Source organism: Phyllopteryx taeniolatus, chromosome 10 (assembly GCF_024500385.1).
Source record: "Phyllopteryx taeniolatus isolate TA_2022b chromosome 10, UOR_Ptae_1.2, whole genome shotgun sequence".
Lineage (NCBI taxonomy): Eukaryota > Metazoa > Chordata > Actinopteri > Syngnathiformes > Syngnathidae > Phyllopteryx > Phyllopteryx taeniolatus.
Genome location: NC_084511.1, coordinates 29224715 through 29295102, shown reverse-complemented (window position 1 = coordinate 29295102; position 70388 = coordinate 29224715). Strand labels below are relative to the sequence as shown.

The 70388-nt window shown below is 48.5% G+C and overlaps 5 protein-coding genes across 9 annotated transcripts; 1 reads left to right on the top strand and 4 right to left on the bottom strand.

Annotated features, from left to right (window-relative positions):
* Positions 1 to 576: 576 nt before the first annotated feature.
* On the bottom strand, positions 577 to 3448 carry LOC133485087 (protocadherin alpha-C2-like). The gene has a single exon (XM_061788436.1). The coding sequence runs from the start codon at positions 3071 to 3073 to the stop codon at positions 620 to 622; it is 2454 nt and encodes an 817-aa protein (XP_061644420.1). The 5' UTR covers positions 3074 to 3448; the 3' UTR covers positions 577 to 619.
* A 22-nt stretch (positions 3449 to 3470) lies between these two features.
* On the bottom strand, positions 3471 to 6515 carry LOC133485086 (protocadherin alpha-C2-like). The gene has a single exon (XM_061788435.1). The coding sequence runs from the start codon at positions 5976 to 5978 to the stop codon at positions 3486 to 3488; it is 2493 nt and encodes an 830-aa protein (XP_061644419.1). The 5' UTR covers positions 5979 to 6515; the 3' UTR covers positions 3471 to 3485.
* A 2571-nt stretch (positions 6516 to 9086) lies between these two features.
* On the bottom strand, positions 9087 to 15065 carry LOC133484967 (protocadherin alpha-C2-like). The gene has a single exon (XM_061788221.1). The coding sequence runs from the start codon at positions 11681 to 11683 to the stop codon at positions 9236 to 9238; it is 2448 nt and encodes an 815-aa protein (XP_061644205.1). The 5' UTR covers positions 11684 to 15065; the 3' UTR covers positions 9087 to 9235.
* Positions 15066 to 15271: 206 nt separating this feature from the next.
* On the bottom strand, positions 15272 to 23648 carry si:ch73-233f7.1 (uncharacterized protein LOC100537710 homolog). Of its 2 annotated transcripts, none has more exons than XM_061788220.1 (4): positions 20860 to 23633; positions 16574 to 16632; positions 16350 to 16477; positions 15272 to 16094 (listed from the first exon to the last, which is right to left on the bottom strand). In XM_061788220.1, the coding sequence occupies exons 1-4, from the start codon at positions 23374 to 23376 to the stop codon at positions 15784 to 15786; spliced, it is 3015 nt and encodes a 1004-aa protein (XP_061644204.1). In that variant the 5' UTR covers positions 23377 to 23633; the 3' UTR covers positions 15272 to 15783. The 2 variants fall into 2 exon arrangements, 1 of the variants encoding a protein (XP_061644204.1); XR_009790557.1 differs by having other exon boundaries at positions 15955 to 16094; positions 16270 to 16477; positions 20860 to 23648.
* A 38076-nt stretch (positions 23649 to 61724) lies between these two features.
* fgf18a (fibroblast growth factor 18a) lies at positions 61725 to 69728 on the top strand. Of its 4 annotated transcripts, none has more exons than XM_061787905.1 (7): positions 61736 to 61870; positions 62185 to 62855; positions 65158 to 65403; positions 66209 to 66248; positions 66358 to 66535; positions 67886 to 67992; positions 68081 to 69728. In XM_061787905.1, the coding sequence occupies exons 2-7, from the start codon at positions 62824 to 62826 to the stop codon at positions 68351 to 68353; spliced, it is 876 nt and encodes a 291-aa protein (XP_061643889.1). In that variant the 5' UTR covers positions 61736 to 61870; positions 62185 to 62823; the 3' UTR covers positions 68354 to 69728. The 4 variants fall into 4 exon arrangements, with proteins under 4 accessions (XP_061643888.1, XP_061643891.1, XP_061643889.1 ...); XM_061787906.1 differs by having other exon boundaries at positions 61744 to 61866; XM_061787904.1 differs by having other exon boundaries at positions 61725 to 62855.
* The last annotated feature ends 660 nt before the right edge of the window (positions 69729 to 70388 follow it).

Here is a 70388-nt window from a genome sequence, read left to right as displayed (position 1 = left end):
ATGAAATGAAGGCTGGAATTCTGAACTTTTGTCTCATGATCATCTTTTCATCTGAAACCCAAATGTCTTCAGAATACAACAAAAACAAAGGAATGGACTTTGCCGTTCCAATGCTTTTGAACGGGACTGTATTATGTGGGTGTGAACACTTGTGCAACTACATTATCTCAGGTGTTTATTTTTACTTCCCCACTCAAATATAATTCATTTTTTGACTGAGTTGTAAAGGTTAAATATCATACTAATGGTGTAAAATGTTTGGTAATTACTGTTTCCGTCCATCTGAGTCTCATATTTTCAAAATGACAAAAACCTGACATTTGAACCGGGGTGTGTAGACCTTTTATCCACTGTAGAAATATGAGTAAGTGGCTAAAACTCAAGAGAGGTGCCCTTGAACAAGGCACGAATGGACCTCACGGTCTCCTCAGAACAGAGAAGGTAACACATCACTTTGGGGTGTCACTCAAACTGTATGTTTGCTGCGTTCACATATTTGACGAGTTTCATGTGGAGGTCAATGATCAAATATACGTAGCATTGAAAGGAGAAGGAATTTTAAGTGCCAGTTTATGAAACTACCATGGTGAGACTCTAGACAAGTAAACCATTTAACATTTCAACTAAATCTTCCACTGACAAAATGTATGCAGTTGAGGCATACCTGCAAGGTGGAGGGGGCGGAGTCGCTGGTGGCGGACCCGGCCGCGCTCCTGGGAATACTGGACACGAAGTATCTGGAGCCCTTGGGCACGGGCTGCCTGACCACCAGCTTTCCTTTCCTGGTCTCGGCGAGAAACAGACTGTACCAGTAGGCGTCGTTGGACACCAGAGTGGAATCCGCCACGGTGGAGTTCCGCTCGCTGATCACGCTGTTCCTGCAGGGAGGAGCCATATTGCCGGGCTTGACCTTCTGACACTTGAGCACGACGGTGACCGAGATGGTGATGAGCAGCAGGAAGGACACCGAGCCCAGACCGATGAGCAAATACAGGTTGAGGTCGGAGAAGATGTCGTATTCCGGAGGCGCCTCGCCGCCGTCCGAGTAGGCCTTGGCGGCCGTTTCCACCGTGGACAGCTTGATGGTGACCGTGGCAGAGAGAGCGGGATCCCCGTTGTCCTTGGCGACCACCACCAGTCTCTGGTGGCGCCAGTCTTTGTAACTGAACATCCTGGTGGTGCGGATCTCGCCGTTGTACTGGTCCAGACTGAACAAGGAGGCGTCGCTCACCTGCAGGAACTGGTAGGTGATGCGAGAGTTGTGCACGGAATCCCCATCCAAGGCGATCACCTTGGCCACCAGAGAGCCTTTATCCGTGGATCTGGGGATCTTCTCCTCCACCGCCGAGCCGTGCGCCCGCCACGGAGAAACGATGACCGGAGCGTTGTCGTTCTGATCGGCCACCGCCACGCGGACGCTCGCGTTGCTGCTGAGCGGAGGAGAACCCGAGTCTCTGGCCTCGATGTGGAAAAGAAAGTCCTTCTCCATCTCGTAGTCGAAGGTCTTGAGCGCGTAAAGGTTGCCGTTCTCCGGGTTGATGGAGAACAGCATGGACATGGAAGTGTTGGCGATCTCCTTCTCCACAATGAAGTAAACCAGGTACTGGTTCTCGTGGAGGTCGGGGTCGAAGGCGCTGAGGGAAGTGAGCAAGGCGCCGGGAGCGTTATTCTCCGGCACGCGGATGCTATAGAAGGACTGAGGGAAGCGCGGCACGTTGTCGTTCACGTCCAGCAGCTGTAAGGTCACGGTTTCGTTGTCGCTTAACGGGGGCGAGCCTCTGTCCGTCACCGTGAAGGTGATGTCGTATTCCGCAACCTTCTCGCGGTCCAAGGGCTCCGAAACCACTAACTGGTAATAGTTGTCGGAGGACTCCCTCAGTCGGAAAGGCGTATCTGGTGGAATGTGAAGATCCACCAGTCCGTTGTCGCCCGAGTCCTTATCGCTCACGCTGACCACTGCTATCACCGTGTCCACAGCGATATTCTCACTGACCGGACTTTGGAAAGACTTGATCGATATTTCGGGGTGGTTGTCGTTCATGTCCTCGACTTGAATTTTGATTGTACACTGGCCTGATAAACGATTGACTCCTTTGTCTGCTGCTATGACTTCCATATCATAAATCCGAAAGTCTTCGTAATTCAACATTCCCTTCACAGTAATCTCACCCGTCGAAGGATTTAAATGAAAAGTCTCTTGTGTTTTCTCAGCTGTGTATAAACTGTATGAATATGTTAAATCCGAATTGGAGCCCTCATCCAAGTCGGTAGCATTTAGATCAATAACAAGGCTTCCAATAGGAGAATTTTCCATTATTTTGACACTGTAGATAGACTTGTCAAACAAAGGGGCGTTATCGTTGTTGTCTAATACCTGAACTATAATTTTGGCAGTCCCAGAACGCGGAGGTTTACCGCCATCTACTGCCGTTAATACCAAATTATGCACAGCCTGCTGCTCTCGGTCTAACGTGTCTTTTAATATTAATTCAGCAAATTTGGACCCATCTCTCCCTGTTAGAACTTCGATGTCAAATGTATCACTTTCCCGCAGACGATATGTTTTTACTGTATTACTGCCAACGTCGGGATCGACGGCATTGCTGAGAGAGAATCTCTCTCCTTTCGGAGTAGATTCAGATACATCCAAGTGAATGGCGTCTCTCCTAAATTGAGGGGCGTTGTCGTTCATGTCCATTATTTCCACCTCGATGTTAAAAATTCGCACAGGATTTTCCAAAATCACCTCCAGTTTAAGATAACATGAGGCTGATGATTTAGAAGGACAAAGGATTTCCCTGTCAATTTTCTCCACAATGTACAGCTCACCAGTCTCCGTTTTCACGTCCAGATATCTCTTATTTGCAATAATATCCAGCCGCATCTTCCTCTTGTTTAGTGTTTTAACGTCCAAGCTCAGATCGTTTGCGATGTTGGCAACTATTGTTCCTTCCTTCATTTCTTCAGGGATGGAATAATGGGTGACTGAAGCCGGTGCGCGAGGAACAAAGGCAAGGAGCACAAAGAGCAGCACGTACCTCTTCAGAGAACTCATCAGTAAAACGGACCCCATTGTTGCGTGCCGTTCCAGATGACTTCAGCTCAGACACATTATTTGGAATCCCATAATGTCATTTCGCTCACACGGTCTCAAACTCCAATAGCCTTAAATTTCACCCTCTTAGCTGCTAGAAGGTAATTGTCTCGTTCCTCTTCCGATGGGTCCGATCTCAGAGTGAACAACTGCGCGGTGTTTTTTTTTTTTTTTTTTTTTTTCCCCCCCGTCCGCCCTGACAGAGACGCATCAGTGTCATGGCGTCACGGGCTGTTGTTCTCTTAGTCAAACAGCGCCTCCCTTTGTTTTCCCAACACTTAACAAGTGAAATAAGTGAAATGGTGAAAGTGAAATTGATGCTAACATACCGTATTTTAAATTAAAATTATTATAATCTGCTGATACCTGTTATATATCTTTTTTTTTTAGATCATTTGTGATAAAATTGCAAACTAAAATACATTTGCACTTTAAAAAATGACAGCCAGTTTTTGAGAAAATTGACACATACCTGCAAGGTGGAGGGGGCGGAGTCGCTGGTGGCGGACCCGGCCGCGCTCCTGGGAATACTGGACACGAAGTATCTGGAGCCCTTGGGCACGGGCTGCCTGACCACCAGCTTTCCTTTCCTGGTCTCGGCGAGAAACAGACTGTACCAGTAGGCGTCGTTGGACACCAGAGTGGAATCCGCCACGGTGGAGTTCCGCTCGCTGATCACGCTGTTCCTGCAGGGAGGAGCCATATTGCCGGGCTTGACCTTCTGACACTTGAGCACGACGGTGACCGAGATGGTGATGAGCAGCAGGAAGGACACCGAGCCCAGACCGATGAGCAAATACAGGTTGAGGTCGGAGAAGATGTCGTATTCCGGAGGCGCCTCGCCGCCGTCCGAGTAGGCCTTGGCGGCCGTTTCCACCGTGGACAGCTTGATGGTGACCGTGGCGGAGAGAGCGGGCTCCCCGTTGTCCTTGGCGACCACCACCAGTCTCTGGTGGCGCCAGTCTTTGTAACTGAACATCCTGGTGGTGCGGATCTCGCCGTTGTACTGGTCCAGACTGAACAAGGAGGCGTCGCTCACCTGCAGGAACTGGTAGGTGATGCGAGAGTTGTGCACGGAATCCCCATCCAAGGCGATCACCTTGGCCACCAGAGAGCCTTTATCCGTGGATCTGGGGATCTTCTCCTCCACCGCCGAGCCGTGCGCCCGCCACGGGGAGACGATGACCGGAGCGTTGTCGTTCTGATCGGCCACCGCCACGCGGACGCTCGCGTTGCTGCTGAGCGGAGGAGAACCCGAGTCTCTGGCCTCGATGTGGAAAAGAAAGTCCTTCTCCATCTCGTAGTCGAAGGTCTTGAGCGCGTAAAGGTTGCCGTTCTCCGGGTTGATGGAGAACAGCATGGACATGGAGGTGTTGGCGATCTCCTTCTCCACAATGAAGTAAACCAGGTACTGGTTCTCGTGGAGGTCGGGGTCGAAGGCGCTGAGGGAAGTGAGCAAGGCGCCGGGAGCGTTATTCTCCGGCACGCGGATGCTATAGAAGGACTGAGGGAAGCGCGGCACGTTGTCGTTCACGTCCAGCAGCTGTAAGGTCACGGTTTCGTTGTCGCTTAACGGGGGCGAGCCTCTGTCCGTCACCGTGAAGGTGATGTCGTATTCCGCAACCTTCTCGCGGTCCAAGGGCTCCGAAACCACTAACTGGTAATAGTTGTCGGAGGACTCCCTCAGTCGGAAAGGCGTATCTGGTGGAATGTGAAGATCCACCAGTCCGTTGTCGCCCGAGTCCTTATCGCTCACGCTGACCACTGCTATCACCGTGTCCACAGCGATATTCTCACCGACCGGACTTTGGAAAGACTTGATCGATATTTCGGGGTGGTTGTCGTTCATGTCCTGGACTTGAATTTTGATTGTACACTGGCCTGATAAACGATTGACTCCTTTGTCTGCTGCTATGACTTCCATATCATAAATCCGAACGTCTTCGTAATTCAACATTCCCTTCACAGTAATCTCACCCGTCGAAGGATTCAAATGAAAAGTCTCTTGTGTTTTCTCAGCTGTGTATAAACTGTATGAATATGTTAAATCCGAATTGGAGCCCTCATCCAAGTCGGTAGCATTTAGATCAATAACCAGGCTTCCAATCGGAGAATTTTCCATTATTTTGACACTGTAGACAGACTTGTCAAACACAGGGGCGTTATCGTTAGTGTCTAATACCCGAACTATAATTTTGGCAGTTCCAGAACGCGGAGGCGCACCGCCATCTACTGCCGTCAGTATTAAATTGTGCACAGCCTGCTGCTCCCGGTCTAATGTCTTCTTTAGGATTAATTCGGCAAACCTTGACCCATCTCTTCCACCCTGAACCTCGATATTAAAATGTTCACTTTCACTCAGATGATATGTTTTCACTGTATTACTTCCAACGTCCGGATCAACTGCATTGCTGAGAGAGAATCTCTCTCCTTTTGATGTCGATTCGGAAATGTCCAAATGAATGGCGTCTCTCCGAAATTGAGGGGCGTTGTCGTTCATGTCTAATATTTCCACTTCAATATTAAATATTCGCACAGGATTTTCTAAAATCACCTCAAGTCTCAAATAGCAAGATGCAGACGATTTAGTGGGACAATATTCCCTGTCAATCTTCTCCACGATGAAGAGCTCCCCGGTGTCTTTGTTGACCTCCAGATATTTTTTGTTTGCAATAATGTCCAGACGCATCTTCCTCTGCTTCAGCGTTTTCACATCCAATCCCAGATCGGCAGCGAGGTTGGCAACAACCGATCCCGCTTTCATTTCCTCCGGTATGGAATAATGGGTCACGGAGGTGGATATTTGATGAACGGAAGAGAGGAGGAAAAGAAGAACGAGCAGCACGCACCTTTGCCGTGGCTGCATGAAGACAATGGACCTCATTGTTCTCCTGCGCGCTCACTGCACCTCAGTCGACGTCCGAATGCGCCTTTTGGCCACTCCAATTTCGGCGTCGAAAGGAGTCCAAAACACGGCTTTGCAAATATAGTCCAGATAATAGTCGACAGGAAAAAAACGAGCGCATTGACGGAGGTGCTTTTCACCACTGTCAAGTCGTCCAGCTTATTGAAGAACCGTCCAATGGCGATCGAGGGTCTGTGATGACGATGTGAATGTGAAAAAGAAAAAAACAGCGCCGCCGTGAGGTTGTTCTGATCCATCACGACCACGATCAACTATTTTCATGCATATCTTCTGGATTGATCAAATGCGAATGTCCTATTTGGTTTTTTTCCATTTAAACTTATTTTTTTATTGTTTATACTTATCTTTAACTTTCTCGTGTTTTTGTTCGATTCGTATTGACGTGCAGCACTTTGTTACAGCTGCTTTATCTTTAAAGTACTCAAAAATAGAACAGAGTTGAGTGAAGTCCAAAAATATTTTTTGACCACTAGGGGGAGCTGTGGCACGACACATTCCGACCACCGTCGTCGTGTGGTCAGCAACGTGAACTTTGACCAGAACGCACTAATTGACACACTGAGATATGAGAAAGGGGCTGCAACTTAGTGAGGCGCCCTTGAGCAAGGCACTAAAGTCCCCCACATTCTCCTCAGGCCAGAAGATGTGCCACTCTTGTATTGTGTGCTGACTGTGTTCACATATGTGACAGTTCCATGTGAAAGCCAATGAAAAAAATATGCATGTACACAACTTCCCCAAAAAAATCGAGTCATCCTGATCAAATGTATAGTAAAAATTCCACTGGCCTAATTTTCGCAATTCATTGTCATACTTTTACACAGATCTGACCAATTAAAGATGAGGTCACGTGACTGACATGTCTCACACATTGATCCGCTCTCTGTCTGAATGATTACAATCACAACACGTCCACTTTTATGCTTCGTTTTTCAAGCGGAGTTACACGAAAACACGATCAAGACGGCACAACTTTATGCACGTTAGCGTTGCGAGCAAAGGCGGTTGTGAGCGGGCGTCCCCATCCTCGATTCCCCCGATGCCCACCGTGCACGCAACTCATTGGCAGCGCATGTTTGGAGTTAGTGGTCTCACGTGTTGATGTGTTGCTGTGCATCGTGCAACGAATAAAGTGAAAACACTTGAATTGAAAACATTGACAAATTGAACATGAGATATATTACAAGTGGGACGTTCTTCAAATGGACACAAAATTAAACAGCAATTTTCTGTTGAAAAATACTTTTTACGCGCAATACAAAAAAAAAAAGGGTGTCCTATCATCAAAACGTTCTTTTGGTGACATTAGAGAATAAAATAATAAATGACAAAAATGAGGGCTGAACCTTTGAATTTGTGAAGTCGCGCTCCAGTTCATTTTATACGTCGCTGTCGTGAAACTGAAAGACTTCCGCAAAAGGCAACAGAAAGTCCTCGATTATTGCGCTCCCGTGCAACCTCCTCCATGCTTGATCCTTGCTCCTCGATGTTCCTTAATATGTCGGGGTGAGAACAATTTCGGGGTCGCGGTCGACGCGTCGAAGAGCGAAGGGAGAAGGAAGGTTGCAATTCCGAGACATGAGAGCCGCCCAGAAGCAAAGTATTCATGATGTGCAGCATGACACAAGCAACAACGGCGTGGGACTCGACCCTGACCTCACATTCAGTCGATGTTTACCTAACAAATTACGAAAAAGAATGACGGTGGCTATAAAAAGTCTACACACCCCTGTTCCAATGTCCCTTTTTTGTGTCTTTCAAAATGTTTTCCATCACTATTGTGACCTGGATTCTAAAAACAGATGAACTTTATTTGAAATTAAGGAGAGACACTTTCAACGGTGGCATGAGTGTGTTGACTCCCATTTAATGAGTTGGAACCTGATTGGTTACTTAATAACGCAGTAACTTCCCCAGTTATACGAGGGTGTGCACACTTGTGCAACCACATTATCGCAGTTATTTTCATTTCCCCACTAAAAAATATAAGCAAAATTTCAACCGTGTTGTATCGGTAAAAAAAAACTTTTGTGGGAGAAGACGTTTTGAAATTACACTATATTGACAAAAGTATTCGCTCACCTTCCTCAACTGATTGATTTGATTTTAAGTGAATGTTTAGGAATGAGTTTATGGGAATTTTTGCCCCTTCTTCTAGGAGCATATTTGGGAGGTCGCACACTGATGTTTGACGAGAAGGCCTGGCTCACTGTCCACTCGAAATCAAGCCAAAGGTGTTCTATGAGGTTGAGGTCAGGGTTCTGTACAGGCCAGTCAAGTTTATCCATCCCAAAATATCTCATCCGTGTCTTGATGGACCTTGCTTTGGGCACTGGTGCACAGACGTGTTGGAACAGGAAGGGATAATCCCCAAACTATTTGACTATCCAAAGCCTCTCAGTATGCGGAAGCATTCACAGTTCCTTTCACTGGAACTCAGGAGTTAATATTTTGGACATTTCCAACTTTGTGGCACCACTTTGGAGACGGCCCCTTGCTGTTCCAACACAACTGTGCATCAGTGGACAAATCGAGGTTCATAAAGACCCGGATGAGAGAGTTTGATGAAGATGAACTTGACTGGCCTGGACAATCCTGACCTCAACCCGATAGAACACTTTTGGATGAATTACAGTGAAGACTGAGAGCCAAGCCTTCTTGTCCAACATCAGTGTGGAAACTCACAAATGCGCGCCTGGAAAAATTGTCATAAATACCCAAAACCACACTCCAAAACCTTGTGGAAAGCTTTTCAGGAAGAGTTTAAGATGCTATAACTGCAGAGGGTGGACTGATGTCAAATGAAAACCTATGGATTAAGAATGGGATGTCACTTAAATTCATATATGGCAGGTGAGCGAATACTTTTGGCAATAAAGTGTATCTGTCTTGGTCTCATATTGAATAAATCACAAAAACCTGACATGAGAACAGGGGTGTATAGACTTTTTATATCCACTGTAAAGACATGAGTGAATGGCTAAAACTCAGTGAGGTGCCCTTGAGCAAGGCGCGAATGGACCTCAGAACAGAGAAGGTAACGCATCACTTTGGGGTGTCACTCAAACTGTATGTTTGCTGCGTTCACATATTTGACGAGTTTCGTGTGGAGGTCAATGATCAAATGTACGTCGCATTGAAAGGAGAAGGAATTTTAAGTGCCACGTTATGAAACTACCATGGTGAAGCTCTAGACAAGTCAACCATTTAACATTTCAACTAAATCTTCCACTGACAAAATGTATGCAGTTGAGGCATACCTGCAAGGTGGAGGGGGCGGAGTCGCTGGTGGCGGACCCGGCCGCGCTCCTGGGAATACTGGACACGAAGTATCTGGAGCCCTTGGGCACGGGCTGCCTGACCACCAGCTTTCCTTTCCTGGTCTCGGCTAGAAACAGACTGTACCAGTAGGCGTCGTTGGACACCAGAGTGGAATCCGCCACGGTGGAGTTCCTCTCGCTGATCACGCTGTTCCTGCAGGGAGGAGCCATATTGCCGGGCTTGACCTTCTGACACTTGAGCACGACGGTGACCGAGATGGTGATGAGCAGCAGGAAGGACACCGAGCCCAGACCGATGAGCAAATACAGGTTGAGGTCGGAGAAGATGTCGTATTCCGGAGGCGCCTCGCCGCCGTCCGAGTAGGCCTTGGCGGCCGTTTCCACCGTGGACAGCTTGATGGTGACCGTGGCGGAGAGAGCGGGCTCCCCGTTGTCCTTGGCGACCACCACCAGTCTCTGGTGGCGCCAGTCTTTGTAACTGAACATCCTGGTGGTGCGGATCTCGCCGTTGTACTGGTCCAGACTGAACAAGGAGGCGTCGCTCACCTGCAGGAACTGGTAGGTGATGCGAGAGTTGTGCACGGAATCCCCATCCAAGGCGATCACCTTGGCCACCAGAGATCCTTTATCCGTGGATCTGGGGATCTTCTCCTCCACCGCCGAGCCGTGCGCCCGCCACGGAGAGACGATGACCGGAGCGTTGTCGTTCTGATCGGCCACCGCCACGCGGACGCTCGCGTTGCTGCTGAGCGGAGGAGAACCCGAGTCTCTGGCCTCGATGTGGAAAAGAAAGTCCTTCTCCATCTCGTAGTCGAAGGTCTTGAGCGCGTAAAGGTTGCCGTTCTCCGGGTTGATGGAGAACAGCATGGACATGGAGGTGTTGGCGATCTCCTTCTCCACAATGAAGTAAACCAGGTACTGGTTCTCGTGGAGGTCGGGGTCGAAGGCGCTGAGGGAAGTGAGCAAGGCGCCGGGAGCGTTATTCTCCGGCACGCGGATGCTATAGAAGGACTGAGGGAAGCGCGGCACGTTGTCGTTCACGTCCAGCAGATGCACAGTTATCGTTTCGTTATCAGATAACGGTGGTCTTCCCGAATCTCTCACGATGAGTGTGATGTCATAATCCGGCACTGATTCACGATCCAAAGGTTTGGACACAATGAGCTGGTAATGCATTGGTCTGTCTGATGACTTGTTTAAAACAAAAGGGATGGAGTCATGAATGAATAAATCGACTTTCCCATTGTCACCTGTGTCTCTGTCGCCGATGGCGACCAGGGCGATGACAGTTCCGACAGGCACGTCCTCCTTCACTGTGTTTTTAACAGACTGAAGCGTGATTTCTGGGTAGTTGTCGTTCATGTCCGTGACGCGGACGACCACCTTGCACTGGCCCAGGAGCGGATGCGAGCCTCGGTCCCTCGCTTCGATGTGCATCTCGTAAAATGTCATGTCTTCGTAGTCGACGGTGCCCTTCACCGTTATCTCGCCCGTGCTGGGGTTCATGGCAAACACGTCTTGGGTTTTTTCTGACGTGTAAAGCGTGAAGGAGTACACAAGCTCTGAATTTGGCCCCTCGTCGAGATCTGTCGCGTTGAGCTTTATCACCGTGGTCCCGACCGGCGAATTCTCCGTCATGTTTACTGTATAAATCCGCTCGTCGAATCGAGGCGGGTTGTCATTGGTATCCTGCACTCTCACGATAATATTAGCAGTACCGGAACGTACTGGACTACCGCCGTCCTCTGCCGTGAGTATTAAATTATGGACCGGGGTCTCCTCCCGGTCCAAAGATCTGGTCAACACTAAATCTACATATTGACTTCCGTCTGTGCCCGTCTGGATTTCAATGGTAAAATGCTGAGTGGGGCTGAGTTTGTAGGTTTTGATCGTATTCATGCCCGCATCTGGATCCACCGCATTGGGGAGGGAGAATCTCTCGCCGGGCGTCGCCGACTCAGACACGTCCAGTTGTACTCTATCTCGTCTGAAATGCGGCGCGTTATCATTTATATCGGTTATTTCCAGCTCAATGTTGAAGATGCGCAATGGACTTTCTATTATTACGTCAAGCTTGAGGAGACAGGAGACTAGTTTGGAGGGGCAAAGATATTCCCTGTCCATTGTCTCCATGATGAGCAGCTCCCCCGTCTTCTTATTGACATCCAGATATTTTTTGTTGTGGAAAATATCGAGTTTTACCTGTCGTTGGGCCAAGCCTCCAGGCTCCAGTCCCAGATCGGCGGCGAGGTTGGCCACCACGGAGCCCCTCTCCATCTCCTCGGGGATGGAGTAGCGTGTCACGGACAAAGCAGCCGGCCATGCCGCACACAACACAAAGATCCGCGTCCAAAAATCCATCCTTTGTGCCGCATCACACATGACTGGCGTCCTTTTGAGGGGGGAAAAAAAATGTCCTTTATGTTTCTAAATATGAGAAAATATTATCAAGAGCAGCACAACTGTTCCAAATAGGAACATCGGACGCAAAAGAAAGACATGTGTCCACCCTTTACGACGGGTGTGTGGAGATGTATATGTGCCTCAGATGTATTCTGCTTATACAGTACAGGGTAACAGCGACACCATGTGGCTGAAAAGGCCCACTGTAGCGGTACGAGGGCCCAGCGCAACAGTTGACATTTCCAATCATTTTCACAGCGATAATTCCTTTTACTGCTTTTACTGCAAAACTTCATACTTGAGTTAAAAGAACTCAAATGTTTATTATTGAAAAACAGGATCCCATCAGTTTGTGACAGTCTTCTTTTTTTTTTGCCCTCACCCAAAAAATAGTTCCCATCAATCCACTTTCATTCTTTTGGAGGGAACACCAAGGAGCAAAAATAGGTGACTGCAAACGTTCTTTCTGCTTTTTTTATGTGTGTGTAAGTTTTAGGCTCCTAACCTGTATCTCCTATTCTTAAACATCCACTATAATCACGTTATGATGATAAACTACAATTTTTAAACGCCAACTTTTGTGTACTAAGTTAATGTGTGTGTGTGTTTTTTTTTTGAGTGTGTGTATGAAAAGCTAGCTCCAGCTAAAATGGGCTGATTCAGAGCAATGGCGGATTTCAATGGAAACAAATCCTATCAACCCATTACGTTAGGGTTATGTTTACCTAACAGGCTATTAATACAAATGCTAATTCCTTTTTAGGTGCTTGAGCAGTCCCAGTACGTAAGCTTCATGTTGTGTCATTTAGAATTTAGAGTTCATAAAATGTACATATGAAGTACAACACTGACAGGTGACCCAACCCAAAAAAATAATAATTCAGATGAACATAGTTGGAAATGGTAAGTAACATGCATCATCTATAAACCGCAATTCCAATGAAGTTGGCACATTGTGTAGAATGTAAATAAAACCAGAATAGAATGGTTGGAAAACTGAATACACTACAAAGACAATGCGGATAAACTTTGTCTTTCATCATCTGACCGTAATATCATCAAACGACTCTGAGAATCTGGAGAAATCTCTGCACGGAAGCGACAAGGCTGAAAAACAACATCGAATGCCTGTGACCTTTGACCCCTCAGGTGGCACCGCATTAAAAAAAAAAAAAAAAAAAAAAACATTATTGTGTAAAGGAAATTGCCTGCACGTGTGCTCAGGAACACTTCACAAAACCATTGTCAGTAAACACAGTTGGTTGCTCCATCTACAAATGCAAGTTAAAACTCTAACATGCAAAGCGAACGCTAACAGAGACACCCGACTGTTGAGCAACTGAAGTTGCACATCAAGCAAGAATCATATTTCTGAACATAATAGCAGACTTGACGACTACTGTGCGACTTTTCCTGCTGTGGTTTTTTTTCAGCCACTTCATTGGAGTCAATCTAGAAAGAGAAACAAAGTCCAAAGTGCCCAGTAAATATGGAAATTCTCATGACATTTGGATGCCTGTCATTGAAATAAAAAGGTCTCTGAGCTCACAAAGCAGCTCTGGCTCGTTCCCTGCCACAGAAGTGACCTTTCACCTTCCTGCAGCTGGGGGTTGGACCAGCACGGTCGCGCCTTTGGCCACCCCCCCCCCCTGCTCATATTGCACCCCACCTGTGGGAGGGTACTGACACCCGATTAACATGGATTTTATTGTGATTGGTTATTTCTGAAGAGGGTGTGCACATTTATGCAACCACATTATTTAAGTAGTTTATTTTTAATTCCCCCTCTAAAAAGATTAAAAACCAATTGTCAATTGAGTTGTGCAGGTTTGAGGTCACATTATTGGTGAGAAAAGTTTGGGTGCATGCAGGTGTGCACATTTAGTCTTGTATATTGTATGTATATTGTTTTACTTTTGTTTTAGACAGACATTTTTTTAGGTATCCTTTTATTTTTATTATTATTATTATTATTATTATTATTATTTCACCATAGTGAGGTGACTGTTGGTTATTTTGAATAAATGCTGGATTCCACTATATATTTATGTGTTTAGTTGTGGACAGCGCGGCGCAGGCGTTAGGGTCGCCATCCCCCAACTCAAGCGTTGCGATTTTGTTGCAGTGTATAACAGTTTGCCTGATGTGTGTTACTTTAGCCGAATAAAATCGGATTTGCAGGGACCCGACCTTAACTTGAATACTTTGAGCAAGTAAAATGTGTTGCTTTTGTCACAATTGCGCCAATCGACAAATACCACAGTAAACGTGTACGACTTCCCCGATTTCCCTCGCTCTCAAATCACCTTTTATTGTCATGAACGTGAGTGCAACTGATCACTTCTCCCCTTGGCTCTTCTGCAAGTGCTGTTGTTCGGGATTCTTACTCAACGGCGCCCTCTGCTGTTCACTTGGCTGTAACCTTTCTCATGCAACGTTACGTGCTGTGCACTTTTAGCAACGTGACAAATGCCCGGTTTGAGCCTGTATTCCTCAACCCGCTATGTTCACATATTAAATTGTCTTAGTAGTTAAATTGAACTAATGTTAAATAGTTGTTCTTGCATGACACACGACACGTAATGCAGTCAAATAAATGCGCGGCTAATTGTACATTTCTGCCGTGTTACGTTTCACTGCTGACATGGTTTTCCTTTTTTTTCCCCCCCTCTGCGCGCATGTGAGCGATGGACGGAGACGCTCGTCACGTGACTGACGTCGCTTGCTCCCGCTCTGGATTGAACGTTGAACACATACGCCCTCTGGTGGGCGAGCGGAGGCACTGCGTGTGCCGAGAGGAAAACGGCCAACGGCCACAAGCAAGTTCAGCACCACTGCAACGGACAGCTTTTCTCCACCGACGCGGTCACCGATTTTGTACTTTATTCTGCATTTGTTTGACTTTTCACCACCCTTGGAAAATGTCAGTGACGTGATCCTGAAAGGGAAATATGTCGGTAGTTTTAATAGTTAATGAACTCACTGACTCAAGGTGAAAGGGATATCTTGCATCAGAAACTCTACTGCATATCCAGTCATCATATCTGACCTACATCGAATGCCCCTTCTGAATCGCCTTCCACCAGGGAAGGTCGCCCGGCTCCTTCCGCGGCTCTCCATGGACTCCCTTTTCCTTATTAACGGAATTATTCTCAGTCTGAGCCACACGACGACCTAATTAACGCTGCTTTGTTCCTGGCCGGTAGCCGCGTGTGTAATCTGCGGAACAATTTCCCTGAGAATGAACAAGTAAAAGGGCAACACGGAAGGAGAGAAAGCAGCTGTGGGGCCCCTCAACTCCCATCCAGGTGTGGCATTTGGAGCGGTCGCGCCACTCGTACGTCTTCATTAAAGGACTTTTTGTTTGGAGCCCCGCCGTCCTCTGTGGGCAAATGGAAATGCGAGCGCTCCAATTAGCATATGTTAGCATGTTAGTGTATTTATTCATCAAGGCGGAAAACAGCTTACCGAGGCGAAAAGATTGGAGGAGCCCCTTTCACCCTGAAAATAATTGACCCCAGGAAATTAAAACTCTCCTGTTTATCGTCCTTTGGGAAAGAACTGGAATGCAAAAAAATACTTTATTTCCATTAAATGTATTTACAGTACATGTGTGAGGAGTCTTCCTCATCTTTTGATGTTTGTGTGTCACACGTTAGCAGATGAACATACATACAAAAAAACAAAAAAAAAAAAACACTTTCTATATTCTTAAAACCCAACAATATGAATTCATACTTCAAGATGTGCAAAAGCAATAGCCTACTGACGCTTATCATATTCTCTAATTTGGAAGTCACATCTGCACCTCCTGTTTGATTGTCTAAATATTAACAGCAATAATAAGAGGAAATTAAAACAGACATTGAGACATGTCGTCACATAAATAAGCCCAAAAATCCACTTCCCTTCAGCATTCAAGATGTTCGCTCACGATTTGTCCTTGTCCTGAACTCGCATTTAGCTCACATATTACGCCACTCGCGAGCCGACCGTTCGTTCGTTCGTTCGTTTGACAGACGAGCCTCATCTCGGGTGATCCATCGCTCCGATCAGCCGCTCGGGCAGCCCGTGGGAAGTCAGTCATTGTACAGGTCGTTATTGATCATGGCGGCCTCCCCCTGGGGGGACATCTGCAGACGCCGCTTCTTGCCAAAGGTGGAGAAAGAGTTACGGACGTCCAAGTCACTGCGCTGTGCCGCGGGCCTCAGGGTGCAGAAGCCCGACGGCGTCCCGGGGATGTAGACGTTGTGGTGGTAGTCAGGCGGCGGCGGCGGCGGCTGCGGCTGCGGGGGGTTCGTAGGTTGCTGCTGCCGCTGGGGCGGAGGGGTGCGCCGAGGAGTCCACGGCCGGGAGGTAACACCACCGGGCGACGGAGACATCTTATAGTCTGCGGTACAAGATACGTGGCCAGGAATTAGGAGCGATTCTGCACTTCAGTATTCATTTGCACTCACATTCTAATGCGATACAAATACTACGTCAGCTAAGAATGCGCAAATCAGCTGGAGGAACTCATGCAACTTTCTTTATTTGGCAGTTCGAGACTGGCAAAATATTCCAACCAGCTCTCAGCTCCGATGCAACGTCGCCGAGTGTTTTCCACACTGAACGTTTTCCTCTCATTCGAGTTGGCTCGTCGTACCCTTCGTGGCCCTCGTGCGAGTGCCCCACGTCCAGTACTGGCCGGGCGCCGTGGACGTGACGTAGTTTTCCGGGTCGGCGTGCATGGCCTTCCGCATTAGCGTTCCATCCATGTTGATCGAATTGTAACTGGAGACAAGATGGACATTTGATGATTGAGTTGGCTATACACACATCATAAGTTTATGGTTTAAAAAAAAAAAAAAAAAAAAAAAAACATTTTACCTTTTGATGGAAGAATTCTGATTCTTTGTGAGGGTCCAATCTGTGTTTGGCTGCTTCAGCTGTAAAAAAAATAATAAAAATAATAATAATAATAATAATAATAATATACTGCAGTGTACTGTAATGTAAATTGTGAAGTCCTTTTAAAATCTCCCACTTATCGGTCACAACATTCCACACGCCTTGTTTGCAATTTGATGCTTTGTATTTTTGTATTTATTTTTTGACATTTTTTTTGTTTTTGTTTAGCCTTTTTGGCAACTCAAGGGTTAAACAGCTGTCAGTATGATGCGGTGCAGTTCTACAACGTCGCAAACGACAGCAAAGAATAATAAACATCGTTGAATGAAAACCTCTGACTCTCTGGCTGATTTTGGATTTTTATCGCCATTCGTTTGAGAACGTGGATGAGGAGGAATTACAAAGTGATTGTCGGCGTGTTAGTTTGCATTATCAAATCATCACAAACCAGGATAAGAGATTTTTGCCTTTCGCTGTATTACATTTTTTTCTCCTGTTTCTCCAGTTTTTACCGTGGCGTCCGCCTTCCAGAAGCTGGGATTGCCTCCAGCTCACCTGCCACCGAATGAGGATGCGCCCTATAGAAAATGGAAGGTGGTATTTCATTTTGCGTGATTATCATGACCTTTTGTTGTTGTTGTTGTTGTTGTTGTTGTTGTTCCCATGGTGCATGTCTACTTCAATATAAGTCAGATGTTACCAACATCCACCCACCGCAAGTTGGACGGCTCCTTCTACTAGCGGCTAGGCTAGTACTTATTAGCCGCTAGCGGGCTCATGGACCGGCGTCGACTGCGTCCACTACGCCACGGTCTCGCTCCGTGCGCTGTGTGTAGATCCACACAACATGGTTAACTTTCATTCCGTTCGCTAGCCCGTGAGCTAGCAAACTAACGAGCTCCCTCGTTAGCGCTTCGCTCGCAGTTGTTACGTGTGGGTCTCCCCCACATAATAGACACACGGGTAAGTTAACCGTTTATGAACCATAACTACAGAGGCACGTGTTATTTATCCGGTAGTTGACTACAGTGAACGCATTTGATGGACAGGTGAAGGGGCTTGTCTCCAGCGCCTTCAGCAGACTCGCCCACGCGGTCCTGCAGCTCGAGGCAGGGCCTTATTTTTTCATCATTTCAGAGCGTTTTTTTTTTTTTTTACATACTGGTGATATTTGTATTCATTCAAATTTGGCAGACATCTCTCTGCGTTCATAATTACAAAACATTTTGTGGGCGTCTTTGGTGGGTCTTTAAACAAAGACCATCCTTGTTTCTATTGCTCACTCATCGTCACTGATGGTGCAGTGGTTCACTTACGTGATTTCAGTTCCTATTCGGTGACGGTGTAAATGTTTGTTTCTTTCTGTATATGCCCTGTAATTGACTAAAAACTAGTCCCGGGTCTGTTTTTCAGCTGGGATAGAAAATAGTAAATGGACGAATGCTGCCCTCGTGTGGACGTCTGCTAGAAGTTCATTTTCAAAGATGAGGCGGCGCAATTTTGCCTTCAGTTTTTTTTGTCCGTCACTTAGTTTTGCTTGTGTCCTCTGTGCCGCTGCGGGATCGCAGAAAAAGGGCACCCAAGTGATTTTTTTTTTTTTTTTACGCCTCTGAGTCTCTAATTATGTACATCGGATATAAAAAGTCTACACACCCACACCCCTGTTAAAATGCCAGGTTTTTGTGATCTACAGAAATGCAGCCGAGATACGTCATGTTGAAACTATTTACATTAGGCCCTTTTATAATTGGACGACAGGATTTTAACCCCCGATAATGGCCCGATTAGCTACTGCAGCCGATTTCCCAGCTCGGGAACGACAAAAACGTCTTGTAGTGTGACCTAACGCACCAGCGATGATTTGCACGACGACGCCAAAATGAAAAGTCTAGCATGTTTGATTTTTTTTGGGATATGTTCCGTGCAGTGTGACATATCAACGACAACTCTCCGACAGCGCACCTTGACATCGACCAATCGGATTGCTTCGCCTCCCGTACTTGCTGCTGTCCACGTACTTGGAAGCTGTTGTCAACGTTTATTCACGCGCACAGACCAATATTTACCGAAAATTTTGAGCATGATTCGACAGAACGCCGTCATGTTTACCTACAATCGTTAGCGCTAGCACTGGCTTGCTAGGCTAGATAACGTTTTGTGGCCTGCTTGCGAGCCGTATCGTATTACAACTACGTGAACTTACCTCAAGCGATCGTTGAATTAACGTATATATATACGTAATATATCTTATTTTAACAGATTTTAGTCACGTACATGTTCGATTGAAGTGAATTCAAAGGATTGTGTTGTCTTAGAAGAAGTTAGGACGTACTAGCTGACTACCAAACCCTTGTTGCATGAACTGATGAAGCCTGCTCCAATGAGAGGCGAAACGTCTTCTAAGACCAACAGAACAGCCCAGTTGCGGTCGATTCAATGCCTTTTTTTTTCCCCAACCGCGACCTTTGTGCCTAAATGTCAGGAAAAGCCGACCGGAACATCTGAACTTTATTTGGGGTTTGTGTGCTTAACATGAATTTGAATGCGATCGGTTCATTCTGAACATCCCCAATTAGAGGGTGTCCACACTTGTGCCTGAGATCAGTGGTTTGTTTCCAATTCTCGAAAATATTGAATTGTTTTTTTTCAGCTGAGTAGCGGCCACATAAATGTTCGAAGTTAATTATCTCGGTCTCATTTTACAAAAACCTGCCATTTAAATAGGGGTGTGTAGACTTTTTTTTTTTCCCCCCCAACTCTATTAATTCACTGAAAGTTGCTATAACATGGAGAATGGGACATCAAACCGTGCTGATATAACAATAATTATTCTTAGAATCTGTATTCTAAGCGTGGCCCTTGCCAAGCAAGCTAGAAAACCAATTAGGAGCCCGGCGGGACGGAAGGGAACACGATTCAATCATCAAAGGGAAGCTCGCCAACGAGAAAATGAAGAAAAACGATCATTGTTTTGGCTTCTTTCCGCGTGCACGCGCTTTACACGAACATTTGACTGCATTAGCGAGCTTCGCCATAACGAGGCGCCTTCGGCGGTCACTCGAGGTCGTCCGGAACGACGACGCTCGTGCGCGCCATCAATCTCGCCTCGCCCGACACTTGAGCTCGTCATCGGATGACGCGTCCTGCCGACCTACCTCAGTGTGTGCGCGCGTACGTTTTGTTTTTTTTTGCGAGCGCGCGTGCCCGGCTGAGTGAATCAGGGAGCCAATTAACGATTAAAGAGGCACCCCCCCTCCTCTTCCTGTGGCCGGAACTGCTGTGCCCGTGACCGAAATGACATTTGTCAGTGTGCCTGCCTGGTGGAGTCTGGTGTCGCGCGTGATGAACACGCACGCACGCACGCACACATTAACGGTCTACTGCCCCGTCTGCTGGAATTAGAAAACAGTACATCCTGGCTCCTTGAATTCCCTCTGTCCTTGCTTGCGGCCCCCACTCCACCCGAACGCCTCCCCCCCCCCCCCCCCTCCCCTTCTGATAAATATGACTTCACATCTTAGTCTCTCCTTGCACCCGCAGGACATCGGAGGGACCCATCTACAGGCGGGCCACGTCTCAGTCCAGCCGTGTCCTTGCTCCTCCCGCCCCCCTCCCCCCCTTCCCTTCCCGGTGTCCTCTCCAAAAACAGAACATTTGCCATTTTTCATCAATAATGGACAGCCCCCCCCCCCCCCCCCCCCCAATGGTGAACACGCCACATTGGGTGTAGTATAATGCTTCTTTGTGTCCACGGTGCCCTTGAGGGATGGCCGGAGGGGAGATTTGTCCCATATAAATTGCGAGCCGTCGCCTGCGCCAAAATGGACAGAACGGCGGACGAATACATCAAAATTGTCGTTCACCTTGCCCGTTACCCTTGACTTGTTGTTCGGGAAGCAATTTAGTTTAGCCTGCTCCCCCTCCTCCCTTATCCAGAGCAGTCACACTGATGGAGGAGGCATTGAGAATGATGTATGTGTTTCTTTTTGAAATGAAATGAATCACGTTTTCTTCGTTTTCAGCCCATACGGCGACGTCACACGCAGGCTAAATTAAGATCATTAACGTGTCCATTAAAAGCTAATCGGGCATCTTGAGCTCCTTTTATTTCTGCGTGCCAAATATTTCAAACGATTAGTCGCTCCGACGTTGCGATAAATATCCATACGTGTGACATCTTGTGAAATGTCTTAACGATGCACGATCCGAGTGCCGAACGTGACCTTTGCGATGTTTTTTGGTTTGTTTGTTTTTTGTTTGCTTACCTCATTCGGGGGGTTAGGGGCTCCGTTGTTGACAGACGCGCCCCACGCGTGCTCCGCGCTCTTCGCCTCGTTGTTGCGCGGCGTGCTCGCCGGGCTGCACGGCTTCAAGAACATGAAGTCGCTTTTGGACGACTCCGGGGTCAAGCACACTTTGTAACAATAAGGCTGCGTCAGGCCGCCGCTTCCGTTGACCTCCACGCAGTTGGTGGGCACTTTGTTGGCTGCGGAGGAAATCTGCAGGTTGAGGTTGGATTTTTTGAAGACCTCCGGGGGGGGCTCGGGCTGGAAGCCGCCGCAGCAGCAGCGCGCCAAGGGGGGCAGGTTGTAGCCGCTCGGCGTCTCCCGGTCCTTGTAGCACTTGACCGCGGCCAGGACGATGATGGCCGCGAGGAAGATGAGCGACACGGTGCTGAGAGACACGATCAAGTAGAGGGCGAGGTTGGAGGGGGGCTGAGGGCTGAGCGTCAGGTCCCCGTGGTCGGATAAGGACTCGGGCGCGCTGTCCACCAGCGTCAGCACAACGGAGACGGTGGCGGAGAGGGGAGGCTGCCCGTTGTCCTTGACCAGTATCACCAGTCTGTGTCTGGACGCGTCTTTGTCCGCCAGCCGGCGCAAACTCCGGATTTCGCCCGTGTACAGCGCCACGCTGAACAGCCCGGGATCCGTGGCCTGCACGACCTGGTAGGACAGCCGCGAGTTTTGCCCCGCGTCCGCGTCCAGCGCCGTGACTTTGCTGACCAGGTAACCGGCATCCGCGGAGCGCGGCACCGCCTCCGTGGCCACGCTGCCGTTCCTCGGCAGCGGGGACACGATAATCGGCGCGTTGTCGTTCTGGTCCAAAACGAAAACGTTGACGCTCACGTTGTTGGCCAGCGGCGGGAAACCGGCGTCCTGAGCGCGCACCACAATCTGAAAGTTGCGAAGTTGCTCGTAGTCGAAGGATCGCAGTGCGTAAATGTTGCCGTTGTCCGAGTTCACGGACACGTACGTGGACACGGGCATGCCCTGAATTTGACCCTCGACGATCGAGTAAGACAGATAGGCGTTCTGGTTGGAGTCGGGGTCGAAGGCGGTCACGGTGCAAATGGAAGCGCCCGGGGCGTTATTCTCGGTCACGTAGACGGTGAAGGAGGGCTGGGAAAACCGCGGCGGGTTGTCGTTGGTGTCGGACACTTGCACCGGGACGGTTTTCCTGGTGGACAGCGACGGGGAGCCCGAGTCGCGCGCCGTCAGCGTGATGTTGTACTCGGACACCGCCTCCCTGTCCAGCGGCTCGCTGGTCACCAGCGTGTAGTAGTTCGTGAAGGACGAGTGCAGCCGGAAGGGCACGTCGCTGGGGATTTGACAGTCCACGTTGCCGTTCTCGGCCGAGTCCCGGTCCGTGACGCTGATGACGGCGATGACGGTGCCCGGCGGCGCGTCCTCCTGCACCGGCGTGGACACGGACGTGAGGATGACTTCGGGGCTGTTGTCGTTGACGTCCACGACGTCCACCAGCACTTTGCTGTGCACGGCCACGGCCGAGGGGCCCCGGTCCCTCGCCTGCACGTACAGCTCGTACACGTTGGCTTTCTCGTAGTCCACGACGCCCTTGACGCGGATCTCCCCCGTGTACGGCTCCACGCTGAACAGCTCGCGCACTTTCAGAGGCGCGTGTCCGCTGAAGGCGTAGGTCACCTCCCCGTTGGAGCCCTCGTCCGAGTCGGTGGCGTTCAGTTTGAGCACCGGCGTCCCCCTCGGCGCGTTCTCCACCAGTCTGGCCCGGTACACGGCGCGGTCGAAGACGGGGACGTTGTCGTTGGCGTCGAGCACCGTGACGGTGATGACGGCGGTTCCGGAGCGTTCCGGCGACCCCCCGTCACAAGCGCTCAGAACCATCCGGTGCGTCTTCTGCCGCTCCCGGTCCAAAGGCTTGTCGAGCACCAGCTCGGCGAACTTGCTGCCGTCGTTGCGCGTCTGGACGTTGAGAAGGAAGTGCTCGTTTGCGCCCAGCTGGTAGGAGCGCAGAGCATTGCTGCCCACGTCCGGGTCTTGCGCGCTCTCCAACGGAAAGCGGGAGCCGGGCGCTGCCGACTCGGTGACGTCGAGGTTGAATTCGCTCCAAGGGAAAGCGGGGGAGTTGTCGTTCACGTCTAAAATCTCCACTTCCACTCTGTACAGCTCTAAGGGGTTTTCGATGACAACTTGGAGGTGCAAAAAACAGCTCGGGCTGCGCTCACAAAGCTCCTCTCGGTCGATCTTTTCGTTGACGAACAAAATCCCGTTCTCCAAGTTCACTTCCAGATATTGCTTTTTGGCTCCGGACACGAGTCGGAAGCGACGCGCGGACAATTTGCCCACATCCAAGCCCAGGTCCTCCGCGATGTTGCCCACGAAGGCTCCGTGCTCCAGCTCCTCGGGGAGGGAGTAGCGGATCTGAGCCAGCACCAGGTCCACGACGCAGGCGCACACGAGCAGGCAGATCGCCAGCCCGGTCACCGGCGCCCAGCTGCATCTGGACAGCCTGCAGGGATCCATTTGTTTAAAAAAAAAAAAAAAAAAAAAAGTCACCTCAGTCGGACGTCATAGAAAATACGCATTATGAAGTGTTTGAATTTCAAAGAAAACAATTATAAATCCGGCGTGGCCTTCAGATGCAACTTTGGAACATATTCGCAAGCGACTCCACGGATCGCGTGAGGCAAGACGGCGCACCGCGCGCGACACGGGAGCTGTGTGAACTGGGAAGGCTCGCACTTTGATTTTCCACTGTGCATGTTAGACACCCGGCTGGGAGGCGTGCGAGAGGGGGGGGGGGGGGTTACACAAAGAGAGAGGAAGAAGGAGCGAGAGGGGGGGGGGGGGCGGGGGTGGTCGCGGGCATCTCCGTATTGGCGGACGCGGACTGTTACGACTCGAATGACTGTCGAGTCGACGTTTAGCCATTTCCCACCCTCGTGTCACTTCCACTGGCCCATTCAAGAGACGAGAAGGCGGACATTTGACAGCAGACGTCAGAGCCACATTCGGATGAAGGAGGGCAAATTGTCTACGGAGGACACAAAGCGCTGCCTTCAACCAAAAGTCCCATCGTTCCTTTCATGAATCAAGCCCCCCCCCCCCCCCCCACCCACCCGCAATCACGGCAAACGATTACGGAGGATATTGCACTTTAATCACAATCCCGAGTACACGTCTGAGCTTCTTTTGGGATGTCGTGAAAAGTGACAGTGAGGAGGAGCTACTTCTAATACATCGAGCGCTACAAATGCGCATTACATTAGATGTTAATCCACATAAGCAGGCCTGGACATGTATCAACATAATCAACATAAAAGCCGTGTCATGAAGCCTTTATCATATTTGTCCCTCATCAGGAATTATTGTTTGGTTTCCAACGTTCCTAGATGACGTGTTAACAGCGATGTCGTGTTGACGTGTGGGTTCATGTTGTTCACAACAAACGCCAAACAAACAAACAAAACAAACAAACATAAAAAGACACTATTGCTGTGCGTCCACACTTGCAGGGATGCTTTGGTTGTGTAATGCTGGCGGCCACTTCGAGAAGCACTGAAGCAAAGAGCCCAAGCGGAAAAAAAAAAAAAAAAAAAGGACGCCGTTGTGGATCAACACGGACACGAGTGGCATCCTAATGCAAATGTGCATTCGTGGCTTCCAATCTGGAAGTTTCGGCTGGGCCCCGAGGGGGAGATGCAAGGTCAAGGGCAGCAAATCAACAAGGATTTGCTATCAGGGCACATCTCGTCCGTGTACTAGTATCGCGACACAGACCTCAAGTGCTCAACACAACGACTTACGGCCGCTTTCAAACAAATGACAGCGGAAGATATCCTGGAGCGATTTCCCTCCAGCCCTCCCTTTCGTGAAATTCTCCAATCCCCAGGTTGAAATAAGCAAAAAAAAAAAAATATATATATATACACAATCAGCTTGCAGACTTAACCTCAAGCAGATGGTTAAGCTTCTCCAGAAATGATTACATTTCTGCAAACAGAGGAGCGGGAGAGCGGGAGGAAAGCACCGCTTCCGTTGCTGTGCCTTCTTTTTTTTAATTACCGGAGTGAAGGATTAGTGCGCAGCTATCCGGGATCAAGGGTCCTCCGACGGAGGAATACAAATGTTTTTTGTGATAAATAATCCCGAAGCGCTGCGAGCGGCGCTCCCATTAGCATGCGCTGCGCGGAGCGTTAAGCCGCTCTCAGACGCATTGTGGCACGCAAACACGGGCGTGACTTTGCCGGGATCCGCGCACCTGGCCGACACCATCAACCCGACGCCAGAACCCATGTGGTACCGGGACGGAACCACATTGTCAGGTGGCCAAACACCAGTGCCACGCCCCCCGAAAGCATTTCAAAATCAGATTGCGTTGTTTGGTCATTTTCTTCACGAAGTTCCTTCCTTACAGACTTCATAGTTCATCTGTCTGACCAGTGCGCGAGCCCGAGTTGGCTCTATTTATCCTATGGCTCCCTCTAGCGGCCTTTATTGGAACCGACATGCAAATGAACTACTTACTACTACTGACGACACTGCACTGCACTCTAGTGTCGCTACTTGACTGAAAACAAATCAAGAAAGCGTACAGTGTACTCGCAAACCAAAGTCACGGTCCACTACTTACACGATAACGAAGTAAATATTACTGTAACATAATTGGACTTTAATATGCAATGTTTTTTTTTTTACGTTGTTGGTTGTTAATCGGATTTCGTGTGTGTGAACGTTGCTTCTATCTAGCTATCTATCTATCTATCTATCTATCTATCTATCTATCTATCTATCTATCTATCTATCTATCTATCTATCTATCTATCTATCTATCTATCTATCTATCTATCTATCTATCTATCTATCTAATGTCCATTCGTCAGTAAGAAAAGAGTGAAATCTGACGAAATCAAATTTATTGTCGACGTTGTTTTCATCCGTGATGCAAGACCGCCATCTTCTGGCTATAATGGACATAGCCACTTCTTACTCGATGACGTCATGCTCTTTCATCATCGTAAATCTCCTCGATAGCCCCCGCTCGTCAATCTCGAGGTAACGTCACGGCGGGTACGTTTTTTTTTGGTGTCCCCCCCCCCCCCCCCCCCCTTTTTTTAAATCACATATACCCTGCGACCTTGGAAAAGATTGCTGTCAAATTTTCAACCCGAAATGTGATGCAACAGCACCTTGACAACTTTAGGGTACAATAGGGTTGCTCCAAAGGCAACGTTTTATTTAAAAACAAAAAACAAAAAATGCCTGAGCCAAAAATAATGCACAGATTTGCTTGACACGGTCAGAGATGTTCGTTTGGAAAAAAAAAAAAAAAAAAACTACCTTATTTAATACGAATGCACTTTAGTTGCACACCGTTGTAAGATCAACAAAAAAACACTTATTGTAAACGTATTGTTGAATGAATACATTTTCGACCGTGAGCCAGTGAGATTGTGAGGTTGCATGTAAAATGAATATGTCACAACTTTGCATAAATGAGTCAAGTTTTGTCGTTATTTGTGGACCTCAACGTATGTACATCTGCTGGCTAATTATTATGTAGCGTATATGTGTTCACTATCAACCTAAGAATTGTAGTTGGACCTCACATTTGTTTGTTTTCTAAGAAATAATGATGAAAAAGGCTTGGCGTCCTTGAATTAAATGCCTAACAAACCTGTTCTGTTGAACATTTCCCAACTCATTTCAAAACTATCGTAGCTCGACGGTAGATTGAACCTTGACCTTTCTTCCCAGGTGCGGTGAAGACTTTTTGCGATGACGCTGACAATACGCTAGAGGGAGCTAAAGACCAAGGAAGGAAAGTCTGCTTCAGTCCCGCTGAACACTGGCTGAGCTTCACATCTGGTGAGCAGACGCACTATCTTGTCCTCGTGTTTTTGTCCAGCGCTTAAAGTGCTGCGGGTGTCACTCAGAGACTATTTGAGAGAAGGGGGATGACATGCAAATCTGTTTTTTTGTTTTTTTTTTTTGGGGGGGGGGGGGGAATAAATAAGCGGAAATTTGCCTTAATCAAAAGAGAAGAGAACAAGCTAGGCCCACGCATCGCCGAGAAAAGCGTGAAATGGTTCCCGAAGGTGGAGGAAAGGAGACAAGCAGAAAAGAAACGTGAAGAGGACATTGTGAAAGAGCCAGCAGCAGAGCAAGTAGCGAGGTGATAGGAAAATGAAGGACGCACTGGGTAAAAGGAAAGGGAGGAAAAGAGAGAGCGCGGAGGCTTTGGGCCACATGCACCTCAGCTGTGTAAACTGAAGGTCGGATTCCCTCGAAGAAGGGGGGAGATGAATAGGAGGCTGGCAGCGGCAGTGAATATGGACCCTTGCTCGCTCTGTCACACCCACTCATATTCTTATTATTAGGATACTTTATATGCGCAAAAATGGAAAATGTCAGCAACCCGAGAGGCCTACAGAGACAGTGTGTGCGCATGTAGTGTGCATCGCCGCTGCGAAGTATGTCTGCCACATGTGAGGGTCCGTCGCCGAGCTGGCATCGCGCTTGTGGGCACAAGATGGAATCGGGGAAAGAGGAGACAAACACGAAGGAGTTGGCGTGTACGAGCCGCCGCACTTATTGGATCTGTCAGGGAGCGAGAGCGAGGACGAGGACGGGGGACGAGGAGGACGAGGAGGAAGAGGGCGAGACAGACACAGACATGAGCACATATTCCAGCTCCAGATTATAAAATTCCCACAAATTGCAGACGTGTTGAAACAGACCGCGCGCGCACACACACACAGACACACACACACAGAAATATACACAAGTTTTTCTCCTCCAGCAGGTAACAGATGCAAAAGTCGGGCACACATGCAGAAACCTAAACAGTCTGATAGACATAACAGTCGTGCGCGCCGCGCGTGCACGCGCGCGCTGGCGAGAGGAGCGCATTCCAGAGGAAACAGGTGGGAGTGGTGATGGCAATCTATCAGGACGACTTTGATCCTCCTCATTGGCTGCGTCATAACCAGATCAGGATGTTCCGCGCTCCATCACGCACGCACGCACGCACGCACGCACGTAAGCCAGTGAAAAAGCCTCGTATTCGGGTGACCCGCCTTCCGGCCTTATGCGATGCTGACCGTTGACCCCTGGTGTTCTGTCCGAAGCGGGGAGCCAAGACGCCTGGTGTGGCCTTCGGTGTGGAGAAGGTGACCTGATGGGGGCGGTAGTGAGAGAATATCGTCGAGAGTTGCAGCACCTGAGTCATCATGCCTCACATCCTTCTCAACATTTTCTCCGCGTCTTATGCAGGGTGACGAGGAATAATCAAGGAGTCTGAGGCGAGGCGCACGGGACGTTCACAAGCGTCTCGCCCTTTTGACACCCAATGCGACTACAAAAAACACTTGCCTCTCCATGTACCTGCACCATAAAGTACAGTAGCACAGTAGGCCCAAGTGTTCTTCCCAAACGAGACGGATGTTTCGTTCCTGAAGTGTGTTTCATATTACCGTGAGCCACTGGGAAAACGATGCCGTTTGACTCCGATGCAATTCAACTGTATTTGCGCATACAAGTTCCAATAAAAAAAAAATTGCACTTAAATAAATGTTGAATTCACGCACTCCTCCGAAAGTGGCCCCGAAAAAAAATCATTTTCCAGGTCGAAACAAGCGAGACAGCGACTACGTTGCTTCGATGAGCCTCACAAAGTCCATTTTATCTTGATTCTTTTAATCACGCATGACATCGTCTTCCCCAGATAATCGATCTGATGCGCTTATTCTGCTCAACCAATCAGAAGGGCAAACAGACTATTTGGCTGAACCAATCAGAGGACGGAAAAATGCGCACAGTGTTGAATCTAAAATCTGATTGGTTCAAAAATGAAATGACCATTTCAATGGCGTGTGTGTGTGCGTGTGTGTTGTGTGTCTGTTTGTGGATGCGTGTGTGAAACTGTGTTCTGATTGGACAAAAACATTTTACGTATACCGGTACTGTACGCCACTGGAAACTCGGCAGCCAAGACACACGCTATGAAATGAAGACAAAAGACTGTTGGAAATAAGTTAAAAGAAATGATATATGTTGCACAATACTATGTTATAATAAATATGAATACAAATTCATTAATAACTTGATGAAGTGGTAATTGTAGGTCAGTGCTTTTGATAATGATTCTGAAGGCCGTCACTGCAAACCACAGTATATTCAAAACAGTGACATAGCTGCAGCTAACTTAATGCTAACATCCAATGGGAAACAGCACAGCAACACGGGCTAACAATTAGCATGTATTTGACGGCGTTGTGACAGCAGATATCCTCACGCAAACGGGGGCGACACGTGTACAAAGATAATCTAACAAAACATATATCCTTTATCCTCTGCGAAGAACAACTAATATCACTGCTTGACTTTCAAGTGGCTCCAATTTCAAAATGTTTTTTTGTCCCATAGGAAATGATGCAAAGCGATTTTGTTTGTTTCGGGTGTGTGACTCTCTGTGTGTGTGTGTGTGTGTGTGTGTGTGTCCCGAGGACGACCTTAATGTTGGGGCACGCAAAGAGCAAATCATTCATTATAATGTTTCATCATAAGGAGAAAAAAAAAATAGAACATTGTTATTAATATGAGTCAAAAGTGTGTGCTTGTGCGCGTTTGGTGTGCGCGCCAAGGCGGAGAATCCCGGCCTTGGGGGCCACAACGCACTTGACTGACACGTTACATGAACATGAATGTGCCTGTAATCCCATCTTCAGCAAGTCGTCCTCCTCTTCCTCACTCATCCCGGCTGTCTTTTTTTTTTTTTGCCTCCACACCTCTCCGGTGTTTGTTAATGACTCGCCGCTTAATTACCGTCTCTGAAGCCCAAAAAAGTCATGAATGAGGTTGTGCCCATGAAGAGGTTTTCAAATAAACACATCGGTCAGCTCACAGAATGTGCCCCGAGGCCAAAACATGAGCAAGAAAAAGAGGGGGGGGGGGAATTAAAATGTGACGGAAACCATCAAATTATTCATTTCCCTCCTTTTTTTTTATGTTTTCCTTGTGCTGACTGTACACCCCTCCCTCTCCCAAGTCTCCCTCTTTCTCTCTCACACGTTCCCTCTTGCACATTCCTCCCAGTTTTACATATCTATGACCCCCCCAACACTATTCCTCACCACTTCAAAAAAAAAAACCCACCACTCATCACCCCTCTCTCTCTCTTTCTCTCTCTCTCTCTCTCTCTCTCTCTCCCCACCTCATTGCCACCCCCTCATTACCTGACATTGTGGCTCCATGCCCAATGAGTCACACCTCTGCTAAAATCATCAGAGATGGCGAAAGGAGGGAGGAGGGCGCATAAAGAAGGAAAGCGTCAGGAAGGAGAGAAAAAGCAGGAGGGAATGACAGCAAGGAGAAAAATATAGAAAATAAAAATGGGAAGAGTGAGAGAGAGAGAGAGAGAGAGAAAGAAAGAAAGAGAGCCTCAGGGGAGTGAAAGGAGCATAGAGTGCGTTTAACTTTTTGACTCCAGTAGTCAGCGTGTGCTTGTCAGCAACAGTTAGCCTGTTGACAACAACACTTTCCACGCATTGCTTGGGCGCTACAAACGCACGCACACACACACACATGCACGCACGCACGCACGCACACACACACACACGCACGTACACACGCACGCATAGCAATCAGCCACGCAAACAAATAGGAGTCGAAAGTGCGGCTGCAGCCCCGCCTCTCCACATCAGCCACCCCCGCCCTGGCTTGCCGTTGCCCTTGGATACCGTAAAAAACACTCCCTGTTGGGCAGGACGGCGAGTCAGGAGAGGACGTACGTGGGTCGCGCGCAGCGCTCGCACGAGCGTGTTTGCGCATTTTGCTTTACGGGAGTGACAGTTGTGTCATGGTTTTACAGAAATTGAAAAATTCTGCTCCCCGATTGAAATGGTCGGCGGAATCAAGTACGACAGAAATTCCAAGGTCGAACGATGGTCGGCCTCCGATTGGTTCAGATTTTGCTCTCGACAATTTCTCAAAAGTGAAGAGTGGGAATAGCAATGATCATTTCCATGAAGGGGTCAAAGTGTCGCCATCCCAAAACCTTTTATGAATCCGCTCCATGTGGAACGTCACGTGACCAACGCAGAATACGAGATAGCGGACTTCCTGTGTTGCTACGCTAACGAGCATGTCTACAGTTTGATGGCATGATTCTTTCTAAAATGTTGTTTTCTTGATGGCTGGTGTCTCCGGGCAAAAGTTAATTATGTATAAAATATAATATGGTATATCTAAAAACGAACAAAGCCAAGACATTGACTATTGTCATCTTTGGTGGCTTAGTGGCGACATCTTGTGTTTCAACGTCGCCGTTTAAATTCCCCGCTGGTCAGTGACTGCATGTCCAGGTATTGTGTTGTGTTTTTATTTGTTTGTTTGTTTTGTTTTTTTTACCCTCGAGGGTGCCAAATGCCACTCCAACAAATGTTGCCTTTTTGCCGGACAGGTGGTGACTTCCTCATGTGTCCTCTTCAGGTCGGACTAGAAAGAAATAAGCCATCGCGTCCATTACTCGGGTCCAGAGGGAAGGTGTTGCTTTCCCGTGAGCGTTATCTTCGATTTTGCATGAAGGGATTTGTTGCGATTTGAGGGAAACGGAAACGGCTCTTTAGCGGCTCACAGCTTTGATGGGGTCAATCCTCGCCGAAGCTCCGGGCTTACGAGGCGCACCGTTCTTCTGCCCACAGTGCTCATGTTTTCAAAGCCATACCAGCCAGCCACAAAGCTCCTTTTGCCCTTTGTACAGAACTCACCAGACAAAAAAACCTTGGAAGGCATCCACGGCAGAGCACATTCCCAAACTAGTTCTTTTTTCTTAATCGTTTTTTTTTTTTTTTGTGGAATGGGGTCGAACAACAATTACGGTAAAACGTGACTAATATGTCACGGACATGCCGCTTGGTGTTTTTTTTCTGACCTCCTCTGCTTTTCCCCTCCTTTTCCCATCCATCATCATCTCCCGTCATGAAAATTCTTCACTTCAAACCGCTGTAATTGCAAACAAAAGCGCTGACTCTTCTCCAGCTGAAAGAATGCTAATGATGGAGAGTAGCGAGGGTGCGCGCGTGCTGGTGCGGACGCCTTCATCGAACGACTCGATGGCCGTCGAGAAATGCGCCGAGGACAAAGGCGATGATGACGACGACCTGGGCAGTCGGGCCCGCCGCTGATTGGGATTGCACGCGACACACGTTGGCGACAACGCAGCATGCGGTGTGTGTGCGCCGACCGTACTTTAGGAGTACTTCCTGCTGCAAAGACACACGCAACAGAGTTCCACCGCAGTCAGTGTGTGTTGCTGCAGTAACCAGGCTACATGTCTGCATGGTTGCGAGGAAGAGAGAGAGTGTACGGCCTGGTTGTGTTTGGAGCTCGCCCAGGCCAGAGGAGCTCAAAGCGCCGAATGTCATCATCAGAGCTGTCGGGGAGCCAAGCAGTAATCACACCCAGATCACCTCCACGCTCACGCCAACTTACAGCACCAGTCACCCCAGAGCGTGCGTGCGTGCGTGCGTGCGTGTGTGTTTGAGAAAGAGTCTGATTGAGAGAGAGAAAATGAAAGACAAGAAGTACATGTGCATGCAGCAACTATGCCTGGTGCGTGCGTGGTGCGCGTGCGCGTGCGCGTGCACTGTCGACGTTACATGCGGTCATAGTGTGAGTAGTGAGTGAGTGAAATGTGTGCACTGGAGAAGAGGGTTTATTTTTTTCTCTCTCCTCCTCCCCTCTCTCCGTGTCATATCCCACCCCTCTATTTTCCATTTATACATGCAGCTCCAGATGTGAAGGCAGCAAAATATTAAATTACAGAAATGGGCTTGTTTCTGCACTTTGGCCATATCAAAAACAAGCCAGCAGCCTTTGCGCTCTCCTGATGGGACGTTGACCGCGTTTAACATTTGATACCATACGCGGACATGACCGCTCACTTGATTGCCTCTTTTACAGGCAATCTCATGTACTTTGCTTTTGTTTTGAAAGTTGCCTGGTGTCACGCACTTTCCTGTCCAACTCATTATTTTTAAATTTAAGGCAACATTTATTTGGAAAGCACCAGCTCATGGGCTTGCTTTCCGCACAGCTGGGATCCGGCCGCTCTTGCGTAAGCGCTTTTTAGGCCGCTCTTGGCTGGAATCAGGAAATCTATTGTCACAGCGGCAACAGAACCAAACAGTAAATTCTAATTGAACATAAAAAGGAATCTCAATTCAATTAGTGTGTTAGTGGTTTTCGTTTGATGACGTAAAACACAAAACACAAAAATAAAATATCCAATAGTTGCGCCGCTTAAAGTTTCATGATGTTGTAAAATCAAATGGGCTTATGAGTGTTGTTGTGGTTAATGTTAAACAACCTTCATGTTTCTCTTTTATGACCTCAGCCAAATGTGAAATGGAATGGAAGTATTGCTTTGATTGCATTTGTTATTTAGCAGGATTACGAAAAAAAAAAACCTACGCTAAGTTTGGAGGTGTAGCTTGCGTACCAAGCCAAAAATCGTCACATTTTGGCAGCCGTTTTACGACATTTTCAATCATCTTTCAAGACTCACAGAATATTGATGATATACGCAAGCAATCTACCAAAGAGGGAGTCGGCACTCCCACCAGAAAAACAAGTTTGTGTCCACCTTTTTCTGTTTGTTAGTAATCAGCAGTAGAACAGAGACTGGTTTGACCAAAAACACCGGTTTCTGACCGAAAAGCAGAAAAAAAGCTTTTTGTGAATAGAAACATGGCAGGCAGGACAGTTTTTGCTTTTTATGACACTTCAGACTATAAAACAACAAAAAGCAAGCGTGAGAATGGGCTTTTGATGGCAAAATAATCATTAATTTACGTATATAAAACTATGAAATGCGCCGTGAGCGATACCGACTTTTCCGCTTGGCTCGAATTGGACATCGGTGATTTTTAATTTTTTTTTTACATGCCGTTACTCATTCACTTGATGAACTATGACATCTTTTCTCCCAATCGCAACACACACTTTCTACTACCTACCGCGTGACATTTACTCTCTTTGTAACATACGCAAACATATTCTATTCGAGGCTGAGTTGCCGAAACCTGTCCGACTTCTCACGTTGCCATTTTCCTCCCTCGTAACTGACGTGACGAGATGAGATTCACCCTCTCATCCTTATCTTGTACTCAAAAGCTGTGCTGATCTCAAATGCAAAGCGATGCAATGCCACCATCTACAGGGATCGGTTAGCCATTACAGTGGTTTACAAACCTGAATTTCACAGACGAGCTGGTGGAGAACCTCTTCCCATACTTACGCGTTGAAAATTTACTTGACGAATATGTACGTCGTTGGCAGTAAACGGTTGGATTCCAGCTGATGAATATTATATGAATGTCCACGACATTGAATAGGGTCAAAGATTTTGCGCTCTCCTTCTCCTTCTGGCTCCCAAATGGCACTAGCGTCACTAAACCGGGGCTCAGCGAAGAAGCAATTTGATTTTCGGACACAGGAATTACGTCAGCTGACCGCCTAACAGACAAATGGACAGACAAACAACTCCATGTTTTTCCACTCTTGTTAACTTTTCAACCTTGTCGGAGGTCTGCAGTCTACACATTATTGTATTTCTAATACTATTGTATGCAAGTACTGCTACTCAAATAATGCGCCTTACCACTTGAGTGAATGTTTTCATTTTTGTGTGTAACTATGTGCTTTAACCTTGTGCTTTTGTAAACCATCTCGCTAAACATCGCAACATAGCGTCCAATGTTGTAATGTGAAACAGTTGTAATTGCTTGGCATTTAAAGAGGACATTTATGTTTCGTGGAAGAATGAAATCTTTGTCGGTGTTTTACGATTGTTGGAAACATTCCGGAATGCAAGCGTGGCATTAAACAGGTTTTGTCCCTTTTCATTGTGTTGCTGTTAGCATGTTAATGTCAGTCTTCGCTGTAAGCACACGTCAAGGACATGTGGACAGATTCACATGTCTGATGACCTCAGCATTAACTCTCAGCTGCACAGATGAGACAAATTTAGGGCAGCGTGACAAAGTTCTGACTGAACCATATATATGTCCATATTTTAATATATTGCACTCGAGAACCGTACTCTTCATTTGAGTGTCATTTACAGACACACGCACACGGCGGATTCCAAACAAAGGATACAACAACAATAATAAAAAGGATTGTTAGAAGGTCACTTAATAGAGACCAGACCTCCGCCAAGGCCAACTGTTAACAAAGTGCAGCACACTCTTGTTGACTTTGATTTTCCATCGTTCTCGATTGGTTACGTCATGGTTCATAGATAATTGTGTCAGTCGATGACATTTATGATTATGGATGGTGCTGATTTGATACACTGATCCATTTCTGGATTTCACACCATTATCTGGACTCCAGCAAATAATACAGGGTTCATTCTTCCCGCGAAGAAATCGGTAACACAATTTATGTTTCGTCTTCCAAATGAACCAAGAATCCGCCAAATACTGTACACACACAAGCATCGGCCTCGTTCTTGGCACAGGTGATGAGTGTAGCGTCACGAGGCCTCTTTGAGGGGGTCTTCAGCCCCCCCCCGTCCATAAAACCTAGCGACGAACCTGGGTGATAACAGTCGTAATAATTCACACGGTGGGATTTATTGTTTCTTGGGAGGTCGAATTACCTGCTAAGCGAAGCAGCGTCATTATTGGGACATGCACGTATAACAAGTGATGGACAAGGCGAAAACATCATGGGAAAATCCCCCAGGGATTAGGGATTAGGGATGATCCAGAACAAGCCCGAGCCAGCCCCGACTCGGAACTTTATCAAAAAGGACCTTTTCGCACCTTTCGCATGCTCAACAGTGGAACCGCGGTTCAGTTGGAGTGTTTGCTGCTGTCGGGGTCGGTTGGATCTCTTTAATGTGGAAAGCGTGTGCTGGTAAACTTCGCTGCTCTGCGTACAGTATTAATGTTTGAACCCTTAGGCCTGCCGCACACTGAGACGCGGACAAAGGCCGTCGACTTTTGGCCGCTCGTTTTGCTGGTGAACGGTGTCGCGACGTGGGAGATGTGCAGTGTCTATGTACAAGTCTATATATGACAAATGACGAAAATAAAGACAGTATCTCACCATGTTGCGCATGTGTCCACAATCTGCAGTAATATGCTCCACAGTCTCCACTTTGCTTGTTTTCATGTTTTTCTCAGTCTCATCTGGATTCGAATGGATCTTCAACGGCGACCAACTGTCTCGCATTCTGCAGACGTAATTGCAGAAGCGCCTCCATCTCCTCCATTTTGTAATTTTTTTTTTAAGAGTGTCTTATTCCATCGGATGTGTTCAAGTCCTACGTTATTGTCACAATTTTGCGATGTGCAATTACGAAGCGACGGACTGACCTTCGCCTGAAAGTGAGCCGAGTAAAACTGGCCAAGCGGCGCAATTAATTGGTCATCGGTCCAAGCTGAAACCGAAATCTCAGGGATGTGCTCTGGCCTACTTGTGACTGAATAGGATATGCGGTACAGAAAATGAACGGATGGAATTTCATTGAATTTGATTACTGAGGAGCCGTCTGCCTTGGTTGGACCAAGCCTCGTTGCACAGACAGACAATCCTTTTTTCGTCGTCTGCGTACTGGCGTTGATATGAAAAGCTTTGCTCGTTGGTGAACCTTAGAAAAAAAAACAATTATGTAACCCATCCAAGCTGCAGTTAAAAGAAAGTCTTCTTATTTTGACAGCTAAATGTGTGCGTGTCAACACACCTTGAACATCAAGGAGCCTTTTATCTACTTTTGTCCTCAGCAAGCATTAGCACGTTACAGCGTCCCCCAAATCCATCTCATGTCCCCGCTGTGCTGCACATTTTGTTCTGAGAGTCACGCTCACCTTCTCCGAGAAAAACAAAGCAAAACAAAAAAAAACAAAAAAAACCCCTCAGGGATACAAACTGAGTGTCGACAAGCTGACAGCAGTTTAGGATCACAGCAGAGTAGACACATGGTCAAATGCCCCGCAATGAGCACTTCCACTGGGGATGGATGAGAGTCACATGTATGATGGTATGTCTGCACAGTATGAGAGTGTGAAATAAATGTGTATCTTGCATGTGTGTGCGTTTTCCCCCATGTGTGTGTGTGTGTGTGTGTGTGTGAGAAGAGAGAGAGAGGGCTACCCTGCTCAGGGCATTGACGGAATTGTTTCCACATGTGTCTTATAACACAGCAGAGTTCTGGGCGGGTTTGGAGGACAAGAATAGAGGAGCGGGGGCTGCCGTAGTTGATGCTGAAGTGTGTGTGTGTGTGCGGGTGGGTGGGGGGGGTCGGGTTTCATCGCACCGTGTTGCACATCTGTTCCCGCAACCGAAAACACGCAGCACACACGATTGCCCACACATTGATAAACCGCAGTGTGTGTCCGGCAAACAGTTGCAAACATTGTTCACACGGAACACGGTTTCGGATTGAAGCTGTGCGAGGGCCGCTAATTGTCTCCTGCGTTTGAACCCCTGCTCTCTTTCATCATTCTGAACACATCACTCACACACATCATTCCCCTATTCTGCTTAGAGGGAAAGATGGGGAGAGGAGGAAGACAGCAAACATGATGACAGCGTCACAGCTTCAACGGGTGGAGGAGAACGAGATAAAGGCAGGTGAGAGGCGAACGGACGTGAGAGAATGTGTGGGAAAAGAGCGAGAAAGAGACTTCTAAGTGCCATGCGATAAACAAGGGTATGCCAGTGTCATAAATGTTTAATTGCCAGCAGGTTTATTCATGTTGAGAGGGACCGAGGGAGAAAAAGCCCAAAATGTGTCTCAAACTCAAATTTACACAACCAACAGAGGCGAGAAAAGAGGACAAAATGAAAGAGAAGAAAGGGTGAAAAATGCTAATTGGCCACAGTTGGGCATGTTTGGCGTGAGAAGAAAGAAGAAGAGGACATTGAAGGAAGTAGAGAGATGAGAAAGAACGCCTCCACAGGGGGATGGATGGCAACACTTTGTGCGTCGCACAGTGCCGCAAACTTTACTATTACTGGGGCTTTTGTTCGCCAAGTTGAACAAGAGGGGGGGGGGGGGGGGGGGGGGGGGGGGGGGGGGGGGGGGGGGGGGGGGGGGGGGGGGGGGGGGGGGGGGGGGGGGGGGGGGGGGAACGTGCTGACATTTGCTCTGAATGACTAGACGACAGTGGAAAGGCACCGCCCACAGTTCAGTAAAAACATTAACACATTTGAAAATGAACCGTGTCACCAATCCTACTTACCGTTACTATGGAACTATGTTGCAGTTATGCTGCGACGAGTTCTGCATGTATGAAATCATTCGTCCGATACACAAATCCAGTGGTACCTCGACTGAATAGTTTTTCGGGGTGCGAGCCGTCTTCGACCCTTTTTTTTTATTATCTTTTTTTTTTGTCTTTACAACAAGCAGCAGTTTGGCAGATAGTGAAAAATGTGTGAACAAAAATAGGCCATGTGCTCGCGTCAAGCTTTTTTGATTTTATACAGCGTCAAGCTGTTTATTGCCACTCCTCGCAAAGTTTACTGGAGAACTAAACATAAAGCAAAGAGAATTGCGCATTTGAAGCAAACATCACATAACTGTCACCCAAACCACAACAAAGGACTTGGGTCGACCCGACTCATTGTGCAGCGCCCCCCCCCCAGCCTAGCCCCAGCCCCAGGACAACATTTCCACAGGTGGACCACCACCCAGTTTGCAGGCCCACTAGAGGAAAACACTGGAGCCAAAAAGAAATGCTGATTACACGAATAAATAATACCAAAAAAAAACTTCATCTCAAGCCTCTTTTTAAAAACATCCCAAGAAAAAGGTGATTCAAAAGAATATAAGAAATCAATTCAAAGCCAAACTACAAAAATGGACTCTTAAGCCTCATCATACAGTAAAAACCTCAACAGTTTCTTGCAGTCCTGAAGTTCTCTGGCAGGCTGTTCCATAACTTAGGGCCATAATGCTTCCAAAATCCAAGTTCAACCCGCCATATACGTTGTCTTCCTTTACTTCCCTCTTCTTCGGGTCATACCAGAACCCTTTTTTGGCTTGACATGTTGTTCTTCTCTCAACTCGGGATTTTGCATAAGTATTTTTGTCTATGTCTGCAACTTAGTGCCACTCGAGCCTTGTGACTAAATTGTGGAAAGTTATGCCTTTTATGTCTTGAATAAAAGTTGTTCTATTCTACCTTGTCATAACTCTGTCTGCTCCATAAACTAGCCTTTTTTTTTTTTTTTTTTGTGTGTGTGTGTTTTTTTTTTACCTATAAAAAGGAAAACCTTGTAACATAAATCACGCGACCATCATATTGGATGAGAGCAACTGGCCAGCGCAGTTCCAGTCATATTTACACCGAAGCACTATTTCTCCCTCTGTCGACTTTAAAATGAGTCAGATTGGACTTTCCCAGCTGTGCTGAGGTTTGGCATTGTTCGCTCTACTGGTGCACTTACATTGGAATTTTTTATCTCTTGAGAGTCTGTCTTTTATTGAAATAACACGTAACCGTAACTTCTGCCCAATGGGCTCGCAAGCCTGCTAAGTCCTGTTTCCACCATGCACTGCACTTTGGTATGTCATGAATTTTTTCCGGGTGTTTTCATTGTCAAAAGATGTGAAGAGAACTAAAATAACTGAAACTATGAATTACATTTTGGCAAACCCTGTTGGGCAGTAACACTAACTGTTCTTATAGTACCCTATCGGGTGGAGAGAGATACACTGCATTTCATCGACTGATCAACAAGAATTGTCATTTGTAGCTAGCGCTCAGACTCGTCCTCTAAAAATCCCCATCCGCTCTCCGTACTGACACTAACGAATCAAAATGAAATCGATACTCCTTGCGCTATTCTGAAATAGTAGCTCAAAAAATGAACAATCCAATTTGATTATTTCGATGATCTGTTGAATTGATGCATTTTAGCTTTTGAGTTTAAAGTGGCTTACTTTAGCCAGGATCCCTCTGTTTTGCACTTGTCGGTGCCGCACCAGACCAAGCTTCCGCCTTTCCAGCTAGCCCGCTGGCTACTTAGCCTGATGGTTACCTAGCCGCTCTAGCGTCACGCTGCGCCAGATCATCTTTCTCACGCCTCCACATAACTACATGTTTGAGTTGCGAAAATATGTCCACTTAATGCCTTCCAGTGGCTGGAATATATTCCACTGGATCGTCTCGGGGCTTTTTTATGTTGTGACAACGAGGCGCTCTAAACGGCTATGCCAGCGAAAAGCGTTTTAGCCACACCAAAAATAGCAGGAAAACTGAAATGATGAAAAACAATTCACCGCTTTATCTCCACAATGGAGTACTACATACAGGTAGATGTCAGTCTTTGCACGTGTCCTGCAATTCACTTCCAAAATGTATAATGTACTGTATTCACAAACAAATATCTGAATTCACTTTTCAGCGCAAAAGATTCCCTTCAACTCGGACTCATCATCACCAGCTAGTCAGACTGTCTGCCGTTTAACGTCATGAATTGGTGGGAAGGGTTGCCACTACAACCGCCACGCTACCATTGGCTCTTTCTCTATGTTTCATCCCTTTCATTTGTCTTTCTTCATCTTGTATCGTGCGCACAGTTGAAATTCTGCCCCGAAAACTGGATACTGACTCAGTCGGATAGACAAAATGTTCAGTTTCAGTTTATTCACACACGTCAAGCAATACAGCTGCACACAGATCAGCACCAGGCGATACCCAAAACAGGACATCGATTCCCAGTCAGTAGGTTCAAGCAAATTACAAATACATGGACAATAGTTCCTCTTGAAGATGGAGAGAGACGGGGCGGTTTGTAGAGGAGCACGGCGGCGGTTCCAGATCTGTGGACCGTGGCACACCACACTCAGGCCGGTGGTTCTTAGCTTGGCTTTTGTCCTGGTGCCTCGTTTTGTGTGCATGTTGAGAGTAGCTAATCGGGATAGGGAGAGGAAGGTCAGTGTTTCTTGGCTTGGTCCGGCCTTTGGCAGCAGCTACGTGAGGACGCGCAACAGCAGCAAGCACCAAGTAAAGATGGGACATTCTTTAAAAGTCTCCCCCCCCCCCCCCACCCTGTCTTTCCCTGTGTAAGTCAGACCTACAGTATGTCTCCAGGCTGATGCAGCATCTGTGCTTTGTTAGACATATTACTGTTGCACAAGAATCTGGGGCAAGGGACAACAACACTCGCTAAATAGTGTGTTTATTGAACTTAAAAGTGCAGTAAATTGTGGCGCTTGAGAGGTCGTCACCGATTCATCATAGAAACTGAGCTGCATTGGAAAGACAAATAAACCAAAACGGGCCACCGGTGGAGAGATCGCCTTCGGTGCTTACCTGACCGCTTACCTGATTGAGTTTGAACTCGGGCCAGAAGCTGATCAGGAAAGCGGGTCAGCGGGTACTGTTGGGAGGAAGATCTGTTTCGAGTCTTCTCTGTGTGTGTTTTGGAATTAGCATAGTAAAGTCAGTCTCCGATTTACAAAGATTTAAGGCCCCGTGCCGTTTCGTTTTTCATTTAGTCGCGGCCCAAGGCCATGTCCCGGATCGCACCGGCTCGCTCGCATCGCCGCTCCCCTCCTTTTCCGTCTGGTCTGGTCTGGTCTGGAGAGATGAGGACCTGCCGGTGACCCCGCAGCCTGCCATACGCACACACAGGCAGACACGCATTCTTGTAACTTTCTATACGCACCCTCAGACGCGCACACCCGCCAAGAAAACACAGTCAGACAGAACCCACACATGGAGACGACGTGCGGGACAAGCCATCTAATCCCATGAATTCCCCAAAATCTTCACAGACAGACAGGTAGGACGCAGCAGCCACAACAAACACAAAGGCAGATGTCGCAGGCGCCGCAGGGCCCGGTTACATGTTTCCTAGCACGCTACACACGCCGAGTGATTACCACTCACACACTTGCTCCACCGCAGTCCCCCCCCCCCCAAAAACGACACGCGTACCGTACAGATGCTTCGGCACCACGTTTGAACTTAGTCACACCAAAACAGAAATGTACCGAGAGTAGACACACGCAAACATACACCTGTGGTTTGGGCCCACGAAACAGAGAAGTCTTTGGTCTTTGAGCTGTCTGTCCCACTTAAAGTGAGCTCGGCTTGTGAAGAGGAGCCGACAGAAAACACACACTCGCGCACTGCGATGAGTACACTGCTGGAGCAGAAGACCTGACTAAGCTGAATTCGCCCTGATCCCCTTTCCTATTTTCCATCTGCCTCAGCATAGGAGAACCTGCACCGGGGGAGAACTAATGCACATGTCACACTTTCACGGCTCAAACTGCGACACGCGCGCAAACACGCGCGCTTCCTCTTGACCACTACATTTTCACTTCACTCGGCTTGCTTTTTGTTTTCTTCTTCACACACATTTGCTTCCACTCTTGCAGGCAGACTTGAAGCCTTATCTCCTTTTCCACACGCCCCCCCCCCCCCCCCGCCCCCCGTCCTTTTGTCACGTCTGTGGTGCCGTGCGGTTGACCAACAGCCAGTCGGAGACAAGTGCAGCGAGCGTGCGGCCAGACTTGCCTGCCTCTCCACCTAAATTACATGGGACAGTCCCAATTACCCTGTGGCCAACCAAAGCATTTCCTGGGTTATAGTGCTATAGTGACGCGCGCACCCCTGCACCCCCCCAACTTCCCCTCCCTTTTCCTTCTTTTGCTGTGGTTACAGTGGGTGTCATTAGACGCTTGTTTTACTGTAACCCCAAGAACGTAGCCGCCGGCCGCATCCACGCCGCAGGAAGTGCCACTGTAACGTTCCAATAACCGGGATGCGTGACAAATGGGAGCGTTCGGGCTAACAGTGTCGTAGTAAATTCCAGCCGGGTCCGGAGGGAGACGCGAAGGGAGCGTTGCAGAGAAAATCGGAAATTCTAGACAAGCGGCTGTGACTTCTGGGAGACAGATAAGCATTTGCCGTAACATTTTATGAGGGCTTTAAGGGTGAGGAGAACCTTTTGGACGAGGCACGGTGTCAGGCGCACATGTGGATAAAATAGCTGATTTACGGCGAAGAAGCTAATTTAAACGGTTGGGAATATTAGTTAACAATCAAACTTTAATGCACAACAAATCAAAAACTAAGAGAAATATTGGGAAGACAAAACAGACTTGACAAAAAAACAAAAAAGTTCATTCATGCGCTGACTCAAGCACAACATTAACAATATGTTTTACGCGGCGTTTCATTTCAGAAGCCCCTAAACGTCTTCGCCACTAACCTTTTCACATTTTTACTCCACTTTATGCGACAGCTGCACAAACGTCTGGGCTTGGTGCTTTTGCAGAAATCCAATAATTCTGATGATAATGTCACAACGGGGGGGGGTGTCGATTCCACTCAAGTGTGCCAACAACAAGAGCGATCCTTCTGTCAGCACTGCATGTGACACAAGGCAGACACTCTGCAGCGTGTCGTGGCAAAAAAAACAACAACACAAAAACAACAACTGTGGAGCCATTTTATATTTAACTGAAAGTAGAGGAGGCGAGAAAAACAGGGCCAGGGGAGCAACTGAGAGGAGAGCGCCATTAGCCGCGGATGAAGGGATGCGCTCTGATGTCACCTGTCGTCACGCTGACCCCGCCCATCAATACCTTTGGAGGGCCGTGTGTGATGCCAACGAGTACCCATGTGCGCAATCAGTTTGTTTAGATCATTTCAAAGTGTGTTTATCAGAATCAGAATCATCTTTATTTTGCCAAGTATGTCCAAAAAACACACAAGGAATTTGTCTCGGGTAGTTGGAGCCGCTCTAGTACGACAACAGACGGTCAATTGACAGAGAACACTTTGGAGACAGAAAGACATTGCACGCTCTTGTCTTAGTTCTGGCAGCGTGCAAGTCCTCAAGGGCGGGTAGGGGGGTACCGACAATCCTTTCGGCAGTTTTGATTGTCCGTCGCAGTCGGAGTTTGTCCTTTTTTGTAGCAGCACCAAACCAGACTGTGATGGAAGAACACGGGACCGATTCGATGACCTCTGTGTAGAACGGCCTCAGCAGCTCCCGTGGCAGGCCGTGCTTTCACAGAAGCCGCAGGAAGTACATCCTCTGCTGGGCCTTTTTGAGGACGGAGTTGATGTCGGTCGCCCACTTCAGGTCCTGAGAGACTGTAATTCCCAGCGAAGTCGCTTAAGTTTGGCAGTGAACCACGGCTTGATGTTATTGAATATGTGAAATGACTTTGATGGTACGCACACCTCTTCACAGAAAACTGATACAGGATGTGACGGTGTCCGTATATACATCCAGGCTGCCAGCTGAATTTTCAAAGACACTCCAGTCTGTGCTGTCTAAACAGCTTTGAAGTTCTATCTTTGCTTCATTGGTCCACTTTTTCACTGTTTCCACTGTAGGCTTCGCGCATTTTAGTTCTTGCCTGTATGTTGGTATTAAGTGAATTAAGCAGTGATCAGGTGTGCTCGTCCAAATTCATCTTGGCCATGTGCTTGTGGGCCAATTCACCAAATTGCTGCCATTTCCTTGGAACTCTCGCAAAACAAACTTCTTTTTTTTGTTGTTGATGTTCTTTAACTCTAAACTTGATCATACACATATTGAGCTACTCAAGATGTTGCGTTGAGCGCGCGTCCAGATGCAACTCTCTACCGGCGCTTGCCCGTCTGCTGCCGCCGCTCGTCTGTGCAGCGCATCCGGCTCAGCGAGAGCTCCGACAAGCCTGCGGTTTGCCGCCTCGTGCGCACACACTCACAAGAGTGTACACACCGCTGCATGAATATACACAAACACAAACCTTTACCCGCATGCCTCTTTTGCTGTTATTCTTCTTCCGAGAGAACGAAGCCGGAAAAAAAAAAAAAAAAAAAAAAAAAAAGACCATTTATTGACTTTGAGCTCTCTGGGCTGCAGCTCCATAACACTGGAGAGTAAAGAAAAGACAAAGAAAAGCAGTACAATTGCCGGAGTAGGAAAGTAAGAGGTAGGAACATGAAGTTGAAGACCAGCGAGAGTCAGAAAGCGGTTGCTCGAGAGGGAGTGAGAGTTTGTCAAGTAGCAAGTTGTGGTTTGGTCCACTGCTGCATTTGGTTTTGGTTTATGTGGCTTGGGAAGAAATGAGCAAGGAAACAGACCTGGTGAGGACGGGAAAAAAGTAGATGAGTTCACTCCGAACACTTGAAATCATGTTAAAGTGCTTCATAAACTTATCTTCCAAGGGATTTTGTCAATGTTGAGGTTGTGTAAGCATCTCATGAGATGAATTAAGGTTCACCGCAAGTATTTGAAATATTCCGAGCCATATTTATGTTTGTCCGTGTCTGCTTGACGGAGCGCTGTGCCCTGCCCAGCCTGATTCTGGCCAACGCTGCCGGGGCTCGGTTCAGTAGCGGAGTGTCTTTCCAGCCAGTGGGACCACACTGGGTCCAATTCCAACAAACTTATTGACATTTAGGGGAAAATATGCTTTTTCAAATATGCCCGACAAGGCCCTTTTAGCCAATGAAATATTTCTACACATGTAAACAGGACAAATTGTCAAGCTAACTTTGACGTGATTCCTCTGGATGTGGTGGATTACGCTCTGCTTGGAGCCCAGCTTGTTCCAGTTGACCCAACAAAACAGGGCTCTCTTCAACAAGATGTTTATTTGAACCCGCTTGGGAAAAGCCAGGTGTTGCCAGTGTACACAGGACTAATGTGGTTTGAGGGAGTTTACCTCAGAGTGCAGGTGCTTGTAGGAGTGTGCCGCAGTGTTCGCGAGATAAGACCTGGCAATGGAGGAGCGTGCATGCAATGACCTTTTAACCCTCTGATGGATGACATGCTTCCAAAGTGACCAGGCGGAGAGTTTTTTTTCCCAATTTTTGTTTGCAATCGGTCAATGTCACGATCAATCAACGTCAATTCATGCGCTGTTTCTTTTTTTTTTTTTTTTTTTTTTTTTTGGAATTAAAACACTTTTTGTTATCACGACCCTTCTAATGCACAACACGCGTCTTCACGTTGTTTCACTTAAAACGGAACGTTTCTATCATATGTGCGAATATGTCGCAAATATCTCGTTTTGTTGAGCACAAATCATCAACTCTATTATATTTAATAACCTCACCCTGTTTTATTTGAGTGCAAGGATAAGAAAGTGGACCTTGTTCCTCTCTCTCTTTCATATTGTATTATCACTGGGCGAAAGCGAGATGTCCGTGGCTGGGGGTGGCGGCAATTTCACAAGGCAGATGATAACTGCCAGTTCTTGTGACCACAGGTGACCTTGCCTCCTCTCAGGAGAAATAGCTCGACACTTCTCAGAAAGCAGCCATCAGGTTAAAGGGTAAGCATGTTTCCCTTGACAGCAGAATAGAATTAAATGGAAAGCAATCCTACATATTAGATTACGGGGGGGGGAGTCCAATAAATGTATTCGATTTGAACATGTCCATCGGTTGCACATGATTGATTGAACATCGTAGCGATCATCAAGCCATGCAAATCACTGGAGATTCCTCATGTAGCTCAGGATTTGGATTCAACGGCAACATGAGCACGGCGAGCTTCGTGCGACAGAAGGGAACGCCCGCCGTTGTCCCCCCTCAGCGCCATGTACGATGACAGCAGTCAGCAGACAAAAAAAAAACAAAAAAACAAAGCGATCCAACAGCTATTGAGCAAAACAATTTCATCACACTGCAGCCCCATTACACGGCTGCTGTGACCAATGCACGCCGGCTATTCACGGAAATTGGGCAAAGAGCTTGTCATGCCACATATGAAGAGGCGTATGGACGGCACGCCCAAACTCCAAAAGCAAATTATTGAGGCAATGGGAAGATGTGGGTTGAAAAAACAGACTTAACCACCATCCAGTCATTAGAAGACATCAGGCAGGAGGAAGGACTTTTGAGGTCCAAAGACAAAAGTCAGCCGCTGGTATTCCCATTGCACCAAGACTTTGAAAACAATTGAGGTTGTAATTTGTGCTCAGTTGATGTGGTCGCTTGTATCTTATTTTTTTTTTTCGTTTGGTCAGCAGTTTACAGCGGTTAAACTACAGAGCCACTTCAGTTCATCAGCCGTGCTATCTGGTAACAGACGTGCGTGTACACCTGTCACATTTTGGGGAATATTTTAGCATGTCCGTTCATGGGACTGAACACATTACACCTTTTTGACCCATGTGTGTAAATGTAGAAACTATTTGGTTTGAAAAAGTATGAAAGGATCCATTGAAATAACGATCTGTGGGTAATCAAATACAAGATATTGAAAGACCAGTTGGAGGAGTCAATCATAAACTAAATTGGTGTCAATGGACAGAACACCTAAAAACTAATAAACAGTCCGGGACGCATGTTGACAATTTGAAGGGCGGTGCTTATGTTTCGTGTCAAGGGGGTTTCGGTCGAGTGAAGTTTAGAAGCAGAGAAGCAGACTGACTGAGTGAATGACACGCAAAGGTTGCCACAGTTACCTGCTTTCCGTTCATCTCTCGTTCCGTCTTCGTCTCCTTTTAATACCTCTCGGCTCTCCTCCCCCCGTGCCCCGCTAATCTAATCCAGAGCATCGTGATCACATGGAAAAAAACAAGTGCACACAATTCCCTGTTAGCTGTAATTGAAACACACGCACACACGCACACAGGGGGGCATGCGGTAGGGGGGGGGAAATTAAACAAACTGTTTATTCAAAGGCAGCGCTGAGCCCCTTTTGTTGTGGTGGGGACCTGTCTTTTATTAGCAGCCTGCAAAGCTTTCAAAGGCTGGAAAGACAGAAGGACATGCCAGAAGATGAGTGTACACAAGGCAGGGGATGGAGAGAGGAAGGGTTAGGGTTGGGCTGCTGTGGAGAGCGATGGATGGGGAAAAGAGCTCTGGAAATGGGACAGGGCGAAAAAGGTCCAAAGGAAGGGGCAACCAATAAGGGGACCTCGCGCTTGTGTCTCTCCTGGCAGTCAGAGTTTCATGTGAAGAGGTGAAAAGTGGAAAACGGTAAACTCGGGTTCGCGTTCATGCTCCAGGTACCCGAATCAAAAAAATGTTCCATAGAACAGCAACCGTGTTTTTTTTCCACTTTTCACACAACTGGAAAAGATGGACTCCGAAGAGGATTCTGATTCTGATTCTGATTCTGATTCTGAAAGACTGTCATACGCAAGCCAGTCGTTTGTTGGGGAAGCCACAGACTCATGACGGGCATAAACCCGGCGCAGCGGGCGGCACAGCTGTGTGCCAGCGGCGGGTTAGACCGCTGTTGGTAATTTCCCAGACCAGCACAGCCCGGCAGATCTGAACGTGGGCGTGTTTGTAGCCGACTTCGTTCGCCGCCAATCGAAGCGGCTCCTCTCGTTCCCTTTCAATGTGGCGCAGTGAGACTGTGTGGAAGTGGATGACGCCTCAACGCGGCAATCTGTGCATTGTCGCCGCTCCTGGCCGGTGACGCAACGGACAATGTGAGCAGGTACCCGAATCAAATATACAGAACGAGCTTGCGCTAACCGCTGGCGACCGCAAAAGAAGCGACGCGTGGAGAAGGTCTGGCCCCGAAATGGAGGATCGCGGTCACAGAATGGGGCAATTATTAAAAAATCTACACTCCCTCCTTTATTTTGCACCCATTTGCTGTTTTTGTATGATTTTAATATCGCTACCGGGACCAGGTCGATCCGCTCCTTCATTAAGAATTATGTCATGCTGTTAGTGGTGCAATAAAAAAATAAAAAAAAGTAGTACAGTGTAAGTTGCACCTCAAAACATTGTTTTTCCATAACAACACAGTGGGGTCGCAGTTTTGTTTGCATTGCTTGTCATGATCTGTGTTTTGGTTTGGGTGGTTTAGTTTTGTTCCAGGTTTTCCTGTGTTCCATGTTTGGCGTGTGCTCACTAGGTTGTTGTGTCCACCTGTTCTCGTCTACTTTGTGTCGACCAATCAGCTCTCTCCAGCCACTCGTGTCTTGTCCAGGTGTTCCTCGTTGTCCCGTCAATTTGTTTGTATTTAGTTCCCTGGTTTCTTTCAGTTCTTGTCGGTTCATTGTCGTTGTCACATGTCTTGCCATGTCATAGTCGCCAGTTGTTTTTATCATTGTGATGAAATATTATTATTTGGAGATTCCCGCACTCCTGCCTTGCCTCCCTGCTTCCCCTGCAATTGGGTCCACCATGTTCTTGCCTTGCGTTCCTCGCCTTCGCCCTAACCACGTACGTGACATTGCAGCGAGTTATTAATTGCGCAAGGGTCAATCGGCAGGCGTTGCGGCTGCCGACTGGACTTTTTTTCCGCGATTGTCCAGTTCAGTCGCCTTGGACGTGTACAGTGTGCTAGGTGTCGGTGTGGGGGAGACTGAAGTATTTGTGCACGACATCATTCTACTCTCTCTCTCTCTCTGAAGCAAGCTATCAGTGCTGGCTTTCCATCTCTTTCTGCCCATCTCTCATCGTCTTCGTATTGAATGTGTTTGTGTCCTTATGCTGCACATGCAATACGTAACATGCTTATGTTACGAGCCGTGTGCGTATAGATGTGTGCGTGTGTTTGTGAGCGCGCAAACTAGTGCACGCTGACTCACTCTGGAAGGCGAATCAAAGTGCTCTGCTTTCAATAAGAGTCACAATCAGCAAAGTGGCAGCAAGGAATGACATCACCGCAGCTGGGTCCCCAGCTGGAACACAGAAAGGACTTTGGCACGTGTGCGTGCGTGCGTGTGCGTGTGGACGTATTTGTGTAACAGTGTCAAAGGCCCGGCGAATGCACAGTTTATTTGTCATATGCATATTCCGTGCAATTCGTAAAGCCCGTGGCAGGGCGACACGCGAGCAGGTCCGCTCCAAATGCGCAAGCTTCCCTCGCAGCAGCATCTGGAGGTGTGTGTTTGTGTGCATGTGAGCGTGTGTATCGTGGCAGAGAGCACAAGTGAGATTTCCAACCTCAGTCATCCCGTCAGTCTCTTTGCACATTCTGTGCCGTGTTTCTATTGGAGCAGACGGTGCTGCGGTGAGAAAAACAACAAGAATTTCATCTGTCACTGATTAAGTCCATTAATGTGTTGGTGTCTGATGTCTTTCGCACTCCTTCCATACACACCGACGCGCAGCTGCACTCACAAACAGACACGACATACACCCATGCTGCCGCCGCACCGCGCCGCGCCGCTACCAAGACTACGGCACAGTCGCGGACACACCGTGGAATCTCATCCGTCTTTGCGTGCGCGTACGTGTGCGCGCGTGCGTTTGCGTTGGGTGTGAACGGATTTTCACACGCTAAGTCATGCAGGCCGGAAAATACTGATCATAAACTCGCCGACCAACACCAGCAACCGACAGGCCCGCGACGAGCCAACGCAAACACACAAACACACACCGTGCCACTGCATACGCAAAGCGGGCCATGCGCTGTGCACACACTCTGCGACTGCACGTTTACGCACACGCACGCACACACAACGTGCAAACCGTCGCTTTCCAATTCACGCACGCATCACCCGGCCGCTGAAAACACACACTGCTACCGAGCAAACCACGCAACCAGACATAAACGTCTGATGTTGTCGCTGTGGTATGTAACACTCCACCACTGTCATTTTAGGAGCCAACCTCGGCTGCTTTGAATAGGCGCAAGTGTTGGGATTTGGGCTTAAGCGCACATTTTGTTGTTGTTGGCGGACAACAGATCAGGTGCTATATTTCCAGTCTCGGAATACACCCCGTACAATGTTTTATTTCGAAACATTCTGCAACTGTGGGAGCAATCTTCCGCATTATTCACAGCAGAGGGCTCTTTTTATTCTGACAGTGACCTCAGTGTGCGACGTTACTCGCAACGGCCATTTCTTATCACTGCGGCTCAGTAATTCATTTCCACCCTCAGATTAAATATAATGCTATGATTACGTTTCCGTTTCTCATTTTTGCTTCAATCTGCCTTTGTTACCTACCGTTTGTTGTTTCTTTCATTCTTTCCATCCACTCTCATCCTTCCTCAGCATTTCCTTGATGATGTCAGCAATCATGACCATTAAATCGGAAAAATGGAACTACTTTTGACCATTGCAACATGGAAAACATTTCCAATACATTTACCGAAGGTTTCTGGGAACTTTCGGGATGTCGGAAAACACTAAATGAAGCAGACCTGTCTCCCACCGAAAATGCGCGCAGGCGCATTATGAAGCGCAAAATACCACAACGGAGACCCCGGACCGTTGAGCAACTCAAGTTGCACAACGAGCAAGAACGGGAAAGAATTCCACCTCCAAAGCTTCAACAATTAGTGTCCTCACTTCCCCGAAACTTCTTGAGTGTTGTTAAAAAGAAAGGTGATGTAGCACAGTGGTAAACATGCCCCGGTCCCAGTTTTCTTCCAATCTGTTGCAGGCATCCAATTCCAAATCAGGGAATATTTGCACACACAAAAAAGTTCAAATCATGCAAATCAACGCAATGCAAACGTTTCCAACATTTCCTGGCTAAGCAGCAAGTCAGTTCAGGATTTAAAAAAAACATTTCAATATACTTTGTCCATACTTCCTATTGGAATTAATATTTCTAAATAGGTCAGTGGTTTGAATCCCAGCGCCAACTGTCCACTGTCATAGTGTCCTTGGCAAGACACTGAACCCTGAATTGCTCCCAAATTTACAAAGTATTTAGATTTTTTAAAAGAAATTGAAAAAGCTAAACCTTTAGCTGTATCCGTGGTCATTTCAGTTCAGTTGGGCGGCTTTTCTGCTACCTGGAAGGACCCTGGCACCTATTGTTTACAAACCTTATGAAAAGGTTTCTTATCTGTTTGCGGGAACCTGCGTCAGACGTATGAAGGCCACCACAGTTGCAGCAATGCGAATGATCTGAATCAGGAGAATACTGGGGCAATGGAAACGGAAAGCCCTTCGGTTCTTTAGAGTCTTCCATTAACCCGACATACAGTACAACAGATTTTTGGGGAGCGGACTCTGTGAAGATGCCGAAGAAACCGGGCGATTATGCCGAGTCCGGGACAGGGCACATTGACATAATAATAGTAATATTTTTTTTTTTTTATTGACCAATTACAGTGCAATCTTTTTCGTATGAAAGCCTCGTGAGAACAGATTCCACAATGACGTGTCTTCGGCAAGTGCGAGCTATAAATCTTTTACATAGTTCATTCCAACTGCGCTTACTGGTGTTATGTTATGCAACTGACATCTTGACTCATTCACATGTATTTTTTTGTGATCACTAGCACGTGTGTATTTGTGATGTTATTGTTGGCCTCGCTCTAATTCTGAAATTCTGAAACTGTCAAAAGGTAGAGAATCGAGTCTCTGACGATCGAGCGTTTCGACGTCAATATTAGATTCACGAGGAACTGAAAACATTCAAGGAGGTCAAGTGATGACTGTTGGGTTCTAAAGAACTCTGTTGTATTTCGGTCATGTGAGGGGTTGTACAGCTAAAAATGTTTGGAGTCCATTATAAAGTCGAAGTTGATTAATCGATGACGTCATAAATTGCTTTTTTCCCCTTCTTTCCAGTACAGTACAGCAGTCCCCGACCTTTTTTTGCGCCACGGACCGGTTTCACATCAAGACATATTTATTCAGACTGACATAAAAAAAAAAAATATTAAAAAAAGATTCGGACTACAACTCACCATTCCGCTGAATGTAGTTGGAATTAGTAGGAGCCATTTTTTTCTCTTCAAAGCAGCGGTTTGTCTTGTCTTGTTTTTCATAGGCTAGCATTTTGTAAGGCGGGGCGTCAAAGCGAGGCTCCAAAAAATTAAGCATTTCTCTTTTTCGGTATTTTTAATTCATTTGCACTTTTAGTACATGTGCCGATGGACATACCGATCTTATTTTTGGTCCAATACTTCCACACACTTGTTGCATAGTGCGGCCGACAAGTGTTGTGATGTTGGTCGATGTTGTGATATGAATAAAGTTCTCGCACAGTTGTTGCCCTCGCGTGACTGGACGTAACATTTTGGCGACATTCATTTTGCGTCGCTCGCCGCCAGTCCCGTTGTGGCGCCAGTGTGACTCTTTTAAGACTCGCGCCGATCAGAATTGCAGAAGTTAGCGAGGCTAACCGCGACTCTCATCCACCTCTCGGACCCGCGCAGATGTACGAAGACTTTGTCGCCTCGTCGGGCGGACATTTCACTGCTCCACAGAACGTTTTAATCCAACGACAGCAGCAGACGGGCAAGTGGCAAGGCCTCTGTAAATTGGCCGATTGGGAAGGCGAGATGCCAAAAACGCGAGTTCAAGCGTTAAACGCCGACTCGTCGACTAATTGGTTCAAACGCTACTACGTATAGATGACCTGAATGCAATATCACCTGAACAACTCTCTCATCCGTTCAAATTGTGGTTCCGTGGGTAGTTTGTGATTTGTGTCTGGAGGAGTACTGTCTTCCACCCTCACAGATTTCACTTCAAGCATGCGCCACAGGTTCTCAATTGGGTTTAGGTCAGGGGACGACAGTTGCCACGCCATCGCTAGATGCCCACAGCAGTTAGGCTTGCACGGCATGCATTGTTTTGACATTATTTTACAGTGGAACCGCAAGGCATGGTCATTCTGCTCATCCCGTGACAGGAAGTGACCAGCTCCTGCAGATATTGTCGACATATTTTGCAGCGGTCTATTTGACACATTCAGTCACCCTCAATGGGACTTCCATCACACGCCCCGTTTTTTCCAGGCCAAACCTTCACTCTGCCAGCTCCTGGCTGACGCCGCAGCCTTGTTGAGACACGGTGCCAATCCACCAACCGGCCAGAACTCATCAGTTAAAAAAATAAGCACATTTTAAAAAATCAACAACAAAAGATCCGAAAATATATTTCTGAGCTCACGACAAGATTCCTGTGTATGCGCCTCGCTTAAGTGTGGCCAAATTTCACCTTGATGCATGACCGCAAGGCTTCGGAGGATCCTGCATCGAGAGGTTCTTGCGAGTCCAGAGATTCAACATCACCATAAGCAAGCTATGGACGGACATCAACAGCGTCGCCAGTTGAATCCGTGGCTACGAGCCAGAGCGCAAACAGCAGGCTTCACACGGGAAGAACAAGCGCTCTTCAAGTATGACGGGGGTACGTCAGCTCAGGGGTGACATCGCTCGACCTTTTTTTTTTTTTTTTCCCCTAACCATTATTTATTCAGGAAGGAATCTATGCTTCTACAAAGGCACCTCAGTGGTGGAAAGTAGGACTGAACCCGTGACCTGCCGTCACCAGCTCGTTTATGCTCAAGTTTATGCCCACTTTTCTTCAAATTCATAATTCATGGGGATGTGCACTGTTGACTCATAGATATTTACTTAGTCAAATAGAATTGAATCACAGCTGCTGGGAGGAAGGCCAGCGGCAGAGACCTGTGGGAGCAGAGCGCCGATGAGGGAAGGCTACCGGCGCCCCGTAACTCCCATTGTGATGTGCTCGGCGAAGCATATACATCACACGGCGTGGCCCATAAACTGCCCACATGCTCGCAAAGGTGCGATGCGCCCGTCAAGCGCGCAGCGCAGACGCTGCTCACATGTCGGAATTCCATGTTTGAGCGCTCGCTGAGGAATTTGGAGTTGACTCTCATCTGCGACTATTTTCTCTCCTGACTTTCTTCCTGTTCTGTCATATTCCGCCGATCCATCACACGCCTTCTTTCCACCGCAGGAAACGTACCCAAGGCCCTGCCACTCTCCCACGAGTCCGTCACTACCCCCATACAACACAACAACCTCCATCCAGAATCCTGTCATCTGCTATAATTCGCCACTTTCCAGAACACTTTGCCTTCTGTCTAACTGTCACGTTTCCTATATTAGCGTCAATCACTTCATCTTGCGCCGCCGGTGCGCCTGCCGGTGCGCCAGCGGCGGTGCCATCCCATAATCCGATCCGAACAATTCTTGCGGGCCTCACCTGGACGTGAATGCGACAATGGAGAGAGGGCGAAAAGGTGGTGACCCGAGATTTTTGTTCTAAATAAATCCATGTAGAAAGATAATTGCTGAAAATGGGAAAAGGCTGAGAACTACGCAGTACTAATCTGTTTTTCCCCATTTCTGTGTTCCTGACTGTTTTTTTTTTTGGGGGGGGGGGGCGTTGCTAAGACGAGTGCCCAGTGACCTACTTGGGCAACTGGCATTTTTTGTTGCACTACAGCGTGCCGTTAGCTAGCTAGCTAGCTAGCTATGCCTACATCCCAAAAATGCATCTTCCCCGGATGCCACCATTTACAGAACCGCTCGGTGACGTTATCTTTTTTCATTTTTTTCATGATTTAGAAGCCTCACTTCATATATAATTTTTTGGAATCATTTCAACTTGGCAGTGTTGTTAACCATTTTCTACGTGGTGTGTCAAAATGTGCACACGCGTTCATTATATGTATTTATTTATTTCCGTCTTTCAAATTCCTTGTGTGTTTTTTGGACATACTTGGCAAATAAAGACGATTCTGATTCTGATTCCGATTCTGATTGAAGTTGTGGCCTTTGTGCAATGTAAGGTCAAGTCAAAAGCGCACGGCGCTGCAAGGCCGTCCTGCGGGGCTTGGCGGAGGCCGCTCGGGTAGCGGGGGGCTACCCTGCGGCCCTCTCCATATGGAAAGCGTTAGACCGGCGATTTCTAATGAAATGCAGGCTGACGTCAGGCGAGCACCCACCCGTTGTTTGGCCGCTTAATTTGCTGTAATATTTGTCTTACAAATGAGGATTCGGCCAGGGCAGAGGAAGAAAGGGACGGTAGAGGAGGCCCAAATGACAGTTGCGAGGAGGCGGCGACGTGCGGCGAGGAGGGCCCGCGAAGGGTTCTCAGCGTTCGAAGTGGGCGGTAGAGTGGCCGGCGCACTAACTTACGTGGGTGCACTTCTGTAAAGACTTGGTGTTAATTGCACTTGGAAGTTTTTCTTTTTTTCTTTTGCATATCTTTGAGAAATGCACCATTGAGCCTGCAGTTGACTGACTGTTTTATATATCCTCCTTTGCTCATGCTATAGTGTTATTTTTATACGACTTTCCCTCTGACTTCCTCTCTTCAGTCAAGCGTATTCATTTATTTTCCAGCATACAGCACAGAGAAGTCTCCTAAAATCTGCTCGAGGCGTTCTTTTTTTTGGGGGGGGGGGGGGGACGTTGCGCTGTAAATGACCACCACCTGGCCATCTGGCAGAAGTCACACAGCAAGCCGAGGAGAAGGCGCCGGATGCTGAGGAAAGACCCGTGGATGGAAAGAATAAAAGAAGCGACAAAAGATGAGCAAAGGTAGATGGAAAAAAATGAATGGCAGCGCTCTCCCACTCTCACATGTCAACTCCAAGGTGCTTTTTTTTTTTTTGGGAGGTGAGTAATGATGGGAGTCGCTGCCAGGGTAATTACATAGCACATTAAAGGGTCTCTTTTTTTTTTTTTTTTTCAAACATTACAGGTCCTCCTTTGCCCAGTGGCAAGGCTAAAGGGCAGTAAGAAGAGGAAGAAAAAAAACTGAATGAGACGTGGTGAAAGAGACGGGAAGAGAGGAAGACTAAAACGGCCAACGACGATGGAGGAAAAGAAACTTTAAAGAGAGTGAAGACGTGCAAGGATTAGTCACGGTGAAGGAAAGAAGGCAATAAAGAAAATGAAGATCACAATTTAATATGATCGGCATACTTGGGCAACGATATTGACAGATTTTGTAAGGGGGAAAAAAACAAAACAACATTAGTGATGACAGGCTTTCGCAAACTTTTTCAGCTCAAGACGCAACGTTGAAATTTGGTTTGAAAATACTGTGCGCATAAAAAGTCCACACACCCCTGTTCAAACGCTAGGTTTGTATGATGTGAAAAATGAGACCAAAGATGATTTCAAAACCTTTTCCACCATTACAAAGAATAAAACCTTCAGGCTTATGTCAGGGAAAGCCTACTAGAACATCTGAAATTCATTTGGGGTTCATCTGCGGCACTTTAAATGGTGATTCCCATTGAACTCGAGTTTGAATGTGATTGGTTGACAGCCTCATCCCACTTAAGAGAGGGTGTGCACACTTGTGCAATCGCTTTATCCCACTTGTTAATTTTCACTTCCCCTCTCGAAACGATTGAAAAAAAAATTGCAATTGCATCAGTACAGATTAATTTCCTTCCAGCACAAAGCACAGCTGCGTGGAGGGCGTAGATTGATTCGGACGTGTTGAAATACGCGCTCCAAATAGGGAACACACACACACACACACACACACACATAGCGCACACACCCTTGTTGACAGTTGACACAATAGCCGCGCACGCCACACAGCTGAACATTGTGCATTTGTACACAAGCCGATTGGTCAAAAGCAATTAACGAGCACATCATCGGCGAGTGCGCGATCCAGCGACTGTTAATCAAGTTCAGACCGCACACAGCTGCCTTCGCCGCACTCGGATCGCCATCGCACTTTTTTTTTTTTTGTCTCCGTCAGCGATTTCGAGGTCAAACTGGATTCAGATCTCGGCTCCGAGCTCTTTGCGTGCAGGTACTCCCGTGCATGTTCCCCGAAAGTCCCAAACATTATTATTTGAATAAAGACTCTGAAATTGGATGTTTGTCTGTTTATAGGGCGTGTTTACACAATGAAAATCAAGTATTCATTTCTCCCCCCCCCCCCCCCCCCCCCAAGAAAAGGCAAGAATCAAATAAAGAAACACCATTTTGCACTCCTGGGTTTTATTCTTTTGTCTTCTCACGGCAATGGTGGATTCTTGATATTGTTGTTTTGATTCCAATGTACGTGTGCAGAATGAAAACGTGCACGCGCATACACGCATCCGCCGTTTTCACAATTGTTGGAATGGGGGATACTAGTGCGTAAGTAGCATGATAGCATGACATCGTAGCAGCGTGAGAGCATGCACAGAGGAAAGACAAAAAGGGGAAAGAAATTGGGGTCAAAATGGGGAAAAAAAAAAGTCCACCGACGGGTGCCGAACCGCGAGTAGTACGTCACATGAGGCGATGATATATTATTATTATATGGGTTCGCAGTCATAACCGCCCTCCGCGGGAAACCGTGACTAAAATGAGTTTGACACCCCTGCCCGAGTTTACTCCACATGCGATGGTGACGAATTGTTGAATGGCACCGGTGAGACGGGCGAACGTCCTGGCGAGCGACCCTAAGCGGAACCTCATTTGGATACAGACTGCTCCGATAGGCTCGCCTCTTGAGCCTTCGTTTCAGATCAGGTCTGTGTCATAAGCTTTGCTCCTCTAACGTTTCGGCAGATGTTTCGTATTAACATATACTTTGGCAAACATCGGCCACATCAAGGACTGTAAATCTGATCGTATTAAAAGTTTGACTCTGGCTCCGGTTAAAACGGAGCCGACTGAAAATCATTGCCGTGGACTGCGATGGCAGGTGTCACCGTGAACGAGACTTATTGGGAACGTTTCAATCTGCAGAGCAAATGCTTGACGCGCACACACACACACAAAGCTAGATAGCATGAAGAATCCAAAGTCCAAGCATCAAATCCTTCTACTCTGGAGCTTCAGTGGAGCTAAGTATAGTGACAACAGCTGTAATGGATTCTGGGACGGAGAGGAGCGTGAGCGATATTAATCAGATTCATCTTGCTACGGCAGAGAGAAGAACTGGCTGTGCACCACCAACATAGCAGCTAATAAAAACAATATTTTGCCTTTCCCTTTATCTCGAGTGTACCTCTTTATCCCACGGGCGTCTCTCCGGCAATTACACGAAATTGCAAACAAGTGGCAAACGGGTTCTCTTCTTCCAAGCGCGCATTCTACCACTTTGCATCGGGGCCCCAGTTTCAAAGGGCCTCCGTCGTAAGCGTCTCGTACATCGACACATTGGGGAACGCTTGAAACCTGGCCAGCGATATCAATCCCAGAAACCCGGTATTGGACGAACATCTCAACATCTGACGTTCGCCTAAAACGTTTAAAGGTCTGCGGCTGTTGATCAAAGCCACAAGGTTTGATCAATACCTCAAGGTTCCGTCCTCCTATTGAAACACGTACGGGTTACGTAAGTCGGAGGCGACGGGCTAATCGGGCCAAATCCTCTGCAATCGCTCCGCGTGATAGCTTGTCTTTGATAAACCGGCACATTTGATTCATCTTACAGAGTCGACAACAAGCTCGCCGGCCTCAAGTCCGGCGCGCCTCGCGCCTCCTTCGCCGCCACGACCTTGGGGTCGAGGCAGAATGCCCTCATACATGGAGCGCGCCATTTGGGGATTTGCTCGACTGTGATAAAGAAAGGGCGCGCGCGCACAATGCACCCCGGCCCTTTGTCTGGGTGCTAACGGTATTGACGAGCGCTGATCGATGTTAATTGCGAGACAGAATGGCCGTATTGACCAGGCTGCCCGCATGAAGAAGCCCGAAGGCCCGCCGAAAAGAGCGCCGCGCACAGAGCTGTGTTGCCGTCACGGGCTTCCCATTACACACACTCTTTCTCTCGCTCTCTCGCTTTCTTTCTCTCCGACTCGCTCGCTCTCTCATTCACTTTAATGAGACAAGAGAGCCCCACAAAAGCGGAATGTCCGTCAACGCCAAGTCTCGTGAACACAACGGGGGGGGCAAAACGCGCGTCCTCGTCGCTGCGTATGTTTTAGCACATGCGTGTGACGAGGACACGGGTGCGGGTTGGCAAAAAACAAAAAAAGACAAATGGTGTGTGTGAATACAAGTTGGCGTGTGCGCGTGTGTCTTAACCAAAGATCGATAGGCAGTAGCTGCGGAAGCAAAGACATGAGCGATCAATAATCGGGCTGCAAACAGAGGCAGGGACACGGGAGGGGGGGGGGATAAAATGGCGGGGGAAGATTACAGGCACAGATAGTGAGGACAGAAAATAAAAGCCTGAGGGGAGGCCTGTTGTTGAGTCAAGCACTCGTCGACCGCAAATAGCGAGCTTGTCTGGAGTTAGCGGCGCAACAAGTGGTCCCAAACTTGCGAGTCTTCAAGTTCATCCGTGAGGTCGGCAGGTCGGGGGGGAGGAGCACAAAAAACGGTGCCCCTTTGAGACCCAAAGCAAAATGGCTACGTGCGCCCCTGGGAATGAGCTCTTTCCCGCTGTGCTTCTAAAAACTCATTTCATTGCATTTTCTCCCGCTCTTGGAACTGTTGTCGTGTTCTTTTGTATTTCGTTTTCGCCGCGTTTGATGACTGCACATGGTCTCTGATGGAACCAATGTGCAAATCAAGTCAAGCACATGTGTGAAAACGTCTCGCCTGTCCCTCGTCGAGCTGAGGAGCCGCCACGCGGACGATCATCGCGTTCCGGCAGCAATCTCAATGCCGGACGGCCTCCATTGTCCCGTTTCGTTTGTCAGGGTCCACTTCTGAGTTCAATCCATTTGTAGGTTATACGACGCAGCCGTCACAATCTGGCCTAAATGCTCCACAGCGGAAATAAAACCGTTACAGACTGAACTCTATCGCTCGTTGGAAACGTGCCTTCAAATAATCTCAGTCTCGAAATGAATCCATCGATTTTCGACTCCTGCTACGTACCGGTGAGTATTACGCGGCCCTTCTTCTCGAACCCTTCCGTCCGGGCTTAAGCGTACCAGACGGACGCATACCTCGCCGCCGCAACGCGGTTTCAAATCCTTCTCCGCAACATTGACGCTCGTGTCCCTCGCAGCGGTGTGGTGAGCCGGCGAGGAAGCGCCCAAACACAGGTGCGAAGGCGAGGAGCTGAGGAGGCCGGAGGAGCTTTTCACGCATTGGACCGCGGCGCCCCGGTGACCGTCCTCTTGGCGCAACGCGCCGCCCGTGCGTGCGTGGGATTTGAAAAATGCAACGATGAAAAGAATAGGCCTTCACTTGCAGCCAAGATAACCGGCCCGAGTGCAGGAGAAGGGCCCCCCCCCCCAGCCAGCCAGCCTGTGCGTGTGCGTGTGCGTGTCATTGAAAGGTGCGGCAGAAGTGTTGTGCTGGCTTGGCTGACTGTCTGCGGTTGTGCAGCGGTGAGAGGGAGTTATTATTATTATTATTTTTTATTTTTTTTGTCAGGGGGAGCGCAGAGCAGGCGTTTCTGCACAAATCCCTGAGAAATGTTCCTTTTGGATCCGTGTCCTTGCTTACATACCGCCCTCCCCGACTGTCTTTCATTGTCCGTTTCATTTCCCCTCTTAAGGTTTCACTTAAAAGTTAAGAAAAGCCCAGTCATAATGCATCGCTCGAACGCACGTCGACGGCGGCCGAGGGGGCTCGGGGTGGGGGGGGGGCGTACGTGGGCAATGGCGGCACAGCCGTCGATTTGAAAACAGATGTTTACTTACTGTTCAAGACGCAAGGCCCTTGAGTCCAATTTTGAGAAATGATGGGCGTGCGCAGATCATCTTCATTAGTCACTCGCTCATCCAATCACGCATCCCGACTCGTCCATTCACCCGCCGACACAATTCATGTTCACAAAGGCCAAACAATCCTGTTCTCTTCCCAGATTCACACCAAATTCCTCTTCCTTGAAGCACGCTCCAACATTCCAACATGTTTTTTTGGTTTTTTTTTTTAACCCTATTTTTCCGGAACCTGATCAAACGGCCATCAGTGAAAACAGACGGAGGTCACAAAGTTGCGCTTGTGTTCTTCAACCTGACATTTGGTGGGACGGTCAGCACGGCATTGCGACGGACTCATCCTAATTTGATCTGAGAAGTGTGGCTCGGAGAGAGAGAGAGAGAGAGAGAGAGAGAGAGAGAGAGAAGGAGGGGAGAGGGAGAGAGAGAGAGAGAGGAGGGTGGAAGGGAGGATCGATCGGCGCCTGTTCAAATGTCGTTCCGGTTTTGTTGGAGCGAGGTGTGCGCCTGCCGACGTGCCTCCCCCGTGGCTTTTTTTGGGACGCGAGAAGCATCTGCCAAAATAGCAGGAAAGTGGACCAAACCACACATGGGGCGCCTTTTCTTGCCTTTTGTGGTGTGAATGAAAACGCGGGGACGCAAAAGCGGCACCAGCAGCAGCAGCAGCAGCAGAAGAAGAAGAAGAAGAAGAAGAAGAAGAAGAAGAAGAGGAAGAAGAGTGCGAGCGGATCTGTCAGTGGGTAAACACGTTAGTAGTGTTCAACTTTGGATTCCTCCGCTAACCTGGCGAGCTCGAGCTCTCTTTTCATTTGATTTTCTTTTCTTTTTGCAACACGGAGCTGTTTTTCCTCTCTCTCTCTCTCTCTCTCTCTCGGAGCGGAGAGACTTTTGACTTTTCGTGCCCCCCCCCCCGCCCCCCCCCTCGCGCTTCATAGGAAAAGCTTTAACTTTCGAGGTTTAAAAAAATAAATAAAACGATCGGATTGCATTTTCCCCCTTCAAACATTTCGGAGGTGATGTCATCGAGCTGTGTTTTGGCTGCTATTGTGTCGAGGAGGCGCAGGGAGAAGCACAGCGGCCGGGCGGCGACCAGCGGCTGAGGCGAGTCCGGAAAATCAGGTGCAAAGTGCGGCTTGTCCTTTTCCTTTTCCTGTCCGCGCGCGCCATCCTCGCACGACTCGATTGGCAGGCACCGACATGAGCGAAGCCGCCTCGCATCGCCCCGCGCCCGCTGCGCCTCCGTCTCCCACCTGCTGTGCGCGCGAGCCCCCTTGTGACGTGGCCGAGACCCTCCGACACCTCCGACAGCCGCTGGACCTGCTCAGCCGAGCCTTGTAATTGCCGCGCGTGCATGTGCGCGCGTCCACACGGCACGCACGCGTGGCATCGTTCCGCGGGGCTTTTCGGAGTTCGACCGTCTGCGCACCTGTTCTCGCGTCATCGGCAGCCCCCCCCCCCCCCCCCCCCCCCCCCCGGCGTGGACAGCCGCTCGAGGTTGCCCCGCGGTCTCCGGCCTCAGACCCCGGTTGACCCGCGGCCGCATGTTGATGATCCGCCGATGCCAACTGGACTCTTTGACTCTGCCTGACACCCAGCGGATTTGCGGATTTGGACCTCTCCGGACTGGCGGACTGGCTCGGGCCGAGCGAGGAGACTGTCTGCGGGCCGAGTTCCATAGTGGAGGGGGGGAGCGATGTGGTCCCTTCTTCCCACGCTGACCGTCTTGTGAGTTTCCCTTTTCAAATCTCTTTTATCGCGCAGTAATCCGATCTCGCGTGAAGACGACGGAAGGGTTACGATGTCGAACGGTTACGTCGCTCCTCGTCAGTCCCCGTGGAAAACGTGCCACCAAAGTCCCGTTTTGATTGGCTGACAGCTCGGGGTCACGAGGTCACGCTCGTAAAAGCCGCCATAAACATCCCCCCCGTCGCGTCGACGCTTACTTGAGCGATGGCCCGAACCGGCTCGGGAACGCCGTTTAACCCATCTGCATTTTTGGGTTCGTTTTCCTGCCGGCAATGCTAACGCAGACTTCGGGAAGGCGATCGGGTGCCAAAAAGCAAACGTGAGGGAGGGTGCGTCCTCAGGGGCCTGTTGCCTGCCCATTCGAGGTGTGTCCCGTTAAAAGCCGGGAGGGATTTATTTTTTTCTTCGCTTGCGTGGGCTCGCGGCCGCCGTCGCCAGATACTTCTCATTCCTCGCGCTTTCTCCCGCCTGCCCGCATCCCGCCGTCTCCCATCTGTCCCGTCGGCTCGCACGCAGCCGTTTTTCCACGCATGCTCGCTGAGGTGAAAGCTACAAACGAATATGCGCCGAACGACGGCGCCCCTGGCGGTATCTCGGGACGAGCGGACCGACTGTTTAGTCCGTTGCTTTTAGTTAAGCTCGGCCAAAGCCAATCATCGAGCCGCTCGTTTCCTTCTCGCTTTAGCGCGTGAGACATTTCCGCATTTATGTCCTCCGCCCCACCCCCCACCCCCAGAATGCACTTTGGTCCCTGTTGATCAAAGTCTGGCACGCAAAGGGGGAAAGTCCGAACCGCAACAACCTGTCGCTCCGCTCTTGAAAAGCCGCAGCTCCACTTTGAGGCCTTCTGGAACCGTTGTCCCACAGTCGGGCCTGCTCACGCGCCCGCCGTCTTCTTCTGGTGCCTCTGCAGGGGCGCAGGTTTATGATGTCACCGCCCACCGGGCTTTCCCTCTCTCCGCCCCCCCCCCCCCCGGCACCTCCGCTCTGTCTTTGCTCCGCTCCTATTCTGTCCTTCCCTCACCCCCGAGCGGCCCCCCCCCCCTCGTTCCTCTGGCCTCGGCTCCGCGGCTGGCGCAAAACGGAGTGTCTGTGGTTTTTGCGGGAGCGGCGAATCCAGCGCCGAGGCGCTTTTCCCGCAGCGTCCTCGACGGCGGTGCGCCCGGGCTGTTTGAACAGCTGAGAGTCCTCACAATGCACAGGGGCTCGGGGTTTTTTTTTTTTTTTTTTTTTGGCGCTGTCGGTAGAATGCGAGGGCCAACACAGTCCTGCCCTGGACGTCTGCGTCTATTCGAATGACTGAAGAGTCAACACAGCTGTCAGAAATAGGGATACAATATGTCTGTGTAATTTCTCAGCCATCCGGGTCATGCTAATCTAAAGTTCAAGTGAAGGCAACTGGATTTCGAGAGCCAAAGCCTTTGGGGCGAAACTTCTTCCACAACTTCCATGAAGTTGGGGTCATTGTTGAGGGCTACAGGAGGAGGTCCTCTCAGCCCGCGAAGGTGTAATCGACTCGAACGTGCTGCAAAGGGCCAATAAATGGACTCCCAAGTTCAATCTTTGGACTTCATCCAAGTCCAGAAAAAGGGCACGCATTTCCTTATCGGGGTAACAACTCAGATCGGGCGTTTGACGAAATCTTCCCGATGGAGTCGAGATGCGAGCATCTCTCTCTGAATGTTCTCCGGTGTGAAAATGAGCCGAATCACGTCGCCCGGAGGATGCGGGCACCGGCCGATGTCACGTCGTAGAGCGTCTGAATCGCGTCTGAATCGCGTCTGAATCGGTTTCGATCGGCCGCTCCGCCCCTTGCAGCCGAGTCGTCCGTTTCTCATTCCTAACGATCGGTGAGCCGGCGACTCGCTAATCACGCCCGTCCCCGGCGCCCTTAAGGAACAACCTTCCCCCCCCCCCCCCCCCCGAAGCGCGACGAAAAGAGGAGGCCGAGGAAGCGAGGGGATACGATGACGTACGTTCGCCAGAGTCGGGAGGCGGTCGGTGACTTATGTTATGATGCGCATGACTCGTAACCTCTTCCCCTTCCTTTCCCATTATTTATCTTTTTGTCTACTTCTCACGCCAGACCAGACCACACTCTGTGGTCTCTTCAGTTTTTTTTTTGTTTTTTTATCCCTCCTCGGAGATGCAACCTTTTATGACCCTCCTCTTCTGCCTCTCACATAAACTTCAGATTTGCATCTCCCACCTTTCTTCTTCCTTGTCAGCAGCATTTATTCTTGCCCCGCCTTCTCTCTCGACCCCTTTGTGTCCCGTTCAGCCAGTCTCTCCTCCGCCATCTCCCGGTCCCAGAAACGCTGCACATGTCTTTGCTTCGGCCCCAGCTGTCAGCTGCTCGCTCCTCCCGTATACACACATCTGCGTGCATGCCCACGACGCTGCGGAGGAGTCACCTCGCTAACCCTAAACATAAACCGGCAGGCAGGAAAATGATAGGAGGGAGAGAAAGAGGCGGACGGGAGAAAGGGAGGACAACGAGTTCCAGAAAGAGCGGCGCAGAGATGAGGTGGGGATAGACAAGATTGGTACGATTGCTTTTGGGCTCCGGCGTCATCGAGTCGCTATCGCGCAGCAGCTCGAGGACGACCGCTTTTTGGACAATCCCGTTCGAGAGCTTTACATAACAAACGATAGCTCCGAGGTTTGGGGTCTTATCTTAGATAAACGCGGATATATTTTAATTGAGAAATAGAACCAGCTGCTTCTGTCGTAAGTCTCGAGTCGTCCAAAGTTGAGGCGCGTGATCAGTAATAACAAAAACAAGCCGTGTGACGGCACACATGACTCGTGCGCGGCCATAATGATTTCTCCAGAAAGGATTTTTCCGCATCTCTAATTGGAACCGCAATCCACTTGTGGCCAAAACCGCAGGGCAGCCCGGTGCGCACCTGCAGTCCAGCCCGGCTGTCTACATAGCCGCGGCGGCCAAACCCAGCGACTCGTTGCCTCAGATGCCCCGAGCAAAACAGATGGTATTTCTCTCGGCTTTTTGTGCCATTCTGCTACGGTCCGGTCGGGTCATTTGGAGGCCAGATTTTGGCACGGCCCGGTCAGAGCTTTTGCTAGCGTAACTATAAACGGGGCTGTGGGCGTTGCCCGTCCGCCCATGCCCTGGACTTCGGCCTGTTTGCGTGTCAAGCTTGTGTCGGCCAGCAGGAATTGGAATTGGCCAATCGCGCAAAAAGCTGTTGAACAGAGGGAACTGCGGCGGCGGGTGGGGGGGGGGGGGGAAGAATGAATGATGGCGTAGTGCTTGACTCTCGCAGCTGTCAATGGTTTCTCGACTGATGCTCTCTTTCGACTCCTTCCAGATGTATCCAGATGTTGCTGGTGATGTGCAATCCTTTACAGGTGAGACGCATGACCGTCAGGAATTTTTACACTTCTGGAGGCCACTCGTATTCCGATGTAGGTACACTTTGGCAAACCCCGCCTGCGCGCCTACGCGTGTTCCCGGCAGGTGCTCGGTGTGGATGGGGTCAACTTCAGCGTGCACGTGGAGAACCAGACGCAGGTGCGAGACACCATGAGTCGACGACACCACCGGGTTTACCAGCTCTACAGCCGCACCAGCGGCAAACACGTCCAAGTGCTGGGACGCCGAATCAGCGCCCGGGGAGAAGACGGAGACAAATATGGTAAGACGCACACACACGCGAGTGCAAAACAAGTGAATGCGTGAACGCGGTCCGCCCGCCAGCCAATGAAGGCGTCTGTTTAAAAGAATCATTCACAAACAACAACAAAAAAGGTGTGAGTGAGCGAGAGGAGAAGGCTGGCGGGCGCCGTCGGACCTGACAGCAGAAAGTCATCTTCTTCATTGATCTGCGCATTGATTTCTCATCGCCGCTGTTGTTTTAAACAGCGGGCTTCCTTTCCCTGCCTCCCCGTCCTCTGCCGTTCTTCAACGCTCGCCGTGTCCATCCCCCACCTCGTGCTCCTCTCCACCTCGAATGTAATTACGTGCAAACCCATTCTTAAACCGCACGCAATCGATGGCCGGTAGGAAGACGGGAAAGCTCGCCTGTGTCGCGTATGTACGCCATTCACGAGCACGTCGTCGAAACGTTTCAGAAAGCGCTCCGGAGAATTATTTCCCCCCCAAAAAAATCGAATCAAATACGGTACGGCGATGCACGAGAGCCGAAGGGATACGAGAGGAGATTGGAGGGGGAAGAGGAAGGAAGAAGGCAAGAGTGGAAAAAGCTATTGATTTCTCGTGACCCCTTTGTTGACTAAGGTCACGTAGGAGCCATTTTAGGGATTTATTTTTAACCAGGCTCAAGCACTCTTTGAGGAAGTGATATTGCCCGCAGGGATGAGCGCGCACTCCCGCGTATGTGCACAAATAGCGTACGAGAACAGAGAGCCCGTCAAGAGTCTTCTCTTGCGGCTCTCTGCGTGCTCACAACACTCTGCTCTTATCTGCTTTTTGTTTTTACGAGGCCAATTTGTGGGCAGCAGCTTCGCCAAAACCGCCTTATCTTAAAACCATCTGTCCGTTCCGAGACACAGAGGACACACACGCGGGTTTCATCGATGCAAAATAAATAAATTCAATGTTCGGGGCCGTTCGCTTGGGTTACAAATACAGTTCAGTTCCCCCCCCCCGACAGAAGTGGGAATAACCTTTGACATTTTCTGTTGCTGTTTTTCCATTCCTGTCACTCGCCAATTTCTTCGTCGGCCAATCAAGCGACTGCAGCGATTGTAGCGCCACCGATCAGATGCCATTCCGCAGCGATCCGCCATATACGTAACGCAATTTCCCAGCCAGGATTCTTCCGGGATCGTCTTCCGGGTTGTTTGCGACACTTTTGTGACACATCTCGTATGTTCCCCCGTGATTGACTGACAAGCGACCAAAAGTGTAATCAGCCGTTTTTGTTTTGGGACTCGAATGTCAGACGAAGAGATTCCGTCGACACGTGGCCGTCGTCTTGATTGGCTCTAACGTCTGTCTGTCCCTCTGTCTGTCCCTTCACAAGCCCAGCTCGTAGTGGAGGCAGACACCTTTGGTAGCCAGGTGAGAATCCGGGGCAAAGAAACCAACTTCTACCTGTGCATGAACCGCCGGGGCAAGCTGGTCGGAAAGGTAAGAATTCCTTTCTCTCGTGTCAAATGATGGCGTTGCACTGCGCTGACCGGCTTCTCCTTGTTTCCCGACGCTTTCTCCTCCTCAGAAGGCCAGTAACCGAAGTGCCGACTGCGTCTTTGTGGAAAAGGTCCTGGAAAACCACTACACGGCTCTGATGTCGGCACGCTACACGGGCTGGTACGTGGGCTTCACCAAACGAGGGCGACCTCGCCGCGGCCCCCACACCCTCCCCAACCAGCAGGATGTGCACTTCATGAAGCGTTTCCCGCCTGGGGAGCAACCTGACCTCACCACGCCCTTCCGCTTCACCACCATCGGCAAGCGAGGCAAGAGGGTGCGCGCTACTGGACCCCGCTAGCGGCGGCTAACCCCAAACTCCAGACTTGACCCGAGCCTGCCGCCGGCCGAACCGGTCAACCGAAAACCAATCGCATTCCACCGAACGACTTGCTTTGTCGGGACAAACGTCGAGCAGAAACTTGATGAATCATTCTCGGGGTTTATCTTTCCACCGACCGTTTTGCCACTACGACCCCGTAGTTGTAGCTCATTCCTTTCTTTTTCCTCTCCTTTCTGGGACCAACTGGACCCTTGGTGGTCCATCACTGGAAGCGATATGGACCTGGTCTGCTTCCCTTCACAGACCAGAACTATTGACAGAATACCTGAAGGGCAGCCAAAAGAGTCCAAGGCTCACGGCTCCACAAAGGCCTTGGTTCCACAGCCACGAAAAACACACATGGCCTTTTTACATCTCCTGCTGTGGCCCAGCTGGACAATATCAAGAATGGAATTACAACTGGAGCGTACAGAGGGAGGACAAAGGTGAAAAGGGGTGAGTGGCTGCTCAGTCGAAAGGGAAAAGACTGCCATGCGGGCAAAGCGACAGAAGGATCCGCGCAGATCGAGGACCGATAATGGACTGCTGGCGAGCCACGCACTTATTCCTCACGCCGGGAAAATCGGTGGCGACGGATGGACGGATATCAGTGAGGGAACCGGCTGACTGACTCACTCGACACATGCGTGCGTGTAACGGGACAAATGAAGAAATCCATGCGTGTCTTCTCGTGTGTGTTTGTGTGAAGCTGACTCCAGCGGCACGGACTGAAGTTTGAGGAACTGGAATGTATGAAACAACATGTACCAAAAAAAAAAAAAAAAAAAATGAAACCAAAAAAAAACAAAAAAAAAACAACAACAACAACAACCAGCCAATCACAGAACACCAAAGCATTGAGCAACCAAAGACAACTGAGGGCCTTCTTCAGGACTCCGCCCCTTTTACCATGACCACAGAGGACACAGCGCCCTCTGCTTGAAGGGGCGGGGGGGGGGGGGGAGGTGCCTTCTCTATGAGCATCGCCATAGAAACGACCCCCGGGGGGATGATGCTCGTCTGCGATGCCGTGGATACAGAATGCTGCTACCAGGACATTCACCAAAGTCTCACGCGTACAACCAGGACAACAAAATATTAAAGGGAACAATTTATTGAAAGCTATATATATATATATATATATATTATATATATATATAATATATATATATATATATATATATTATATTATATTATATATATATATGTATGTATAAAAAGAAGACAGAAACCCGAAATAAGCAATCCTACTATGATGGTTAGTATAATTATTATGGTAAAGTTATTTCATTTATTTATTACAGCTATGTGTGCAGCAGTCTTTCTCGACTCAGTAAACCTTACAGAACCATTTCATGTGTCTCTGAACTGATTTTTTTGCCCCACGTGACTTCAATACACCACAAAAAGGCAAGCTCGCAGACAAATAAAATTGAGGCCCGAGCTCCTGACAACAGCAACAACAGAAACAAAAACAAACAAACAAAACAAAAACATGCGGCTTGGATAGAAAGGAGCATGAATGCAACTGAGAAATTCAACTGTGGATTAGGACCAAGCGGAAAAAGAAAGAAATGCAAGGGTAACGCCAGAAGGAAGTCAAAATACTACGAGATTAAAGTTGTGATTTCACAAAGAAAAAAAATCAAATATATATATATATGGAGGGGGGGAACTCCTTGACCGTTTTATGAATGCAACAAATATTAAATGCTATGGGTAAATATTTCACGAGATGGGCGGAGAAGCTCGGTCTCGGGGTAAAGGCGCTGATCCTCCGCATCGAGAGGAGCCACGTGAGGCGGCTCGGGCATCTGGTCGGGATGCGCCCCGGACGTCTCCCCCGCGAAGCGTTGCGGGGACCGCCCGGGACACGACGGAGGGACTTCGCCTCGGGTTTCCCCCCCCCCCCCCGAAGCGGCTCGGGGGGGGGGGAGCGAAGCCCGGGTCTCCCTGCTCAAGCCGGCGCCACCCGAGCAGCGGAAGAAAACGGACGGATGGAAATATTTCATGA

Excerpts from the sequence above, each read along its gene's own strand:
- LOC133485087 (XM_061788436.1), bottom strand. The coding sequence starts at position 3,073 with ATGGGGTCCGTTTTACTGATGAGTTCTCTGAAGAGGTACGTGCTGCTC.
- LOC133485086 (XM_061788435.1), bottom strand. The coding sequence starts at position 5,978 with ATGAGGTCCATTGTCTTCATGCAGCCACGGCAAAGGTGCGTGCTGCTC.
- LOC133484967 (XM_061788221.1), bottom strand. The coding sequence starts at position 11,683 with ATGTGTGATGCGGCACAAAGGATGGATTTTTGGACGCGGATCTTTGTG.
- si:ch73-233f7.1 (XM_061788220.1), bottom strand. The coding sequence starts at position 23,376 with ATGGATCCCTGCAGGCTGTCCAGATGCAGCTGGGCGCCGGTGACCGGG. Across the intron at positions 16,478-16,573 it reads CAGAATTCTTCCATCAAAAG|TTACAATTCGATCAACATGG; the intron begins GTAAAATGTTTT and ends TCTTGTCTCCAG. Across the intron at positions 16,095-16,349 it reads TCGCACGAGGGCCACGAAGG|ACTATAAGATGTCTCCGTCG; the intron begins GTACGACGAGCC and ends CTTGTACCGCAG.
- fgf18a (XM_061787904.1), top strand. The coding sequence starts at position 62,824 with ATGTGGTCCCTTCTTCCCACGCTGACCGTCTT. Across the intron at positions 62,856-65,157 it reads CTTCCCACGCTGACCGTCTT|CCAGTCTCTCCTCCGCCATC; the intron begins GTGAGTTTCCCT and ends TGTCCCGTTCAG. Across the intron at positions 66,249-66,357 it reads TGATGTGCAATCCTTTACAG|GTGCTCGGTGTGGATGGGGT; the intron begins GTGAGACGCATG and ends TGTTCCCGGCAG.